This window comes from Onychomys torridus, chromosome X (assembly GCF_903995425.1).
Source record: "Onychomys torridus chromosome X, mOncTor1.1, whole genome shotgun sequence".
Classification (NCBI taxonomy): domain Eukaryota; kingdom Metazoa; phylum Chordata; class Mammalia; order Rodentia; family Cricetidae; genus Onychomys; species Onychomys torridus.
The window spans coordinates 96,022,612-96,094,700 of record NC_050466.1 but is presented as its reverse complement, the minus strand read 5'-3'; positions in this window follow the sequence as shown (position 1 = coordinate 96,094,700).

Here is a 72,089-nt window from a genome sequence, read left to right as displayed (position 1 = left end):
TATTCTTAATGTTCAGTTTTCCTTCCCATGCCTTAAGAGGGTGGAAGGCACTTGTCAATTTCCACAAGTTACTCTGAATTGAATTGCCCAATTGCAGGAGAGGACTTGCCATTCCCACTCCATGCCACCAGATAGACTCATTAATAGAAGCACTGATTTCCACAGTTCCATTTATATTATACCGTTTTCATCTTAACTCTGAGTGAGAATATTTCCCTTGAGGGGTGCCATGAGGGCTCCAATCAATGATGTCTCCTTTGGAGATATTAATTAGCCCTCCAGATTTTTCACTCTTACACTGTTGTTAATGTACCCAGTCAGATTCCTTGTTAGTAACCCTCATCTCACAGAATGACAGATTTATGGAATTAGTAGCATTAATCTCTTGTCCTTTAAAACTGGATATATGAAGCATATAAAAGTTATTATGAAAATCTTGGGTAGTATTGACTAAGGATAGCCATACTTGAGAGGTTATTTTTAGGCATTGAATTCCATTTCCCATGCAAATAAGTATTCCTTGTACTCCAACAGTGTAGTTGTCAATCACTTTACCTTCCTCCATTGGCTGAGTGGGACCTCGGTTGTCATAAGGACCAGGAAGCCAAAACGATTCAGTAACCACTACAGGAATATTCCTATCTCCCCAACTTACTGTTATGTTAATTAGAGGATTGGGGATGTAAGTCCAATAATTATGATCCATCCCTTTTACTTGCACCGTTACCATGGAAAACATGGCAAGAAATAAGTTTGTAGCATTCAGAGGCTTGTGAGTCATGCAAAGTATCATCTCTCCTTTGTCACACAAACTCTTAAGCTTTCCCCAGGTGGGAGGACTAGTTGTTTGTTGCAAAGGTCTCTTGTGTCTCCACTTTGGCAGAGGCATCCCTGCATCTGCAGCATCTTGGAGATGTCTTTTGCTCATGGCAGATTTTTATCAATTTTGATGGAATCCATAATTTATTATCTCCTGTGGAAATATAAGCATAACCTTGGCCCTAACTTAACACTTTCCCTAAATTATTTTGATGTTAAAATATTTATAATACATGGGCTGACTTGATTCAGTAATTCTTTCCATAACGTAATGTTCCTGTTTCATTAGCGTTTAAAAAAATTTAAAGTTAGTAGAGTATTATGCAGTCTATCTCTGGGGGTCTTCATATACCCCTTCTGTTTAACAAGCATCTCTTTTAGAGTGTGGTTAGATCTCTCAACAATTGTTTAATTTTAGTATTGATATAGGGTATCATAATCTCAGCTAGATTCATACCTGACAATTGATAAAGTCTTAATCTTCCCATTCTGATTAGTTTAGAAACATTTTTTATATAGGTTTTTTACTCTGCTAGCTAAAAAAAAATTCCATTCAAAAATATAATCCTCTCTCTGTATTAATGAGTCCAGTAGGGGAATGATTTGATGGTAAAATTACTAAAATAAACCTCTTTGTAAGGTCTAATCTATGCACACAGGCATTTTGTAATTTTCGTTCTACCAGGGCTAATTCTTTTTTGGCCTCAACTGTTAACTTTCTGAGACTGTTTAAATCTGAGTCATCCTGCAGAATTTGAAACAAATTAGTTAATTCTTGAGTAGACAATTCAACTGTAGGCTGCAACTAGTTAGTATTACCCAATAATTTTTGAAAATCATTAAGAGTATGCAGTTGATCTTTCCTAATCTGTACCTTCTGTGGCTTAATTCTCAGTTTACTTAATTTATAGCCTAAAAAGCTAAGAGAATCTTTTCTTTGTATTTTTTTTTCAGGAGAAATTTATAATCTACAACAGGGTAAATTTTTCTGTACTACATTAAACATTTTTTCCTAAGGTATTCTTCATCAGAAGCAGCCAATAAAATATCATCCATATACTGATAAATAATATATTGAGGAAATTGCTTATAAGTCATTTCCAGTGGTTGATTTTCAAAATATTGACAAAGTTGGGCTACCAATGTGGCCCCTACTCTAAATTTGGATAGCCAAGTCCTTTCTTATCTTGCCTTTGTACAACCTACATAGTATGTGACCTGTCTTTATAATTCTTTTCCATGTTCTTTCCAGGAATGTATTCCAATTTAAACATCAATTTATTAGCTGTTTCTGAAATTGTAGGGCTATTAATTTGAATTTATCATTGTTGTAACAAATCTCTCCCCCATAAATTTATGGCTGTATCAGCCATATAAGGCTTTAATATCCCTTCTTGTCCTTTCAGTCCTACATTCTTTTTTACTTGAGATAAGATTCCAATGCCAACAAATTGAGTGGAGACTTCTTGTAGAGGCAAGTTGGGATCCCAGGATTCTTGTGATATTATAGATATATCCAGTACCAGAATCCAATGATCCTTCAATCTCAATCCCATTTAATTTTACTTTTAATTTAGGCTGTTTATAATTGTAACTGTTTGCCAAACACCTTTTCACCTGTACTTCCAAAGCCTCCAGTTATACATTTAGGTGCCACTTTGCCTTTAAGATATGGAAGCAATAATAACTGAGCAATTCTATCATTAGTTTCTATGTCCATGGTTCTTATTATATATGCCAATTATAAAAACATTAAATACAATTTCTACAAGATTCTAAGAAGTAACTTAGGCAACACTCTGGAGTATTTTTATAAAATCTTAAAAAGAAGATCCTTTTTTTATAGATCTCAAGTAACACATTAATGTAATTTACCAATTATTAACAATGTGGACCAAACAATTTACTTATATTTTGTTTACTGGAAAAAAATTGTAACCTCTTTATGAGTAACAGACTATTTTCTATGGGTTTTTATCCTAGCAATCACATTATTTAATAAGCTAACAACCCAATCTGTTTCAGGTGCTAGGTTTCTATAGAATTTAACCAAGAATTTCTAGAAAGCAACTTAAAGAGCAGAGCCAAATTCTCAGTAATGACCAACAGACAAGAGCATACCTAATATATAGTTTAAAATTGTGAATCCTGTTCCTTTAATTTATCTACCATGAAAAATCAAAAATTCATCCAAACATTTATTAGACAATCAAAAGAGAACATCCTCTATACAATGAATGATTAATATCTCTGGAAATTCAAACAGCATTGACTTAGCATTCCAAGTTCTGACTGCAATTGTTCTTTACCAGAAAGTGAGCCCATTTAAACTTTCTCTTCCTCCCTTGAAGGGACTACTAGTAATGAGTTATTCCCTTCATTAGGGAAAAACAGAAAACATTTCCCACAAATGGTCTTTAATATTGAGTTACTCCTGCTCCGATGGGGGGGGGGGGGCATTTAAACCGAAGTTAAGCAAACAGACAACAAAATTCTAAGCTCTGGGCTTGCTGTATTTAGGCTGCAGCCATGAGGCCCACCTGTTGATTCTTTGTAATTCAGATGCTGCTCTATGCTAGCAGGCAGAAAGAACTCAGAGTATTAGCTATCCTGAAATTTTTGTATCTGAAAGAGCCTTTTCTTCCTCTGTTACTACTGGGAAGAGGCTTTTTTTCTTTCTTATTTTTATTTTATGAGGCTTTTTAATCTTTAGGCCTAGTTTTAATATTTTCCCCCCTTTTTACTTGGAAAATCCATTTTTCTTGATTAAGAATTTCTCCCTTTTCTATTGGGAAATTTCCTTTTATTTCCTTTTCTTCCCTCTTCTCTATTGGGAAGATTCCCTTCTTTATTTCCTTTCTTTCCCTTTTCTCTATTGAGAAAGGTTGTTTTCCTTGATTTATTTCCTGTCTCAGGAGTCATTGTATTTTTATCTTTAAAAATTGTGCAGTTACCACTTTTTATTTTGATAAGCATTTTAGCAACTGTACATTCTGTTGCTCCTGCGATGGGAAGTTTAAATTCCCCATGACCCTGCCGATCCTGGAGTCCTCTTACCCTGAGAGCACTTCCTTCCAGTTCTTAAGATGGCTAGCTTCTCTGTCTTTCTTAGGGGACCCTTTGTTCTTCTTCAGGCCATGCCCATTGCATTGGGCACCAGCTATTGATGTTGGTCACTGCATGGGTGTGTGGGTTCACATGGATCCATGGAAAGAAGATTCAGAGGCATCTTAAAAATGAATCTGGCCTTTCATGGCTGCAAGGGGGTCCAGCCTCAAAGGACTGAACCACTTTCCCTTCTCCTAAGGCATTTTTATTTACTCTCTATTTACAGTTTAGCCAGTTAATTTCTGCACCTTCAAAACAACCTGAAAGGAGCTCCCAAAGATAAAATGCCAAGTGCAAATACTTGATTTTTCAGGAACCTTGGTTTTCTGAATCAAGTTTTACATAGGCCTTTGATCCTTGACTTTCAGACAAGATTGACATAAAGTGATCAGAGAAACAAAAGGTATAAGAGAAACAAAAAGTGTTGGTTAAACAAAAAATAGATTAGGGCTAGGGCTACTCTCTGGAACCAAGCTAGGAGTAGCTCGGCAGGAAAACAGCCACAAAGAAGATGTCAGAAAATGAAAACATCTCCCATGCTCTTGGATAGGTAGCATCAGCATAATAAAACTGGGAATCTTACCAAAAGTAATCTACAGATTCAATGCAATCCCCATCAAAACCCCAACACAATTCTTCACAAACCTGGAAAGAATAATACTCAACTTCATATGGAAAAACAGAAAACCTAAGATATCTAAAACAATTCTTTACAATAAAGGAACTTCTGGAGACATCACCATCCCTGACTTCAAGCTCTACTATAGAGCTATACTAATAAAAACAGCTTGGTATTTGCATAAAAACTGACATGTGGACAAATGGGATCAAATTGAAGATCCTGACATTAATCTACACATCTATGAATACCTGATTTTTGTCAGAGAAGCCAAAACAAAACTGTACAATGGAAAAAAGAAACATTTTCAACAAATGGTACTGGCATAACTGGATATCAACATGTAGAAGATTGCAAATAGATCCATATCTATCACCACACACAAAACTCAAATCCAAGTGGATCAAATACCTCAATATAAATCCAGCTTCACTGAACCTGATAGAAGAGAGAGTAGGAAGTAGCCTAGAAAGCATTGGCACAGGAAACCACTTCCTAAATACAACACCAGTAGCACAGACACTGAGAGCAACAATTAATAAATGGGACCTCCTGAAACTGAGAGGCTTTTGTAGCATAAAGGGCACGGTCAATAAGACCAAACGACAGCCTACAGAATGGGAAAAGATCTTCACCAACCCCACATCTGACAGAGGGCTAATCTCCAAATATATAAAGAACTCAAGAAACTAGACAGCAAAATACCAAACAATCCAATTAAAAAATGAGCTATAGATGTAAACAGAGAATTCTCAACAGAAGAATCCCAAATGGCCAAAAGACATTTAAGGAATTGCTCAGCATCCTTAATCATCAGGGAAATGCAAATCAATATGACTCTGAGATACCATCTTACACCTGTCAGAATGGCTATGACCAAAATCACTGATAACAGCTTATGTTAGAGAGTATGTGGAATAAGGGGAACACTCCTCCATTGTTGATGGGAGTGCAAACTTGTACAGCCACTTTGGAAATCAGTATGGCAGTTTCTCAGAAAATTGGGACTCAATCTACCTCAAAATCCAATGATACCACTCTTGAGCATTATACCTAAGGGATGCTCAAGCACACCACAAGGATACATGCTCCTCTATGTTCATAGCAGCATTATTTATAATATGCAGAACCTGGAAGCAACCTAGATTCCCCTCAACCGAAGAATGGATAAAGCAAATGTGGTACATATACACAATGGAGTACTACTCAGCAGAGAAAAACAATGACATCATGAAATTTGCAGGCAAATGGATGGAACTAGAAAATATCCTGAGTGAGGTAACCCAGATGCAGGATAAACATGGTATGTACTTACTTATAATTGGATACTAGATGTAAAGCAAAGGGTAATCAGAACACAACTCAAAACTTCAGAGAAGCTAGGAAACAAGGAGGACCCCCTAAGAGGGATGTACGAATCACCTTGGGAAGGGACAGAGGAGATCCTGATGAGTAAATGGGATCAGGGGTGGGCAATAGAGGGTGAGGGTTGGGGGATGAGAACATGAGGGAACAGGATGGTCAAGCTGAGGGAGAGATGGAGTAGGAGATCAATGAAAGAGATCTCTTGATAGAGGGGTAAAAGAGAAACCTGGTGCTAAGGAAATTCCCAGGAATCCACAAGGACAAGATTAGACTACTGGCAACAGTGATGTGAGTGCCTGAACTGATCTAACCTGGCAATCAAATTGATTAATACCCTAACTGTCATCATAGAGCCTTCATTCAGTAACTGATGGAAGCAGATGCAGAGATCCACAACCATGCACCAGGCTGAGCTCCAGGAGTCCAGTTGAAGAGAGGGAAGAGGGATTATATGAGCGAGGTGGGGTCAAGATCATGATGGGGAAATCTGCAGAGACAACTGAATAAAGCTCAAAGGGACTCACAAACTTTAGATCGACAGCTGTGGAACCTGCATAGGACCAGACTAGACTCTCTGCATATGAGATACAGTTGTGTAGCTGGGTCTGTTTGAAGGACTCCTGGAACTATGATCAGGATCTATCCTTGGTGCATGAGCTGGCTTTCTGGATCCCATTATCTATGATTGGATACCTTGCTCACCCCTGATAAAGTGGGGAAGGCTTTGCCCTGCCTCAACTGAATGTACCAGGCTTAGCTATCTTCCCATGGGAGAACTTACCCTGTTGGAGGAGGGGTGTGTGGGGGAGGTAGGGGAGCGGGAAGAGGTATGAGAGGGGGATCTGTGGTTGGTATGTAAAATGAATAAAAAAATTTAAAAAGCATACATCATTAAGAAATTATATGAGAGTCAGACAGTGGTGGCACATGCCTTTAATCCTAACACTCAGGAGGCAGAGGCAGGCAGATCCCCAAGTTTGAGGCCAGCATGGTTTACAGAGCAAGTTCCAGGACAGCCAGGGCTATACAGCAACAAAAAAAGGAAAGAAAGAGAAAATGAAACTATATGAGCACCAAAACTAGTATGAAACAGTAAGCAGGATATCTGACAACTGTTAGAATTCCCATCTCAATCTTTTGGTGAAGAGGAAAAAATAGAAGGCTGGAGATTCAGATTATCATGCTCATTAGTCACTGAAAGTTTAATCTGGAATAAATCTAAACCTTTTGTAAGTGTCCTCAGTCCTTCATACATACAGTAAGTTATTATTCAGCACAATTCTGTATCCAAAAAAATATTTATAAACGCTATTAAAACAAAACCATGCAAATGTTGGAAGGATTGTTTCCACAATGATAAAGGTTCCTTTATGAAGGCAAGGAACTTTCTGCATTGGGGCCAACAGAATTTGAAATAAAATAGCTAATATTGCTTAAGTACTTGTCATGATAAGCCATGTGTGAGCATCATTATATTATTATAAATTTACACTTTTACTTTTTTTTAAATTTTTGCCTAAAATTTACTATTTTTACATATTTATGAGTCACAATGTTGTGTTTTGATTCATATGCATTGGGTAGTGATCATCTAAGAGTAAAAATAAAACTTTTCATTTAATTTTATAGATAAGGAAATAGTCTTAATGATTTGCCCAAGGTGCTATGATTTGGAAGTGACATAGTTGGGATTTGAAATTAAGGCCTATCATACTCTTGCTCTTTTCAAGTTGAGATGGTTAGTAATCTAAAGCTAGAGTGAGTTAAAACAGATTTTCTGAATGTAGTGTAATATACTAGAGTCGGCCTGAGAAAAAGGGAGCTCTTTGGAGATTTCTCTTTAAAGCATTCTTACTGGTGTTAATGAATTGTTAAAAGCTCATTTATGCTAAGTTGTTTATTCCTTCCAAGAGTGAAAAGACAATGCTTAACTCGCAAAAGGAAGCAATGATAATGATATTAACTTGTAGTACTAAAGTATGTAAAAGGAGTTTGTAACAAGGTCTCCTTCAAATCTACTCTATGGACAACTTACTCTTGGTTTATTTTTTATTTTTTTCTTATTTCAAATACATTTTTAATTGAAATAGAAATACATGACTTTCCTCACCCCTAGCTACCCTTCCTTTATCTACTGCTCCTGTGTTCCCCCACTCTCAAGTTGATAGGGTTTGCTTTAATTATTATTGTTACAAATGTGTGTATTCAAAAATACATATAAATACAACCTGCTGAGTCTATTTTGTTTGTTTGAGTATATATAGTTTCAGGACTGACCAATCTGCTTTGGACAGACAATAAAGGAGCTCATCTCTGGAAGAGGCTAATATCCTCTCAGCAGCAAATACTTGCCTATAATTCTTTGTCTGAGGGTGAGACCCCATATTATTTCCCCACTTGCATGTTAACATGTCCATTGATATTACCACTGATGTGGTCTCGTCTATGAAACCATTTTTAGGAGAGTCTGTTACACAGAAGACTTCCTGGTATTCTGGCTCTCACAATCTATTGTCCCCATCTTCTACAATATTCCATGATCTATAGATACAGGAGCTTTGATGTAGATGTAAATCATGAGCGTCCCATGATTTACAGATGTTCTTAGTTCTCCAGATTTCTAGTGTGCTCCATGTGTACCTGGATTTGAAATTTATTTTGAACCTATTGCTGTGTACACTTAGAATAGTAAATTTCTCGAACTTTTGTCTTTCTGCTAGCAAAGCAAACATAATGATAATTCTTACTTCACAGAGTCATCCTGAGGATTGAATAAAAACTGTGTTTGGATGCCTGTAAATAACTACAGCTACCAGGTTTATAATGTTTGTTGCTTCAGATATTGTTATATGTGTTTGCATTAATTTGCATAATCACAAGGGCCCTGTGAAATAGGTGTATTATTAACCCAATGTAGCTGAGGAAACCGAAGCAGATGTAGGTTGTTATACCCAAAGTCACATAGCCACAGAGTAACAAAGCCAGAATTGGAAGAATGGCTAGCTATCACCTTCTTCCAAGTGTTTTTTTTTTTTTTTTTTTTACAAAAGAAGATAATTACATAAAATAAAAATTTAAAAAGCATTAGATTAAGGAGACATTGAAGAATAAGACTTCTAAAATTAAATATTTTTGAAACAACACTGTATATCTGAGAGTGTTTTAAATGAGCAGGTACAACAGTAGAAGTAATAATCCTTAGTGGCCATGACGACATAGTAGATCCTATATTTCCCTGAAAAGACTCTGACCTGTAACTACTGTCCAATAAATATTCATGTCTGCAATTGTGATTATGAAGCTCATAATATATAGTAGGAGCAGCAGAGTATGCACACAAATGACAAGACAGAAAGTAGAAAATGGAGAAAAGCATTAAGGAAAAGGAGAAATCAGGCCTTCTGAGGCTGAGGATATTTATGTTGCTGAAAAAGTGGGCTTAAGAGGAAAGGCAGTTAGTCCACAGCTTGTGAAAAGGACCAACTCTGCAAAGTGCAGAATGGAAAGTGGAGCTCAATTCTGAATGTAAGGTACAGAGACTGGGAAATGAACGTATTTTGGGAATCAGCAGTTCCTTTTGATTGTGAAAGTTACATATGAGGCATGAAATGAGTACATTAGGAAATGTTCAGATTTAAGGTTGAAGGGATATGAAAGACAAAGAAGGGTTTTGAACTTTATGCTGGAAGTTCATGAAGTCAGTGGAGACTTTTCAAAATGTTTTAATATCAACAATGACCCCAACTTCAAGAAAATTAACCTAACAGCCAATGGAGAATGAATTAGAGAGCAAGGTATTGCAAACAGGCATTCCTTTGGAAAGTTATTGGGATAGCCAGGCAACATTGATGGAAACAAAACAGGAACATTTTCTCCTGAGTCAAGGGGACAGTTCAAAAAACATTTACTTAAACACACTCATTAAATTTCTCCTGTGGGAGAAGCACTTTGGTGAATTGACCTGAATTCCCTCCCCTCTTGGTGAGGCTTATTAAAATTGTAATTTGATAACTGTAGTTAAAACTCCCCCAGTTGCATGTGCTATGACATTTATCCTTGACAAATACGTCTACCCTTTTCAAGAAACACTTTGAGCTGTGAAATCAAAGGATAGACTTTCCTCCCACAGATGGACAATAAGCAAGCTTGCTCATTCAGAGCCATAGCCTGTACTAAAATCTTGTGACCAGTAGATGGCGATTACAAGCTTTTGCCTGTGCAACAAGTATCTCATAATGCGTGGGAAGAAATTGGAAGTCTAAACAAGGGGAGATACTTATGTCAAGTGAAGGAAAGGAGAGACTAGGACTGCAAATGAGATGACAAGGTGATGGAAGCTGGGCTTGCAGTTAAACATACTCCTAGAGAAGTCACGCAATTCAGAGCTAGCTTTCAAAATTTGTACCTATATCTGCTGGTGAGGAAGGAATTTGTACTGGCATACAGGCAAATACTGAAAACAATAATTTTCCTGTTCTATAATCCCTCAAACTTAGTCTATAATAGGGATTGTAGCTGTGCTTCAACAGGGCTGAACAGACCTTTGGGCCCAGTGTAACAACAAAGGCAACTTGAAAATCTCAAGCATTCTTCTATGTGACTCTATCTAGTTTTAAACCTACAATACTTCCTCTGTCTACTTCCATATCATAGGACACATAACTATTTATCACATAGATTTAGATATAATAGAGGAAGCTTGGGGGTGAGTAAAACGAAATAAAATCACGCAGTCTTAGAGGCATAGGCTTATAATCACAGTGCTTGGGAGATTGAGGCAAAAGGTTCATGAGTTTGAGTACAGCCTGACTGACATGGTGGTGCTACATAGTGAGACTCTTTCTCAAAAATTAAATTTATTTATTACTTAAATTTAAATTAAATTTAAAAATTTAATAAATTCAAATAAAAGATTATTACTTTTTAAAATCAATTTACAATGAAAACAGGGCTGGAGAGTTGGTTTAGTGGTTAAAAGTAATTAACTGCTTTGCCCCATGATCTATTTTTACTTTCCTGCTTTCTGTGGTTACTCCAGGTTATATACTCACATCTGAAGATTGTAAACTAAAGCTATAGATACAAGAGAACATTTGGCATTCATCTTTCTGAGTCTGGATTACCTCGCCCATTATAATGTCCATTTACCTGCAAATGTCATGATTTCAGTTTTACATTGGGTTTGCTGGTTTACATGACTCTGTATTCTGGATATTAATCCTCTATCTGATATAGAGCTGGAAATGATTCTTTCACACTCTGTGGACTTCCAATTGACCCAACTGATCATTTCCTTTGCACTACAGAAACTTTAGTTTTATGAGTTCCATTTGTCAATTGTAGTTCTTAATTACTGAATGAGTGGAATCCTTTTCTGTACTTGTATCTTATAGGATCCTCCTTATGTTTTCTAGCAATTTCAGGATTTCAGGTTTCACTTTGAGGTCTTTGATCCACTGAAAGATTTGTGCATAGTAACAGATATGGGTTTAATTCATTCTTCTACATGTAGACAACCAGTTTTCCTAGAACCATTTGTTGAAGAGGCTGTCTTTCCTCTGGCGTATGATTTTGGCATCTTTGTTGAATATTAAGTGGGTGGAATTATGTGCATCTAAAACTGGGTCTTCTATTCCATTGAGCAACAGGTCTCCTTTTGTGTTTTTATTACTACAGTTCTGTAATATAACTTGAAATCTGTTATGAAAATCCATCCAACATAATTTTTGCCTAGGATTGCTATGGCTATGCAGGTTTATTTGTGATTGCTATAATGTTAGAATCTTTCTATTTCTGTATATAGTGATATTTTATTTGTATTGAAATGTGATTTTATTTGTATGTCAATAAAGTTGCCTTGAGGTCAGAGCAAGCCAGAGCAGAAGCTGAGCAGTAGTGGGGCACACCTTTAATCCCAGCACTTGGGAGGCAGAGCTAGGCGGATCTCTGTGTGTTCAAGGACACAGCCAGCATGGCAGACACGCCTTTAATCTCAATACCAACCATAGAAGACCTGGAGGTCTGTACAAACAGGCAGTGACAAGGAGGTCATGTGGCTGGGTTTACAACCAATGAGAAAACAGAACAGAAAGTCTTTAAATAGACAGGACGCACAGAAGTAGGTCTCTTGCGGAGAGGAAGAACGGCAGAAGCAGTGAAGGGTAAGGTTTTCCGCTTTTGCTCTGACCTCTTGGTTTTTAACTCTGCAATCGGTTCTGAGTTTCTTATTTAACAAGCCGGATACATCTACAATTGGCACCCAACGTGGCAAGAATTCATTAAAAAACCGCTTGCCTTGGCAGTGGGTCCGGCTTCCAGCCCGGGCGGGCCCGGCTCCTTAGCTCAGGCTTAGCCCGGCCTAACCCGGGCCTAGCTCAGCTTAGGACTTTGTCAATTACCCAAAATTTTTCTTTTCAGAATAAAGATAACTTCGCCCATACCCAGCAGGAAGCAATTTTAAGAATTCGACGCCCACATTCCCAAAGGGGTGGTGTGGGGTGGGTGGTTTTTTGGTCTTTTTATGGGTATTGGGTCTGGGATAGTTTTCATTGTTTAGGAGGGTTGGTTACAAGTTGTTGCTAAGGGTTAGGAAAAGGGCTAGGCAAAAGGTGCTTGTTTAAAAAAAAAAAAACAGACAATTACTAGTTTTAAATACTTTACATTCAATTGGATTATTTTATATTGTATACAAATTATTATTATTGAGATTGAGATTGTTAGAATATACCATACATGTATTTCTAATTTTGTTTGAGATATTGTATTTATACCGTTCATTTGACAATGTAATGCAATTTGCTAATCCTTGAATGTTAGTATTACCAACTATTAGGATATATAGAAATGAAAATTAGTGGTTAGACATTACAATTGAACTTATAGTCATATTAGGTATGTTTTTAAGATCAAACAGATATATTTTAGATAGACAGGTCATCTTCAAACCCTTCAGAGATCTATAGAATATGGCATTTAAAATGTTTTAATAATTTAATAATTTTTCTTTTTTGCTATGACTATGAGACATGACGGCTCCTGGCAGTACCAATCTACTTCAGAGAAAATATGGGCATTGAAGAAATTGCATATGGAGCTAACTTTCATTGTGGCAAAAGTTAGCCACTGGACAACAAAGTATCCTCGAATCAACTGCTGACAAACAGGACAGATAGGACATGAAACCAAGGACTACCAATTCTTGCCAAAACAAGTGTGATTGTGGCTTTAACAAAAGGCATCTTCTGAAGCCAGGACAATACGGCACCATCCCTGAAGTGAGTGACCTTTGCAATCTGTAAAAGGTACCGTGCCCTTTTCTTTGAAGGCAGCTGAACAGGGAGTGGGCCAATGGCTTCTGATGTGCAATGGAACAGCAAATGAAACAGTTATTCTTGAAGAATAACTAAGCTCACCCCTCTCAATAGTAGACTGGCGTTTAATAGAGAGATGTGGAGAAGAACAGGATGCCAAGATGAAGCCACATATACACAGCCAAGAAAAATGGACAGCTGAATTGAAAAGACATCAATAATTTCCAGAATTTAAAATCCTGAATCGTGACATGACACCAATGGAATTCAGGTGTTTCTGGTACATGGACTGCTCTCACCAAATGTGAGGTCAAACTGTTGACCTTGTATACATCCTAGTTCACAAAAGAGTCTGTCAGATACGCTAAGCCTATAGGCTGAAGATGATGCCCCAACACTGTGGAGAAACCTCAGGTGACTGTCCAGGCAGCTGGTTGTTTCTGTCAACTCACATTTTTTTTTTTTGAAGCTGCTTGCATGCACTTCTTGTTTTTATTTTTTTTTTAGGTAGTATTATTTCCTTCTTGGGTCTCTGAGGGAATTGAAGATCAGTTAGTTATAGTTATAATTATCTTTGTTAAGGATTTCAGAAAAACTCACTAAGAGCTGTAAGTGTATAAATTTGAAAGACGTTATAAGACAGTTCTGTTAGCTTATATAAGTTAGGATAAAAAGTGAATCAGGTACATTCTGGACTTACCAAAATAGGATAGATAATGGAATTATTTTCTCTGAATGTGTCAAATACAAATGGACTAGACATTGTTTAGGTATTTATTGTTTGTATATATGGTATATATATAATTATTGTACTTTTGTATATAGTTTTTCTTATATTAGTTATAACTTTTTCCTTTTTTCTTTTTATTAAAATAGAAAAGGGGAAATATAGTGATATTTTATTTGTATTGAAATGTGATTTTATTTGTATGTCAATAAAGTTGCCTTGAGGTCAGAGCAAGCCAGAGCAGAAGCTGAGCAGTAGTGGGGCACACCTTTAATCCCAGCACTTGGGAGGCAGAGCTAGGCGGATCTCTGTGTGTTCAAGGACACAGCCAGCATGGCAGACACGCCTTTAATCTCAATACCAACCATAGAAGACCTGGAGGTCTGTACAAACAGGCAGTGACAAGGAGGTCATGTGGCTGGGTTTACAACCAATGAGAAAACAGAACAGAAAGTCTTTAAATAGACAGGACGCACAGAAGTAGGTCTCTTGCGGAGAGGAAGAACGGCAGAAGCAGTGAAGGGTAAGGTTTTCCGCTTTTGCTCTGACCTCTTGGTTTTTAACTCTGCAATCGGTTCTGTGTTTCTTATTTAACAAGCCGGATACATCTACATCTGTATTTCTGTGAAGAATGTCATGAGGTTTTGTTTGGGATTGCATTGAATCTATAAATTACATTGAATCAGATATTCATTTCCCAGAATTAATTCTATCAATCCATGAGCATAGGAAGAGTTTCCGTCTTCAAATGTCTTCCTTGACTTCTCTCTTTGGAGATTTGAAGTTTTCATTGTGGAGGTTCCTCACCTCCTCGGTTAGGTTTCTTCCTAGATATATTGTTAGAGGTCACAGGAAAAGGGGTGTGTCCATGATCACTTTCTCAGCATGTTTGTTATTGATGTATAGAAAGGCTACTGATTTTGTAAGGTATTTCGGTGCCCTATCACTTTACTAAAAGTGTTGACCATTTCTAAAAATTTTGGATAGAATGTCATATCATCTAAAACTGAATAATTTGACTTTGTTTCCTATTTGTATCCCTCCCATCCTATTCTTTCTTATACTTTTTGTCTTGAAAGCATGGTTAATTTTATTGAAGGCCTTTTCTGCATCTCTTGAGATGATCATTTGATTTTTGTAAGATGGAATCTCAGAGGCATTTTGGTTTGCATTTCCCTAATGGCAAAGGATGCTGAACATCTCAAGTCTTTCTCGGCCATTTGAGACTCTTCTGTTGAGAATTCTGTACCTTATTTTTTAATTGGGTTTACACCTAACTCCCATCCCATTCCTGGACTTTGCAACTATTAAGAATTTTTCTGAACTTTTAATAACTATTAGGAACTATTAGAAATTATCAGTAACATTAGGAACATTTTGGAACTGTTAGAAACATCAGGAACTCTTAGAAATAGCTAGGAACTGTTAAGAACTCTTAGGAACTGAAAGAAAGCACTGGGCTGGACTCCCACCTCTTGAGCATCTCCTGTCCACTTGGTTGATGCTCTTTTTCTGTTCTAATACTTTGACATTTTTGTTCTTTTTTTCCTCAGCTGTGTCTGGGGCTTCTCCACTCTCTGCATTCTCCTGGTCTCCATTTGTCGCTTCTACTTTCTTAATACCTGCTGCTGTTACTTCTCCAGCACTTTGGTCTTCTGTCTTGCCCAGATGTTCAATACTCTGGTAGTCCCAGAGAATGCAGTGAATTCCCTACAGGACTACCACTCACCCTAAGACTACCATAACAAATTGACAGAAATTAAAATGTATCATAATGGGTTATTATGAAAAAAAATAAATCAAATGACACAAGAAATTTTAAAACTCCTAGAAAGATATAACCAAAACTGAATAAAACTGAACATACTAATGAGAGTGAATTAGTTATTAAACAAACAAAATCTATCAAGAAAGAAAAGCCCAAGATAAAATGGTTCCAGAAGTAATTTTACCAAATATTTAAAAGATATCTAAATCCTTTGTAAATTCTGGAAATCCTAGAAATCCTTTCCAACTTACTCTAAGATTCTAGTATATCCTTGTACTAAAACCAAATATTGCAAAAGAGAGACCATGATAAATCACTCTCATTAATATAATACACAAACCCTCAATAATCTATTAATAGGCTGAATCCAGAAATAGTTAAAAGGGATTATACACAGAAGTTATGTAGGATTTATCCCAGTAATATATAATTGGTAAAAACATTTGAAAATCAACTATTGTAATATACAGTCTCAATAGACTAAACAAACAAAACCAACTATATTAGTTCAGTAAACACAGAGAAGCCTGAGATAAAATAATGGTGTCTGTTGGGATGAGTTGGTAGTTAAGAATGCACACTACATGTTTACATACTTACATACACATAATGAAAAATAACCCCCCAAAATTTTAAATTAAAATCAGACATCTCTTACTGGAGCCTAGTTTGACCACATCCAACTGCTGCTTCAAACAGGACTTATCCTACCTGTATCCACCCACAGGTACCTTGTGCTTCTACCACTCCATTCCATATCCAGACTTCCCACATCCTCCTTCAGGGACTAGCCTGGAGAGTACCCCTGACATCCTCGTCCTTGTTTTTCTGCAACCCACCATATTTAGCTTGGGTCTCACATCCATTACACGCACTGCAAAGGAATACCTAGGACTGGGTCAGGATAGTCTCTACATATCTCCCAAACCACAGGTCTCTCCCAAGTCATAATCAACTGTGATGGCTATTCTTTGTTGTCAACTTGACTACATCTGGAATTAACTAAAATCCAAAATTGTAGGGCATACAACTGAGGGATTTTGCTTAATTTGAAGTAGGAAGATCCACTTCTAATACAGATCCTGAGGCAGGAAGACACATGCCTTTAATCTGGGTCTTAAAGTGAGGTGGGAAGACATAATTTTAATCTGGGCCATACCTTCTGCTGGAAGCCTATGTAAGGACATGGAAAAAGGAAGCTTTTACTGTTTGCCTGCTTCCCTTGCTAGGAAGTCCATTCCTTTTCTGGCATTAGAGTCTAATTCTTCGGTATTCCAGCATATACTGAAGACCTGCTGAGACATCCAGTCTCAAGAACTGAGCAACATCTGGATTCTTGGACTTTCTGTTCACAGCAAGCTATTTTTGGATTAGCTGGACTGTAGACTATAAATGATTCTAATAAATCTCATATATATGGAGATTCATGCTATTAGTTCTGTTACTCTAGAGAAGCCTAACTAATACTGATTTAGATGGAACCAGGAGTGGGGTACTGCTGTGACACACCAGACCATGTGTTTGGGAGGATTATGCAAAGACTTTGGAACTTTGGGCTAGAACAACCATTGACTGTTGAGAGCTCAGTGAGCTTTTCTGTGGGAGCTTGGAAGATAAGATTGATGAGAGCAGTGCAGAAGATGGAGGCCTTGCTTGTGACATTTCAGAGGGGAGACTATTGCTGAAGGTGCAGATCAGTTGCAGCAAGGGACTCCAGCAGTTTTTGAGATGCCAGTGCCAAGGGATAACCATCAATAATGTCAGCAGCAGTGGATTGGAGCCAGCAATACAAGCTGTGTGCTGCAAAGATCAGAATTGTAGAAGTGACCCAAACCCCTTGAAGGAAATCAGAACACAATGAATGAATCACAGATAATTAGACATTGAGTTATTTACAGTGTTTGAGTTTGGTTTGCTTGGTTCAGATTGTGACTAATGCCCTGGATCTTCCCTCTTGAAGAAAGTATTTAACTTAATTTTGGTTTTTACAGGAGCTCACAGCTGAAAAACTTTGAACTTTTCAAAGGGATTTTGGATTTTTAAAGAGATTGGATATTTTAAAGAGAATGAATTTATAATGTGTTTGAATTTGTAAGGACTGTGAGATATTTACAGTTATTTATGTTTTATATTGTGGTATTAATATTAACATGCCATCTTGGGATAAATAAAAAAGGAAATGTTCTAATAGAAAAGTGGTGTTTGTGTGTTAAGTTGACAAGAGATAAGTTGTATTGCCTAGTTTTATGTCAACTTGACACAAGCTAGAGTCATCAGAGAGGAGGAAGCCTCAGCTGAGGAAATGCCTGCAAAAGATCTAGCTGCAGGCAAGCCTGTAAGGCATTTTCTTAATTAGTGGTAGATGGGGAAGTGCCCAGCCCAATATGGGTGTTTCCATCCCTGGGCTGGTGGTCCTGAGTGCTATAAGAAAGCAGGCTGAACAAGCAATGAGGATCAAGATGGTAAGTAGCACTCTTTTGTGGCCTCTGCATCAACTCCTGCCTCCAGCTTCATGTCCTGCTTGAATTCCTGGCCTGACTTTCTTTGATGATAAACTGATGTAGAAGCCACATAAACCCGTTCCTTCCCAAGTTGCTTTGTTCATGGCATTTTGTCACAGCTATAGTAACCCTAACTGTCTTGGTCAGTGTTCTATTGCTGTCAAAAGATGTCATGAGCACTGCAACTCTTATAAAGGAAAGTGTTTAGTTGGAGCTTACTTACATTCAGAGGTTTAGTATATTATTGTCATGTTGAGAAGCATGGCAGCACATTGGTAGACATGTTGCTGGAGAAATAGCTGAGAGTTCCACATTGCACCAGCAAGAAACAGAAAAAGAACAAGGCACTGGGCCTGGCTTGAGCATTTAAAACCCCAAAGCCCAACCCTAATGACACATTTTCTCCAACAAAGCCACACCTGCTCCAATAAGGCCAAACCTAATCCCTGTCAAGTAATGCTACACCGGAATGACCAAGCCTTCAAAAATATGAGAGCCTATGGGGCCATTCTTATTCAAACCGCCACACTAAGACAACAACCTTTCCACTCAGATAGATCTACTCCCACACTCCAAGCTTGGAACAGGATACCAACCCAGTATACCAGCCCAATCCCCTAAGTGCACCTGACCTTATTCCACCCAAGCCATTTCCAACCTTTAGACCCAACTTGACCCCACATCACAAGAATACCAACAATATTAATGATCCATTCAGTATTTCTCTCCAAAACCAAGCAGTCCTGTAGAAATGCTTGCCAATGGGAATTACAGAGGTGAACTCCAGGACACAGAATTTAAAAGAACAATCATAAACTTCATAAACAATCATAAAGCCGGAAGGTTCCTCCAGTCCCATACAACCCTGTGGTCCTTCAGCTGCTTATAAAATAATCATTCAGAGGCGCAATATTAATTACCAATTGTATGGCCTATTTGTGGCCATGTTCTGTGGCTTTACCGCTCTGCTGACATGTTGCTTCTTCTTCAGCAGCAGCTAGTGTCTTTCTCCTCTCCTTTCTTCTCTCTGTATATGTGCTTGGATTTCCCACCTGCCTCTAAGCTGCCTTGCCATAGGCCAAAGCAGATTTATTTATCAACCAATTAGAGCAACACATATTCACAACATACAGAAAGACATGCCACAGCATAAACTTCTTCAAATAATTCAAGAAGCTTAAAGAAGAAACAAAGGAAGAGCTCGATAAAATTAAGAAGAAAGGGCTTACAGAGCATTTATGTCTGAGTGATGCTCAAGAAAATATAAATATAAGGCTGATGGAAATGATGAAGACAACCCAAAAATTAAGAATCAGGAGACAGAAACATTGAAGAGTACTCAAGCTGAAATGAAGATGGAATTGAAAAACGCAATAGCTCAGCTGAAAAGTTCAAAGGAAAACTGAAAACTTATAAGTAGAATGAATCAAGGTAAAGACAGGATAGTAGATCTTAAAGATAAAGTAAAGTATCTAGCCTAAATAAGCAAGGGACATGAACACTTTTCTAAAACATAGGAAAGGAACATACAGGAAATGTGTGATACCATGAAAAACCAAAACTTTGAAATTATAGACACAGATGAGGGAGAAGAATCCCAAGTCATAGCATAGACCAGATCTTCGACAAGACCACAGAAAAAAAAATCCCAAACAAAATAAAGGCACATCCATACAAATATAGGAAGTACACAAAACACCGAATAGATAAGACCAGAAAAGAAAACCCCCAACACACATCATACTTAAAATACTATGTATACCTAACAAAGAAAGTATATCAAAAGCTATAAAAGCTATATGAAAGGAAAATATGATGTTTTCTATTACTTATCTAACATACAGCATGCCCGAGGGGAGATCATTTCTGTTCTAGTTGTCATGAACACTGTAGTAGTTTCACTGCAAATAGTAATTTTTTTAAAAAGTATTTTGGCTACTTTTATGTCAACTTGATACAGCTGGAGACTTTTGGGAAGATGGGATCTAAATTGAGAAAATGTGTCCACCAGATTGGCCTGTGGGTATGGGCAAGCTAGTAGTGTATTTTCTTGATTGATGACTGGTATGGGAGGGCCCGGCTCACTAGGGGGAAGTGCTACCCCTGAGCTGGTGGTCCAGGGTACTATAAGGAATCAAGTTGAGCAAGCCATAAGGAGCAAGCTGGAAGCAGCCCTCTTCCATGGCCTCTACATTAGGTCCTACCTCCAGGTTCCTGTCCTATTCGAGTTCTTGCCTTCAATGATGAACTATGATATGGAAGTGTAAGTGAAATAAACTCTTTCCTTCACTAGTTTCATTTGGTCCTGATGTTTTATCACAGCAATACAAATCTTAACTGATTAAAAGAGATGCATGGATTTGGAAGCTTCTGAGGGAGGAAGACTCGGCTTTTTTCAGGAATGATTACCCTGGAAGTAGGTTGCCCATGCCTCAGTGAGCCAGCCTTATACTCATGTAAATATGGGCAACACTAATTATTGTCAATAAGCTATGTATATGGATAGATGATAGATAGATAGATAGATAGATAGATAGATAGATAGATAGATATGCATAGGAGAAGAAGAAGATATAAACTGTAGAGAAAACTGTGAGAGGAGGAGGAGGTAGAGAGGAGGCAGGTGTGGATATGATCAATGTGCATAAAATTCTTCAAAAATAGACTTCATGTCCCTACAAATGGCTTAGACAATAAATTAGAGTGCCATACTACCATGTCACATGGGATACCCACTTTTGACAATTTTACGTAAATAATTTATGCTTTGAATTGTTTTTGTTGTAGTTAGAACTTTTTAGATCATTGTTTTTCTTCCTTTCTCCTATGTTCAAGTCTCACAAATGTGTGAATGGGTTTCCATATCAGCTCCAAAGTGTTTCTAAAACTGAAAATGTAATGTTCTTAATAAAACTGTGTCATCAAATTGTACAAAAGCTGATTCCCTGATCTATGTTCTTTGATCTTTTTCTCTTAAATCCTTTCTTAACATGTTTTAGTGGAAATAAACTAGTATGGGAGTCAGCAAACTCAAGTTCCAGCTTCAGCCTTGCCCCTAACTTGCTGTGTGTTCTTGGCTAAGCAACTGACCTGTAAAGCTCAGATTCCCTAATCTATGAAATATGGAAGTAATTTTTAAGTTCCCTTCCTTCTTAATATTATGACACTCTGAGATTTTTCTGCCCTGTTTTTCTTCATTCTTCTTTCTGTAAAGCCTTCCATCTATGACCTAATGTTTAAGAAATGCATGCTTTTTGAAGAAGAAAATGCTCTAGAAATAAATGTGACTGATAATGTAAATAGTGAAGGAGAATGATAGCACGTGCAGAGGTCACAGAATAGCAGATTCTTCCTCCGAGAGCACAGATGCGTACAGAAGCAGTTGAATTATTAAAAGTAATTTCTTATTATTTCCTAATATATGCTAGAACTCTGAAGAAATGTCTCTGTAAAGTTAATACAGAGAGTCTTCAACTTATTTATTCCACATGTAAAATATACTGAAGGTATGTGGCCTTTGGGGACTTAAAGCAAAACTCACTTGAAGGCACTGAGAAAACTAGAGTTGAAATGAGATCATAGCTGACACTTCCACAGGAGAATTGTTTAAAAGGGCAAAAAATTCCTAGGCCTGTCACATCACTTAATGGGAATTAACTAAAAAATTACCAATTTAGGATTATTTTAGGATTTTTTTCTAATTCAAATAACAATATAATTGAATAAATTACTCAAATGGCGTATTTTGTTTATGCTTGTTTATTGTTTATGTTAGCACATTAACTGGCACATTTTATGTGGCTTAGTATTTTACATTAAAACTATCTTGTTATAGAATCTTAAAAGCTCTCAAATAATAGTTTTCCCTTCTAAATTACTATTTGAATTCAGCATATTCATGTTGCTAAAGTGTGTGTATGTATAAAAAGGAAGACATTTTCTTCTCTGTAAGCACAGAATATATGGAATGCAAAGGAAATAACCACTCCAAATAATGCTTTACAGCCTCTTTACTCCCCAAATAATGATAAATGACAGCCTGTAAAAATTATATCCAAATGTTGACGTCTGGGGAACAGATGATAATTGTATAAGAAGAATGGGCTATTGGAGAATGGTGATTGACAGCAAAGGTCAGAATGTGGAGAGCATGTGTTAGGCTCCTTCAGATCCCAGGGAGTTGCTGACAGCTCACTCTTCAGTTTACTTCCTTCTCACCCCAGAAGCAGTTTGGAATGGATGCCGAATTTTCTCAACCCAGGAAGCCCCATTGAAAAGTTGTGTTTTTTTCTAGGACAGTAGAAATTTTCTAGTCTTTTTGGAGCATTGAGGTAAATTTGAAGGAGAGGTGCTTAAATAATGCCCAGTAAGTTTTATTTTAAAATATTGCACTTGTATGACAAATCCTGTCTAGTCCTTAGCATGCATTGTATGTGGTTCCAACTGGAAAGACATCAAAGGCCCATTGAAAGTATGCTCTTATTTTAATATATTCAGTGATAGATCTCAGTTGGGAGAATAATAAAATAATATAAAAAGACAGTATAACTTTGCTACAACAGACTTGCCCATAATAAATACTCTTTGGATGTGTAACTAGGCAGTAATGAGACACCTAAGATAAAATTATGAATTATTACATTAATGTTTATACTTTACTTATAAAAAACTAAAACTTTAAGTATACGTCTAGAGTCTGCTCTTACCACCACTTCTAAGCCTCATCCTTATGCTTGCCACTAGTAACATCACTACTAAATAAATGACTAGCAGTTAAGAGTGCTTATTGCACTTGCAGAGGACCTGGTTTCAGTTCCCAGCACCCACACTAGGCAGCTCACAACCATCTGGAACTCCAGTTCTAGGGAATCTGATGTCATCTTCTGGCCTCTGTGAGCACCTGTATTCACATGGCACTCAGAAACTCACACAGGAGCACACATATACTCTCAGTTAAAAATAACCAGCCTTAACATGAAGGGAACCAAGTCTTATTGCAATCTGATATGCCATGTTTAGTTGGTATCCCAGGAAGAAGTGAATCTGGGGAAGAAGGGAAGTAGGGAGAGAAATTGGGAGGAGAGATGGGAGGGCCAACTATAGTCAGGATGCAATATATGAAAGAAGAATAAATAAAGTAAGTAAATAAATAAATCTTCTAAAAATTAATATTTTTACTAGTTTGATGTGTATCTTTTCAGAAACCTTTCCATGAATTTAGAGATATTTAAATGTACCCACAACATAGAGATCAGTTAGAGTCAATTATGTATATGTAGATTAGTTTTTTTTTTTAACAGCTGAGATTGCTTTGAGTTGGGGGGGACCATGAAACTTAGAACTTTAAATAAGGATGTGACAGTTAGGACCCTGGAACCTTGCCCATGGTCTGTGCTGCCACTGGAGACCATGCTGACACCAGGGGCCATGTGTATATCTGTGGTCCATGTTGTCACCAGAAACCATGTCAAAGTAAGTTTCTGTTAAAAAACAAAATTAATGTTTTATATGTCCAAGACACAGTGACACAGGATAAACACCCTCAAGCCCAAAGGGAAGAACAGGGAAACAATAAGGAGGAACTGAGTCAAAGGTAGAGTGAAAGACAATGATGTAACCCATAAATCCTAGAACATGCCTGTCTCCTATACACTGGATGGCATAATATGAGCACTAAAGAACAGGAATAACGCCACCCCCACAATCTTGCCAGCTGAAGCACACACAGCCACTCTTGGGCTGGCTTTGCTAGTTGCCTGAAGCTTCCTTCACTAGACACGCTATCACCCTTGCTTCTCTTATTTTGGGTTTCCATTGAATATTAGCATTCACTCTCATAGCTTCTCATATCACCCTGTCTGGGTGGGCCTGCAATAAATGACCATGCCACACATTGTCTGGCATTTCCATTTCCTTGGATGCCTCCTTAAAAGCAAAGCTTTCAGATTATGAACTTTACAAAAGTAGCATCATATGAATGACACTAAAGTTTTGAACTGGCATGAACTACATTTACAGAGGGCCACCTGACCCTCAGCTGCAGTGGTCTGAGTTCTCCAATGCCTGGACACTGGAATATGAATCCCGAGATAATAATTGCAAGTGGTCTTGAAAGAACTTTTGTTTTGTTTTGTTTTTGTTGTTTGTTTGGTTGGTTTTCGAGACAGGGTTCTCTGTGTAGCTTTGAGCATTTGTGCTGGAACTCACTCTGTAACCCAGGCTGGCCTCAAACTCACAGAGATCTGCCTGCGTCTGCATCCTGAATGCTGGGATTAAAGACATGCGCCACCACGGCCTGTCAAGAACTTTCTTCTTAATTTAAAAAAGATTGCTATTTCTTTTAGCGGTTTACCAAGAGAATACGAAGCAAAAAGAATCAAAGCAGGAAAAAAAATCAGCAAACTTGTGATTTGACCAGATTATAAAGACTCCATTTAAATGCTATAAAGGGGGGTTATGATTTCTAAAGAGACTAGCATCATGAAAAGATATCAAGTGCTTTGCACTGGAATAATAGAAAAGATGCCTGGGAAGACCCTGTTCATTACAGACTCATAGGTATAACAGTGTAATGAGAGAACCACTGAGGTGTCAAACAGAACATTTCAATCAAACTGTAGAGTATTTAGCGTAATAGCACAGTTAGTACAGTGCTTGCATTACAAGAGGACTTGAGGTCAATCCCCAAACTTACTTTAAATAGTTGGGTGTGGTTTAAGTGATGCTTTGACCTATGTCATCAGGAGTCATTTTATTGTTATGTTTCTTTAGTAGAGTAATAGTAGTAAGTTTTCCCATAGGATCCATGACCTATTATCTAGTTTCAAGTTATTGGCCACTTCAGTATTGTCAGGCATGAGTTCCATCACATGGAGTTGGCCTTAAAGCAAAAAGTATTGGGCTACTTTCATAACATTTGCACCACTATTGAACCAGTATATATTGCACTCAGGTCACAGACTTTATAGCTGGGTAATAATGATGGTTATTTTTCTCCACTGGTAGCAGTAAGTACCTTCTAGAACCATAAATGCTAGTCAGTGAGTATGAAGCTTCTAGTTGGGCACCAGCTCAATTTCCATATTCAATGGCAGAAGTAAACAGTATCTTTAGCAATAGGGCCTTACAATCAGGCTACAGAGAATAACTAGTGGTGTCAGGAGGATCTTTAGGTCCCCCTATGGCCAAAGACACAACAGATGTAACCCATTTATGTCACTGGGGGTGTAGTTTGAGGTTTCAAAAGTCCACCAGTCTCAGTCTCTCTCTGCCTGCTGCCTGTGGATCAGGATATAAAATTCTCAGTTACTTCTTCAGCACCATGCCTGCCTGCATGTCACCATACTCCTCATCATAATGATAATGTACTAAACCTCTGAAACTGTAAGCAAGCGCTTGATTAAATGCCTTCCTTTATAAGTTGCCTTGGTCATGTATCTCTTTACAGTAATAGAACAGTAACTAAGACACCTCCCTCACTATTTGGTGACTCCATTTAGATTTCTTTCATACATGTAAATATTTTAGGAAGCTTCTACAATAGTAGGTTTCCATATGCTTTTTTTTTTTTAGCTCCCTTTAGTTAGTGTTTTTCCACATATTTCCTCCTCTACCCTGTCCTCCCATTCCTCTCACAATTTACTGGTCTTATTCCAGTTTCCTTTTTTTATTTATTTATAACACTATAGTTTCCCTACCTAGAAAGGAGATCTCCTTCTCCTTGAGTTCTTTCTAGCTACCTAATTCCTTTGGTTATTTGGATTGAAATATGTGTATTTAAAGCTTCTTGTTGTAGATAGCAATAAACACAGAGATTCACATCTGGACAATGTGCAGAGAGTAAGAGACTTTGTCGCATTCAGCCTTAAATAGGATGTCTTAATCAAACACTTCCCGTTAAGTCTCAGGGATCTATGTGGAAGAGGAAGTGGAAAGATTTTAACATACAGGTTTAACAATCATCTATTCATGAAAAATGTTGACAGGGGCTGAGAAACTGATATGAAAGATAAATTATTGAAATGATAGGAAGAGAAGTTTTACATTGTGTACACCGCCTTACTCCCAAGGAAGCACAGTACAGATATGGATGCTCTTTGCATCAAAGAAGGAGCATGAAGTGAGGACATAATTTTGCTCTACACTCTAGCACTAGGCCCATATCAGTGATGATTAGTGGAAAAAAACCCACAGACTGATGTTTAATTCTTCCCCACTTTGGACCCATGCTCAGGATTATCTTTGTGGTAGATGAGGTCCTGACAAACCAAGTATCAGATTAATGTAGACCCAGAAACTTATTCATCTCCTACATATAATGTCAGGCTGGTACATATACACAAAGACCTCATGCAGGCTCCAATGGTTCCAGGCTCCAGTCTGGCACTTTGGAATCAAGGCACTACTCATCAGGCAATGGTATGTGGCTTCAGGCACCAGGCTATCTCTGAGTGACCAGGGGTGCAAGTCTACCTCCCAGATTCTAGCGAGATATCAACATTTTTACAGTAAAAAAAAAAAAAAAAGACAGCTGTTGTAGGAATTCTGTCATTCAGTCCAATGACCAATTGGATGGAACATTTTGGCCTTATGGGCATGCTTTTCTCTGATATATGTGCCCCCTTAAAAATAGAAGGGCAAGAGTTGTACTCTTTCTTGGGTGATTGGAGCAGGAGCAAACAGTGGAGAAATGTGGCTTGCAGTTTGGTTTCATCACCCTTGGGCAGAACAGAAGGATTGTGGTATCTCATCTCTGTTCTGAGTTGCGAGTATATCTTACAGATTTCATTCCTTAATAAATCTTACCTGGCCCCATACCTCAGCATCCCACTTTAGACACCAAGTCAACCTCTATGAACTCATGGCTATACCTGCCCTAGTGCTAGTGACCAAAAGAAAATAAGATTGGATGAAGCCTTTCCACAGGGGACTCATTTCTTTGGTACCAGTTAGCAGATCTCTTCATTGGACCTCAGTGCCAAGCCAGCCCCCACAGCCTTATGACTAGACCTTATCTACTGTCACACCAGCCCCTACATTATTAGGATCCTTGCCTGTACCAGCACCAATTTGGTCGCTAAAAACTCATATTTTAGACTGATGCTCCCAAATACAGGCTTTAGAACCATATTCATGATTATGATCTACAACCTTATCCCTGAAGACCCAGTTACCAGCCTCACTTAGTAAATTCTGGACCCATGCTGACCACCAGAAGAAACAGAATTTAGGTTCACATATATGATCCAAACTCTATAACTAATCTCCTATTCAAAGGTCCTATATTTGACCATGCCAATACATTCATGAGGCTGATTTAAGAAGATACTAGTTCTGAAATGGCTCCTATAAACTCAAAGTCCAGGAGCATACTCGAATATCCAGGATCTAGACCTACATGTACACTAACTCAATCACAAATTTAGCCTTGTAAGCACTCATTCTATGGGCTGGATAAAGTACTTCATTGCCTGACTAGAGAGGAATTTCTAAATCCTAGGTATTGAAGGGTTTTCCACAGTAAGGGTAGTCTATAAACACACGATTGATGATTACTGCTTCAAATGCACAGACACCAAAGTCAAACCATATTAGGATGATGAAAAATTAGGAAAATGTGACACCACCATAGGGGAAAAAGAAGAAAAAAAAACTAAGCAATTAACCCTAAACAGAGATCAATGAGCTGCTGGACAAAACATGGTAGCCTAACAAGGTTCTGAGCTACAAGATAACACAAAACCAAAACAAACAAAAAGCCAAAAATATATAAAGAAAATTCAAGAATAAGTATAAATCATAACAAAAAGTTTAGTATAGAAGAATACTATGACCAAACTAAAAAATTCTATAGTTTCAGCAGTAAACACTACCAAATAGATAAAATAATTATTGGATGTTGGGGGATTAGGTGGCTCAATGGGGGGAAATGTCCAATGTTAAGCCTGAGAGCCTGATTTCAGTTCACAGGATCATGGTGGAAGGAGAGATCTGACTCTCACAAGTTGTCCTCTGTAGATGTAATTTTAAACAGTCTTATTAAATAAGAAACACAGAGCCAAATAAAGAGTTAAAAGCCCAGAGATCAGAGCAATAGACAAGAGCTAAGACCACCTTATCTTACCACTCACTGCTGTCCTGTCCTTGCCCTGAGAGAAAGAGAGAGACCTTCTTCCTGTGTCCTGTCTTTTTATTGCCTTTCTGTTCTCCCTTCTCATTGGCTTTAAACCCAACCACATGATTTCCTCATCACTGCCTGTCTATACTGGTCTCTATGGTTTGTACTGAGATTAAAGAGTCGGGTCACTGCTTGGCTGTGTCCTTGAACACACAGAGACTCTGCCTGCCATGTGATTGGATTAAGGGCATGTGCCACCACCCTGGACTTCTGCTAAATGGCTTGCTTTTAGCTCTGACCCCCAGGCAACTTTATTTATTAATATACAAATAAAATCACATTTCAGCACAAATAAAATAATCACCATAGTCCTCCACCTCTACACATGCACTGTGGAAAATGTTCACACACACACACACACACACACACACACACACACACACTCATACACATACATACTAGTAAATATATAAATGTAATAAAATCTTTTTTAAAAAATTAATAGTCATCTCATTATAAACTACCCATTTAAAGGAATTCAACCAAAATGGAACTGAAAAAAGACTAGGAACTTTATGGGACAAAAATAAAACAAGAATACAGGTTGGGAATTGCAGAGGAACAGAAAGAGAAATGAAAAGAGAAGGTGTGTGATAAAATGATAGAAAACTAGACAAGTATAGAAAGAGAGCTGAGCATCCAGATTCAGAGATAGCTCCAAAAGAAACCACATTAATTAAAAGTATATTTGCAACAGGAAATATTCGAGTCAAATTTTAATTACATAGTTATTGCTATTGTGGAGGCATAGATACACACATTCCACAGTGCCAGTGGCCATGTAAGAGGAGCAGCAGGTGGCAAATGACTTGAGATCAGCCCACCAGAATGCAAGGCACTGATTATGGAATATTCCTTTACTCTGTGTAAATATATGTCACCATGATTGGTTTAATTAAGAAGCTGACTGAACAGTAGCTGGATAGGATAAGGTTAGGCAAGAGAACCAGACTAAGGACACTGGGAAGGGCAGAGTCAGGGGAGTCACAAGAGAGGCAGAGAGAAGCAAGATAAACACACAATGTTAAAAGAAGGAACCTCCATATAGCAGAGGGTAAATAAGAAATATGGGTTGATTTAAAATGTAAGAGTTAGCTAGTAACAAGCCTGAGCTATCAACCTGGCATTTATAATATTGAGTTTTCTTTAGGAACTGGCAGGTAGGAAAGAAAAGTCTGCCTACAACTGATAGATGGACCTCAAACAGGCAAGGCCACCAGGAGCTTTGGCTCCAGAATGTCTCTTGCTACTGCTATGCCTTTACATTTTTGCTGATGGCATTTTTCTCTGGTATATGGATGGCATGGTATGAATGGGTGTGTAGGGGATTCCCCACTTCCTTTAATGTAGTGTGATTTTATCATGGAAATATCTTGGTCTACTGGGCATTTTTACCTGTGGATTATTATAAAGATGATTTTCTCCTAAGCTATACTGCATAAAATGTTGCCCCCACCCTTGATAAAGTAGAGACTGCACAGGACAGAAAATAGGATCAAGTAAATGTCACACAGCTGGGATATGTGAGTTTCTCTTGAGAAGCCATATAAACTATTGGCTTAGATTAATGATTAAGAAAAACAATTGAGTCCCGGAAGTTAGATCAAATTCTTTCTGATATTGGGAAATGTGTTCACAGGTTTTATTGTGCATCATAGCTAAATCAAAGATTTAAACAATTGACTTTATGTAACTAGAAAACAAAGAATTGGATGGTTAGTTGTAATTGGACAGGACTCTAAAATATGAAAAGTGAAATTAGGAAACTGTTTTTCTGGCAATTATAAAAACTACTGCCTATGTAAATGGTTATGGCTGAAAGGCTCCTGACCTATGAGACGCCTAAAAGATAAATGTTTAACTGTATGTGGCTTCTTGGAGATAATTTATTTTTCACCTATAATATGTAAAATGTTTAATCATGTAAAGAATAGGAGAGACATTTTTTTACTTGTATTCATTGTAATCATTTGCTTAAAAATAGAAAGCATTCACATTGTAATTTTTATCCTGCCTGAAAAGTTTTTATGGGGTTTATAAGCTGTAAAGGAAAAAATAGTTAGAAGGAAGACATCAAGAGAGCTACAGAAGGGATACATCTGGATAGAGGTAAGAAAAGAAATAAAGGGATGATGAAAGAAGATAGATAGTGTGTGTGTGTGTGTGTGTGTGTGTGTGTGTGTGTGTGTGTGTGTGTGTGTTTCCCTTTTCCCAAGTCACAGAGAGTTGTTTTACTTCCTCAGGTAGAAAAGTCAAATTGAGTAATTAGTTTACTGAGTCTGTGAATTGCCCTCAATCCCTGAGCTGCTGAAGGCTGGTCCTCTGATCCTCACTGCAGCAATAATACAGTATGTATGTGAAGATCAGAGGACAACTTTGGAGATCAGTTCTTTTTTTTTGTTTTATTTTTTATTTCTTTTTTTGTTTTATTTTTTATTTTTTTATTTTATGCTTTCCCTTTATTCACTTTCCTTTCATCAACTGAAAGAGCATTTTGGACACTGAAAGAAAGAATAGTTTTACATATAAATGTGGTAACCATCATCTCTAATTTGGGACAATGTACAGGAAAACAAGCAATGTGGGAAACAGCCACATTCTGGAATTTCACCCCTCTATTTGATACTCTAAGATTTTTACCCCAATGCTTTTTAATTTGTTTTTTCTCTTCTTCGCCACATTTATTTTTCTGTTTCAATGTTTGTTTGCTTAGTTTTGAGACAGGATCTTATGTAAATCTGGCTGGCCTTGAACTTTGCTCCATAGTAGAAGCTGGCCTTAGACTCCAAATCCCAACCTCCTCTACTCCCCAAGGGCATGAGCCACCACCCTCTGGATCAAATCCTGTGATTTTAAAGTTTTACACATCCAGGTATCTTTTTCCTTGCATAGGTGATAACTACTGGGTCTGATGAGGAGATCCTTGGGGAGTCAGTTCTTTCCTTTCACTATGGGATCCGATGATAGACATGAGGGTGTTGTTGAGCTATCTCAACAGCCCATAATTCAATTATGGAAATGAAAGATTCAAAAAATGGAGGAAGTAATAACAAGTTATTTGAGAGGCAGAAGATGGAATATTAAGAGAAGAAAGATGGCTAATTATTGAAACCCAGCATCTCCAAAACATTAAAATAAAACAAAATGTTCCTGAGTGTTAGAAGAGGTGAACGGATGGGAAAAATAAGGGAGTGAAAAAAATAAACAGTATATGATTTAAAAGCAGGCAAAATCCAGAAATTCTGCATGTTACATTTGTAAAAGAACACAAAACTCTTAACAATGGGTACTCAACAACATGGTAGAGAAAGGTAAAACTCTCCCTTAGCAGCCATGTTTAAGGCAATGATAGAAACAAAGTTGTTGCAAAATCCACAGATGGGGACTCTAGCACTCTGTGAAAATATAGTTTAAGACAGGAGAGCTGTGATCTGTGCTACAAGTGGGCACTGGAAGAGAGATTCCTGCATCTTGATGCTTATTGGTGCCATGGCAGGAGACCAAAATAAGAGGAGTCTTTCTGTCAAAATGGGGAAGGTGGGTTGTGATGCAAAGGCTCTTGATTTGTATATCTCCAAATGCTGATGACCTTTCTTCTTCCCTGACTGAGTAATCATTCCCAAGGTCAGTGTGGGCCCAGAAAATTCTTGAGATGCAGATCCACATGATGGGAAGTGCAAACAGAGGTGCAGAAGCAGACATTGTCCCCCTTAGGAGTTTCAGACTGACCTACAGGGTGAAAAGTGGCACCTATGTGGAATAAAATTGAAATGACTGTAAAATTTCAATGATCTCTGTCTGCTTTCTCCAGTTAGACTTAAAAATCTCTGACCTGAATTTTTTCCTTTGTAATCACTTGTTTCCAGTTCCTTATTTCATAATCTAGTTCACTCATTTTTTTCATCTTATTTTGCTTTTACCCATTCTTTTACAACTCATATATGTTCAGTCTTCCTTCATATGGAAGGAATCTTATCGTATATCCTATGTAGAATCACACTCAACCTTCCTCTGGAAGGTTTTCGTTTTCTTTATTTTTTCTCTCCTTCCTTCTATCTCTTCATCCTCCTTCATTCTTTTATTCCTTTGTTCTCTACTTCTGTCCCTGTATTGATCAATTGACAGAATGTTTGGGAATGACACTTCTTTAAAGTTGTCTATTTTTGTGTGTGTCAATTCCTTCCCTGAGATGCATGTCTGAAGAACAATTTAAAATGCACATATCCCAATGGGGAGGGGCTAGGCTCTCCCTCAACTTGGTATGACAGACTTTGTTGACTACCATGGGAGGCCTTACTCACTCTGAGGATTAGATGGGGTAGAATGGGAGGAAGGTGAGGAGGCAGGAAAAGGGGAGGGAGGGGGAACTGGGGTTGGTATGTAAAACAAACAAAAAAATTTAATAAATAAATATTTTAAAAAATAAAAAAATGCACATATCCCCATTCGATCAGTTTCCTCTACTACAGTTCTTCTGAACTGTCATCACATATCCTCCACCCAACTCCTGGCTTTCAGACACTTAGAACAGGGAGATAGAATGAAATACTTCAATCACCAATGCCTATTGCTACCAGATACATATTTTTCTTCTCAAACTCCATGTATTTTGTTTCATGTCCAACAAGCAATACATTATAATTTTCCAAGACCTGCAATTTTGGCTTTTAAAAAGAAACACTGATATAAATGAAAGGAAAGAAAATAGTCCCCTGCTGCCTTAGTATGCAGAGTTTATACACTAGAAGGAGGGCTGCTTACTTTTCTAATGGCTACAAACACCTGGTTTCTGAACTGGGGACAGAAAGTGAGGAAGGACAATGCAAACACCTATTTAAATATGTGTAGATAAGTTGACTTTAGGTTCAGCTGTCTACTTCTAGTATGTCATTAATTTTAGTTTTCTATTTACTTCAGTCTATAATTTGTCACAAGTTCTTCCCATATGTTAGCAATCTCTTTCAAATTTTCTAAATACCCACTGAAATTGTCTTTTTTTTTCCATTCTATTTTGAAGTATCATCTCTTTGACTTCAACAGTAATTTCCTTATTGCTTCCTTATTGCTATATATTCATTGTGGTCCAGTAGCTATCCAATCATAATATACACTTAGATAATCTCAAGGACAAAATATGCCCTGCCAGTGCCATATTTCTGATTGCTTTTTAGAAAAAATATTTATAAAAATGGCCTAGAAAACTCCATAAGATCTAAAGGTTTTAATCTTTCCATAATCACTTCACAGTGTACTCTATTCTTCTTTCAGTGATTCAGATATTAGTTGCTTCTTTCACATCCTTACATGTGTGGTGCTAATATCATCCACAGGATTATTAGGCACTGAAACTTTTTTATTGAAGCATTCAAATAATTCTGTCCTATTCATTCTGTGAGAACCTACAGGATCTACTATGGATATAGAAAAATACCTAAAACATTCCAGTGTTGTTGGGAAGATGCAATGACAATAGGTAATTAACATTTATGCGAAAGTTTAGAAATATATACACTTTAAATCACCTACAAATATAGTTTAAAAGGAGGGGAGGAGAAATTCCAGTTGAAGTGTAATTCTAGGGAAGGCTTAGTTAAGAATATTGGAGTTCCACTTCTAGTGTGGAGAAATAAGCCACAACCATATGGATCCTCTTGAAGATGAAAAATAAACTCCATAAAAATATACTACATGTAATTGAAGGGCTCTGGAAAAAAATTTAAACATAGCTGTATAAAGGGGAGTCAAAATTGGAATAAAAATAGCAACAAGTTTCCAAGTTTTGCATCTTAGCCATAAATACAAGTTTTAGTTATAGAAAAGCTAATGCTTGATCCAAGCCTAAGATATCTCTGGCTAATGAACTCATGTATTTAACCATAAGGAAAATCCCTAAGTTCCTCAATAGAACAGAATAGAGATATTAAAAAAATAAATCTACACATCTTCAGTCAACCAATAATTGAACTGCTTTTCCAAAACATACACTGGAGAAAGACAACCACTTTAACAAAAGATGCTGGAAATATGTATATACATAAACAAGGAAATGAATTAAAGTCTTAAATATAAAATCTAAAACTGTGAAACCACTAGAAGAAAATATAGGAGAAATATTGCAGAATATTAGAATATGCAATGATTTTTTTAGAGAATATAAAATCATTAAAACAAAGCAAAATGAGTAGTTAGAATTATACCAGTTTTAAAAGCACCTGCACAGCAAAAGAACTGCAGAATGGCAGAAACTTTTTGCAAACTATTCACCTGAAAATTCATTAATCTGCAAATATATAAAAATAAACTAATTACAAATGGGCAAATAATCTGAATAGACATTACTGAAAAGAGTGGAGACAAATGAACAATAAGAATAAGAAAAATATGGCCAACATAAGTAATTATCAATGAAATCAGTTAAATATAAATTGCAACCTTTATGAATATCATCTCACTGAATTCAGAAGGGCTATTACCAAGAAGAAAATAACAAAATTCCAGAGAAGATACAGAGAATGAGGGACTCACATACAAAAGGAATGCTGACATATATTGTAATTATTAATATATAAGTTAAAATATGTGATCAATGAAAACTAGTTATAGATGTAAATTATGAGAAAGAATGAGAATGTGCAGCTGAGGTGAGATTCCTTAAAAACTAGAAATGGTCACTCTATCATCATCTACACTGCTGATGGGACTGAAAATGATCAGAACCTGTAAGGAAAAATTGTTGCATTTTGTCAAATAATAAAATAGAATTACAATATGACTCATATTTAACTACTGGGAATATAAGCAAAGAAAATTAAACCTGCACACTGAGGAGATACCTACACCCCATGCTCATACAACAGTTATATAAAAACAACAGAGGCAAACACTGGCATATGAATGATAAAGAAAATCTTATATACATGCATATCAAGATACTTTTCAGACAGAAAAAGAATTAAATTCTGTCAGCTTTATAAGTATGGGTGGAATAGAGGACATTGTACTAACAAAATGAGCCAAATGCAGGATAGCAAATAGCATTTGTTATCATTTATGTGTGGAATTTATAAAAGTTAGTCTTATAGACTAAGATACTGGAAGCATGGTTAACATAAAATTGAAAGTGTAGGGGTTTTGAAGGAGAGAAATTAGGTAATAGGTACTAAAATAAGAATAATTTCTACTCCATATAGCACACTAGGATTATTACAGTCTATGAAGATTTGTACATTTTATAAACAATTAAGGAGAAATTTATAGTCACCAAACACAAATAAAAAATAAATAATAAATCATGTATAATTGCAGAGTGGGGGGTTAGAAAGATCTAGACTTACGGCTAACAATAGTTACTATACAAACATGAATACAACTGATATATTTCAGAATTTTAAACATCTTTGACATGCATAGACCTCATTCATTTACTTTTCATCTCTGGCTATTGAAATTTTTGAGAAAAATATAGTGCTTTTGTGAAAAAAAATATAGGGACTAGAGAACTGTTCATTTTGGGCTGTCAATCACAAATTCTATTTCCTTTTTTGTTACTCCTAGCTTCTCACCTCTCTTTTACCTACTTTCACCTCAAAAGATTAACCCGTGTTCTTTTAGTGTTTTTATTATGTTGATATTTTTATTTTTTGTTTGAGCATTCCACATATGCATATCATAAGTTCTAATCAAGTCCACTTCCATTTCTACTGTTCAGCTCCTCCCTTATCCCCACCACCACTACTCCCTCCTGATTTTGAATTTCTTTTTATTTTAACCGACTGTGTCTACTTAGGGCTGCCAGTACATGCTTAGATGTCACATGATTTAATGGATCACAGGTAGTCTCTACGTTTAGCCATAAGTCTAGATTGGTCACTTACAAAACAAGCATATACAAAGTTCTATGAAATAGGGAACATATACTAAACTATTTAATCTGAGATTAAAATTGGACAACAATATAAAGCTATTTAGGTAAGATTCACTTAAAATATGAATTCAAAATGTGTAAGAACAAAGAAAGAAAGCAAGAGGAGGTACAAAGGTTTTGAGGGAAGAAACAATCTAATTATATCATAATCTCAAAGCCTAAAAAACTTAAAAGTTTAAGTTAAAACAATTGGTAGCTAAATAATCTAGACAAATAATGAAAGCAGAGTTTGATTCTGAAGTTAACAAAGGAAATGCACATAATTTAAATTCCTTTTTAACATTTGAATATACATTTTTATTAAGGTGAAATTCAATAACAAAATTAGCCATTTTAAGTGTACAATTAAATAGTGATTAGTACTTCCAAAGAATTGTGCAACCATCACTTTTAAATCTGCTTTTAGCACACCAGAAGGAAACCCCTTCCCTATCAATTCCTTCCCTTTCTTCAGGTTCTGGAAGCCATTATTCTTTCACCATGGATTTACCTATTCTGGACACTTCCTACAAATGGAATAACATAACATGTCATATTTTAGTACTTTTAGTATTCTTTTGTTTACTTGTCATAATGTTCAAAAGGGCTAATTTACATCTATCACATATTCCATTTATCAGTAGCTCATTCCTTTTTGTGTCTGAATAATATTCATTTATCTACATTACATTTTGTTTAATCATCCAGTTACTGAGTGATACTTTGACTTCAATCTTTGCTTTTCATGAATAATGCTGCAATTAACATTTGTATAGATGAACTTTCAAGTATGTGTTTTCAACTTTAAGTTTTATACTTCACAATAAATATAACTTGAATATAACAATATAATTATATATTATGGGGAACTATTATTTTTATGTGTACTTACATTACAGAAGGTAAGTCAAGCTATGTAACTAATGTGTATTCACAAAAACATTTTTCTAGTAAAATATTTAAAATCTGCATTTAGTTATTTGAAATACACAATTTCAAATTATTTGTACTGTTGAGAATGCATTGTATATATATATATATATAGCTTGTCATATTTATGTGTATGTACTGATACACATATATAAATGCATTAAATATACAATTATCTTTTCAGCCTTGAAACAATTCTGTAACTGAAGTTTTTCCTATGTCCCACCCAGTCCACAGCCACTCAGACCCAAGTAAACACACAGAGGCTTATATTAATTATAACTACATGGCCATGGCTCAAGTTGTTTTTGCTACCTAGCTCTTATATCTTAAATTAGCCCATAACTATTAATCTATGTATCCCCACATGTTCCATGGCTTCATCTGTGTCCCATTACATGTTGCTTCATGGGCAGCTCACTAGTGTCTCTCCCTGCCTTCTTCCTATCTGTTTTTAATTTCATGCCTGCCTCTAAGCTGCCTTGCCACAGGCCAAACAGCTTTACTTATCAACCAATCAGAGAAACACATATTCATAGCATACAGAAAGACATTCCCCTATCATTTCCCCTTTTCTGTGTAAACAAAAGGAAGGTTTTAACTTTAACCTATTAAAATTACATATAACAGTTACCAAGCAAGAATTACAGTTACAATGTCTAGTCTATTTGTGTTTTGTAAAATTAAAGAAAATATTCTATCTATCCTATATTTGTGAATCTAAATTTTCATATCTACCTAATCTCTTATAATAACCAAGGAAAGCCATAATTATAACTACCTAGTCTTTAACTACATCAAAGACCTCAGAAGGATATAATATTACCTAAAAAAAGAGGAAGAGCATTGTAAGCAACTTCCAAAAAAATCTAGAATGACAGAGACAGCTGCCTGCCTCTACAGTCATCCAAAGTTCCTCCACAACATTGGGGCATCCATCTTCAGCTTATAGGTCTAGAGTTTTTAGTCACTTATCCATGTGTCCTGTAGAATATCTGGCAGTCTCCTCTGTGAAGCAAGAACTTGAAGGACCATCTCGCCTTGCAAAGTTCAGTGGTCACCTTCTTATGGGTCCTGCATGTCCAATTGATACAACATTTTGTCAAGGAGTCCAAATAGCTATTTTGCCAAGAAGAAGATAAACTCCATAAGGAGTGTCTTTGATGCCCATCTTTCTCTTTGAAAGAAATGGGTGTTGCCAGGACCAGATGTGTCTCACTGTCCACAAAGTCTAAGTTTTTAAAACATTTTAAATGCCATATTCTGTATGTCTTTGAAGAGTTTGAAGATTACCTACCTAATTGAAATATATCTATGTACACCTAGCAAACTTAACTAACATGACTACAAGTTTGATTATAATAGAAGACTAAATATTAATCTGTATTTTTAAATTATCCATTACAATTTAAATGAGTTACACACACACACAATTCCTTAAACAAGAGTAGAAATATACATACTGTATAACAAAATTAATGTTTAATTTGTATCAATACACTAAAATCTGTACCAATGTAAAACATTTTAAATAAGTTGCTCTTTAAAAGTAAGTTCAACAATCCATCCTTTTATCCTCTCATATCTATATCCTATATCTCTATCCTCCTTTCTTCTTTTAGAAATAGATTGGCTATGACCAATAACAATTTTTAACCAACAACCTAAACAAAGACAAACATCCATAATCCATTTTTTGGAATGTGGGTATAGTTTTCTAGGCTACTTCCTGCTGATAAAGGGTGCTATATTCTTATGGGGATCCTGAGAAAATTAAGAATTATGGTCAAGTCCTGATTGTAATTCAGGACTTGTAATTCAGGACTCTGTGAGGCTGCATTGTCTGAGACAGTTGCCTTGAAGCTGTTGTGGATGTTGGATTGTCTGGGCCATGGTGTTATCAGAGACCTTTCAGGGGGTCTTGGCTGGTCAAATCTGATCCATCTTAACCTGGGACAAATCCATAGCCTCTTGCTTTCTGTGGAAACAAAAGCAGAGCCTCCTTTCCAAAGCAACATATCCTTAGATCCAAATTTTGAAGTTAAGATACCTTTAAAATATACATATTGGTTTAACTGAGCAGCCTTTACAATCAAATGTCTCTCTGTAGTTAAAAATCCCAAAGACAACACAACCCAGATTCTCTATGTAATATCCATCTTAATGTGGCTTATTTTTTATATTACCTTTACTTTCTCTTTAAAGACATTATTTTTAAAACTTTCTATTTCTTTATTTAACTGTTCTCTTTTCCTTCTTTCTTTCAAGCCTACATACATTTTTTACACACAATGTAAACCATTTAGAGGTTTATTTCATCTGAATCTGCCTTATTGTGAATCTATTGCTTTAAACTGCAGTGGCTAGGACTGAAATGGCAGCTTTGGCTGCTGGCTCTGCCCACCTCAGCCTCCCAACATCACAGAACAGCCAGCTCTGGGAACCAAGCTCACCACCAACTATGAGAAGTAGTGGGTCTATGCTTCCATCCAGCAGTGTGTAGCCCAGAAACCTCTTTTCTTCTGTACTAGCAAAAGCTACATCTGTCACAATGCAGTGCTCTGTGAGGCTTGGAGATGCCATTGTGTACCTTGGCGGAAATTTGCCATGCTGCACTCAAGCCAACATGCCACTATGAACCCGCCATACTGTAGCTCACGGCTGGTCTGAGAGACACAACTAGGAAGATGTTTTAAGCTCCATTTTATAATCTTTTTAAAAAAGCTTTCTAAGGTTTTAGGTCCCACGTTTTGGCACCTTTGGCCACACAACAGATAAGGTTGTTGGTTTGGTTAAAGGAATCCTGCTATAAGGTAAATAATTGAAACAACAGAAAAACACTGAACACACTGAAATCAGAACAGGAAATTTGTCACTCACTGAAGGAGCAGGTTACATTAATTAATATTTTGTGTCTCAAGCATGAAATTTTATTATGCATACCTCTGTAGAATAGTAAGTGGAATAATTTTCAGTATCTAAATGATATTTTATCTTTACATCATTTTTGTGTATCTTTAACTCATCTATATTAACTTAGCTTTCTACCTACCAAGTTTGCTTAATTTAAAAGCACTTAGGAAATAACACCCTTGTTTTTTTATAATACCTTCTAGCCAAATGCAATTTAATTCTAGGATGGCAAGAGAAGGTTAATGTTAGAAATTTGAAAATGTATTGAATATTATGAATATAACTAATTATAATGTTAGGTTGATACATAATATAATTATATATAATTTTACTAATTATAATAGTAATTATACTACTAATTATAATAGTAGGTTGATACATAATAACAATGCAAGTCCTACTTTTTTGCTTGTTTGCTAAAATACATGCTTCCTTGTGCAGGTGGACAGTCCCCTTGCCCCTCTGTGCAATTGTCATGCAGACAAGGAGCCCTCACTAAAATACTGACACCAGCTCTAGATTTTTACAGCTAGGGAGATTATAATGCAAATAACTTCTTTATTCAATAAGCTTCAGTGATATTTTAGCAACACAAAACAAAAAAGAAATAATGCAGAAAATATTTCAAATTGGTAGAGAGAATTAAGATTATCAAATTAATATGATTAGGTGGACCATCTAGCCATTTGAGCAACAAAGGTTGATTTTCTAATTTTATGTGAAAATAATAAATGAATAGATGAAGGCTATAAGACAAAATATCAAACAGTGTTAGAATTGTATCACTTTTAAAACAGTTTTTTACACAGTGGGGAGAAGGGTCAGCCTAAGAGCAACGGAATAGGGATATGTTACTAAAATAGATAATGTCTAATATTTAAAAGCAAAGCATTGCACATAAAAAATTGACAAACAATACATGTTCTTGGAGTAAATATAAAATTACAAGAAGTCCAATTGATATATTAAAAGTATAATATTTTTAACTTATAAAAGTACTTTGTTTTAGTCCTTTCTGGCTGATTTAATAAGATACTACATGCAGACTAGTTTAGGAGCAGAAGTTTATTCCTCACAGAGCTGTACTCCAAAAATTCCAAGAATTATGACACCAGTAGAGTTGGTGTCTGATGAGGATCTACTCCCTGATTTATAAATTTCATCTTTTCACTGTGTTTTCACATTGCAGAATGGGACAATAAACTCCCTTGGATCTCATCTGTAAGGACACTAAGCTCATTCATGAGAACTTCACACTCATTACCTAATTGATTCCCAAAGGTCCCACCTCTTCACATTAATGATCACACTTCAATACATGAATTCCAGGTGGATGAAATTCTCTGACTCAACAATTCCTATAATGCCAAAGAAAAAACTAGAAGAAACCATTAGAAAAGCTAGTCAAATTTAATGCAAAAATTAAGTGTAAACTTCCAATAAACATAAGCATATTCTTTTTAAATGAATCCAAATAAAATATTCTGTCTTCTCTCAGATTTGTGACCATTAAAATGCTTAATTTGCTACCACATCCTCTCACTAACTCATCAAAAATATTAAAGTGGAAAGTGTATAGTTTTAAAAAGAAGATAGAGCTCAGATGGTAAAATGCTTGTCTGTTATGCCCAAGGAAGGCTCTGGGTTCAGAACCAAGTACCACAAAACAACAGATGTTGCAGCAAACTTTTAAGTATTATTTTATTATTTATTATGCGCATGTTGTAAATATGGGTGTGGGTGCTCATGGAGGCCAGAAGAAGGCATTGGATCCTCTGGAGCTGTAGTGACAGTTGTGAGTCACCTGATTTGGGTGCTAGGAACTGAACTTGGAACCTCTAAAAGAGCAAGTGCTCTTAACTACTGAGCCACCTCTCCAACTCTAAGCAAATTTTATCTATATACAGACTTTTACAGAAGTGCTCAACAATATATATTTAAAGATGCCTATTACAAGACAAATGATAGAAAAAATGTGTAATCATTTAACTGCTAATAAGGGACCAAGAATTAAATATACTGAAACGCATTTATACTGTGGCACGGTTAAAAAGGTATGAGATACAGTTCTATGCACCACTTTGATGTACAGCGTAGAATAGAAGCCAAAATTTGCTTTTTGCTTTTGAGAAGTCACTGTGGAAGACAGATTCTAAGGTAGCCATTATGATCCTACCTCCTGGTAGTTAAGATTTTGTGTACCACAATTTCCTTCAGTGTAGGTAAGAATTGCATCTTGCTTGCAAGGAACATATGCTGAAAAGATATGAAAGGCACATGATTATGTGTACATCTGTGGTGATATATTATGTACCCTAATAAAATTTGCCTGAAGATCAGAGAATGGAACAAGCCACTAGATTAAACATAGAGGCCAGGCAGTGGTGGCACACACCTTTCATCCTAGCAGTTGGGAGATCCAGGTGGATCTCTGTGAGTTCAAAGCCACCCTGAACTATATGAGATTGATTCAGTATAGGACAGAAACAGAGCCAGGCAGTGGTGGCACCAACCTTTAATCCCAGTACTTGGGCATCACACACCTTAAATCCCAGCACTAAGAAGGAAGTGATATGGCTGGGCAGAGAAAGGTTTATAAGGTGTGAGGAGACAGGAATTGAAGCTTCTCAGGCTGAGGAATCCTAGAAGTAAGAGGTGGCTGTGGCTTGTTCCTTTATCTCTCTGATCTTTTAGCACTAACCCCAATATCTGGCTCCGGGTTTTTCATTACAAGACCTTTAGAAATTTGAGCAACACACATCATTATATTATATATGTTTATACTACATTTTGTGAGGAGACACTCTCTCCTTTGCTGATTTTGAAAAAGCAAGCAGACATGTTAGAAGATATACATAATAATGAACTGTTAGAAGCCTTTGTCTACCAACACATACCAGAAGGCATCAGTTCAACAGTCCGCAAATAACCAAATGACTCAAAGAGCCCATGTGAACTCAAAATAACATCTATCCTCAGTAGAAACTTGAATATTTTTGCATCAGCCTCAACTAATGCCTAATTTACAGCTTTGTGAGTTATCAAAACAGAGGCTTTAGCTAAGCTGTGGCTTGACTCCTGACTTACTGAAACTGTGAGATAACACATGTGTGATATGTTGCTAATGCAAAAAGAGATCATTCAGTTAATAATATATTTGTTTACATATTTGAACATAGAACTTTCTTAAAGTATATACATGAAGATATAGTACCTATTTGTTAAGGGTAGGGCTAAAGAATCAATAATAGGAAAGGTAGTTTTACTTTTTACTTTATAATGTCCCCAAATTAAAACATGCCAAATAATGAATCTGTATTAATTATACCAATAAAAAAAAGTAGCAATAGAGACTTCTGTATATTAGCTGCAGTAGAATACCAGGGGAAATCTGAAGCCTTCACCATTAGAAGACACATTAGAGTAGTTTAATGATGCTAAATTCCCATGTTATGGGTAGAAAAACGGAGAGGTAAACAAGTGGCATATTTTCCACAACATTCTTGTACAGCTAAAGTAAAAAGATGGAAATATAATACAATTAGTAAAGTTCAAGGGCAGTGTAATACAGAGCAGAAAAGAGCACATTGGCAATTGGGAGCTGATTAAAAAGGAGTTACCCAAACTGAATAGAAATTGTGCTTTCAGCCAGCTACTAAGGAGACAAGAATAAATGGATACATACTGTTTTACATATGACAAAAACATGCCAGTGATGTAAAGGAAACTGTTTTACAGTATAAAACTCAAAAGACTATTATGTTTTAAGTGAGCTAAACAGCTTGCTTCAGAGAAGATTAAATTTGTAATAAAACATACTTTAAAATCTTTTGAATGTCTACAATTCTGTGTTATGTTGTATTAAATGGAATTTTGTGTTGGGGCAGCATGGTTCAAATTCTAGCAATATCTCTTACTGTGTGTCCTTTAGGCTTTGGTTTTCTTGTTTGTAGTATACTTTTTTGACAGGATCTTTTCAGAAGATTATGTAAGATATAAGTTTAGGTCCCACAATTGATTGTTCAATAAATGTTAAGGTTTCATGTGTACACATACCTTTAAGATCTTTCTGACTATACTAAAATGATTTTCATATGACCATGTGCCATTATTGATCCTACATAAAACTCAAAGGGAAAATCTCAACAAGGAAAGATACGCAGTCAGTTAACCAACAAGAATATGATAGAGCACGGTTAGCTCTGCCTGTTTCCGTTCTAACCCTGCTGTGGCCATGGTAAATGGCTGAAGCAGAACTGGATGTAACTGGATATCAGACACGACAGTGGCTTCCTCTACCATTCCTACTTGGGCACCAAGCAAAAGGGCTATAATTGTTTATTATTGTAACAGTAGTGAGATGTGAGCAAGGAGGGATTTCCACTTGCTTCACACAGGCGTTTTATTCCCTGTTTGCCTTTCTGCCGGCCTGTGTCTGCCACATGTTACACTGTTTTCTTTTGTGTTACTTAAACTGGCCCCAAAGCTTGCAACTTGATGCTTCCTCAACTGCCCCCCACAGGCAGAGTGTCACAAGGGCACCCTTCTGGCATGTGCCTTCCCTCCTGGACACATGTTTGTCAAACTGTCACTTAACCTTTGGACCATTAATTTGTTAGCAGATTTTCAGCAGGCCTTATAAGGGCATAACAAACCTGACAGGCCTACACACTTCCAGGGGGATTTCCAATTTAAGGACCTTTCCACCTGGAACTGCCAGGGTTCTGAGGAATGTGTGCTCTTATTGCAGGTGGCTGGGGCAAGTGTTCACAGAAAACAGATCAGTATGCAAGCCCCAGAAGCCCAATAGCCAAGAGTAGTTTATACAGAGATGGCTGCTATAATCAATGATCCTCAAGACCTGCAGAGGTGTTTAGGTACACTAATTATCACTTTAGTGGAGCTCAGGGAATTTTAAAGGAGACAGAGTAGAAAACTCAGGATGAATAAGCATTGAAAATAAAATTATGAAATGGAATATTGGTAAGAATGAAACAACTAAAAAGCATGCCTGACTCACAACCTCACAGTTATACTGAGTCTACTCTTAATTAACCAGCATGAGCTCTCAGACAAGGCTAAGTGGTAAACAGACAAACAGACTACTTTTTCTAAAGCGGGACTTACAGTAGATGGAAGTTTGAGTGCATTAGAGACACTTTAAAATTAGTTTTGTTCCAAAATTAACCTTCTCCGTAGCAAGTTATTTAGCCCATTTAAAACATATTATAGATTGTTTTATATGCTGCCCTTTCTCCCAGAAATTTAAAATAGGTTATGCATTAAAGCATACAGGAAAAATAAGCATTTTAAGGAGGAAGGAAACTCTGTGAAATTCTATTAATGTGGCTCAGATCTAAGTTGACGCCAGAAACATCTGAAGTTGCTGTCTCTCTGCAGAGTACCCATTTCTTCCCATGTGTGGCAGGACCGGAAATTCTAGCTTTCTAACAAGCTCTTAAAATAGTTTTGATGCTTCTGGCTCAGGGACCACACCTCAAGAATCGTTGTTATAAAGAAAACAGAAGGGGCATTAATTTGTAGTCCTTTACCAGAAATTGACCCCAGTTTTCAAGAGAATTAAAACAATTGAGCAACTCCTCTGTGCCACCACTCACTGTATGTTATCTCCTTTGCTTATTTTATCTTTGAGAGTCCAGGAAGCTTCGGGAAAAACACTAAAGATTTGTGAGGTAATTTTTACATTTTTTTATGAGACAATGTAATGCGTTTATCTGCAGAGACTTTTTTTTTGAAACCAGCACTAAATGTTCCCTTGAGAGGCAGAGAGGCAGAGAGGCAGAGAGGCTGGCAAACTGGCTCAGTGGGTAAAGGTGACTGTGGCTAAGCCTGATTGCCTGTGTTCAGTCCCTGGAATCCAAGTGATGGAAGGAGAGAACCAACTCTCACCAGCTGTCCCCTGAACGCCACACATGCACCAAGGCACATGTGCACACATACTTGCATGCACACACACAAACACACACATAAAATAAGTGAATAAAAGTTTAAAAAATACTGACAGATTTACCTATTCAAGTACTTAGAGCTACAATACCTGACAGACTGGAAGAGGGAAAGAGAGTTAAATGTGTGTGTGTGTGTGTTTGTGTGTGTGTGTGTGTGTGTGTGTGTGTGTGTGTGTGTGTGTGTGTTTTAAATTCTTCAAAGCAACACTGATCATAGAAGGTGGCTTTCATTCACCAAGAGACTTGGATAAAGACATTTACAGCAGTGCCGAGCAGCAGTGGTACATGCCTATAATCCCAGCACTCTGGAGGCAGAGCCAGGCGGATCTCTATGAGTTTGAGGCCAGCCTGGTCTACAGAGCGAGATCCAGGATAGGTACCAAAACTACACAGAGAAACCCCATCTCGATAAACAAAACAAAACAAACAAACAAACAAACAAACAAACAAAGACATTCCCAGCAGCTCCCTGACATGGCCAAGACTACAGATAACTAATAGAAGTGCAGATACATAAATTGGACTATATACACTTAATGAAATATCACACAATAATTTTCTAGGAGTGGTAGTGTCTGCCTGCAACAACAGTATTAGAGGCAGAGTCAGGGAATCATGGGATCTAACCCAGATTGGGCTACAGATTGGCTAAGTTCCAAGCCAGTGTACACTAAACAGTGAGACTGTCACAAAAAGAAGCCGACAAGCCAGGTGTTGTGGCACATGGTTTTAAATTCCGGCACTCAGGAGGCAGAGGCAGGCAGATCTTGGTGAGTTTGTAACTAGCCTGGTCTACATAGTGAGTTCCAGGCCAGTGGGGGCTATGTAGACCCCTTGGGGGCAGGGAGACAGAACGATAATTTACTTCCTAGGTGGTGGCATACAGCTAACACCAGTACTTGTGAGGTGGAGTCAGAAGAATCAGGAGTTCAAACCAGCTTTGGCTACATAATGAGTCTGAAGGCAGCCTGGGCTGCACAAGAAACCAGAGGAAGGGAGGAAGGGAGAAGGGGGAAGGAGGGAGGAGAGGAAGGAAGGGAGAAGAGGTGGAGGGGGAGGGAAACTATACAGCAATTTAAAAAGTAAGCAAGTAAGCTGACAGGTGATGGTGCACGCCTGTAATTCTAGCACTGTAGAGGTGGAAGCAAGAGCATCAGATCAGATCAGTCATAGTTACACAGCCTGTGCTATATGAGATCCATGTTAAAAAAAAAAACACAAGCAAAGCCTCGAAAATAACGACTACCTTACAACATAGATGACTCTCACTGGCATAATGGACCCTCTAAAGACAGTAACCCCATTATCTGTCCCAGAGTCTTCTAGAATGTTTCCATAACCAAGTCTAGAGATAAAGTAATGTGCCCTCCCCTTGATTCCAGAGAGACTCTAACTTTCTCAACACGCAGAAGGTGGTAGTTATGAGGCAGTATTACCTAAGGCTAGACCACAAAGTCTTGCTCTTTCATCTTGCTCTCAGGATGGTCCTCTCTTAGAAGGAGCCACCATGCTGTACAAAAATCCAAGCAGCTCAGGAAAGACCCACATGCATGAGCAGTAAGCCTGAGTAAGCTGCACTGCTGTAGCTGAGCCACTCACCAAGAGCAGTACACACACTTGTCCACCACATCCCTTCCTGATCTGTCCATTCCAAATGGGTAATTCGCTTTCTTCCCATCTGCATGTTCTCCTCATCTCCAAATACGTCAGCAACTTACGATGTTTAAAGAGCAGGCATGGTGGACACATCTGCAATCCTAGCCTTTGGGAAGTGGGAGAAGGGGATCAAGAAGGCCAAGGCCAGCCTGGGCTACCCAGTGAGCTACAGGACAACCTGGGCTACAAACTGAGACCCTGCTTCACAAAACAATGAAGATTGGGAGTTGGAGAGATGGCTCAGTAGTTAAGCAAATATATTGCTTTTGCAGAGGGCCCAAGTTTGATTCCCAGATATATTATAAATTATGAAAGTTTAACATCTCTAAAATATAAACTCTTACAAACGACCAAAAAAAAAAAAAAAAAGAAGAAAGAAAGAAAGAAAAGAAAAAGAAAAAAACATGTAAAAGCTCAAATCAACGAAGGTGAGAGGATAGGGATGTCACAAAGTTACTTTAAAAATTCAAAGTTAAGGAATACCAATGAGTGTCAGGTGTGGTGGCCCATGCCTTTAATCCCAGCACTCAGGAGGCAGGGGCAGGAAGATCTGTGAGTTCAAGGCCAGCCTGGTCTACACAGCTGTTCCAGGACAGCCAGGGTTGCTACACAGAGAAACCCTATCCTGAAAAATGAAAGAGGAGAGTTGCGGATTTAGCTCAGTGGTAGAGAGAGCACTTGCCTAGCAAGAGCAAGGCCCTGGGTTCAGTCCTCAGGTCAAAAGATAAAAGCAAAATGAGGAGAGGGCAGAAAGGGCAGAATCAAGGACAGGGTGAAACAGCCATTGTTGTAACCTCAACCCTAGTTTCTACCTCCTTCCCAGTCATTTTGTTTTTCTATGGTCATTTTGGTTTTTTGGATTTTTTTTTTTTTTTTGGTGCCCTTGAAAAGAAAATCTTGTTTCCAAAAGATATCACACAACTCAAATCGGCTATCAGCTGGGAACTTTGTGAATGAAATTCATTCCGGTTCTATTTCACAACACTTAGTGTCCTATTGTACCCAGAAGGCTATATGTACAAAACAAACCTACTTAAAGATGAAGGAATCTTGAATGGATCGTATTTATCAAAAGAAAAGTCTATTGTGCTAGAGAAGTGAAAGTTATCAACATAAGATTGTAGAAATAAAAAATAAAAATATAAGCAGGAATGGAAGTCATAAATTTACAAGAGTGCTCAAATCCATGAAGCCTTCTTAAAAAAAATAAATAAAACTAAGAAGAATCCCCCAAAGAACTGTCAAATACTCTGACCACAATAGCAGCTGAAGTTTAAAAAAAAAAAAAACAGTTGGAGATCAAACAAAGGAACAGCTCAGGAAGTGCTCACTGATCAGGAACTGTATACCTTAATGATAAGACTCCCTTACTGCCTCCATGTAGAAAACCACACACAAACGAAGTTAACAATAAATTATGCATGGAGCCATGTATGATTGAGCTGAGTTCATGTTAAGGGCAGGTCTTGTAAGAAGTACAAGGAATTTGTGTCAAAGAAAAAGCATGAATTTATTCAAGAAATAATTTGGTTATATATGAGAGGGCTAAATTGAGCCCATATTCTTGAGACCTCTCACTAAACTTGGGAAAATTTAATGTACCTTATAACCATGTGGATAAATGTTTTTCTTTTCTGAAAGAACATTGGGTAAATAAAAATTAGATGCTTATCGTCTCAGGGATTTGAAGAAACTGGGGAGTTGAGCAACTACAGCTTGACTTGGGGTTCAATCCTCAGCATAATGAACCAGAAACACATGACCAGAGTAGCTGGTTCTTCTTTCACTATCATCCTGGTGTTTTGGCTTTACCACAGGTCAGGTAGTAGAAACATAACAAGGAAGTGATGTAGCTTATATGTCTCTTTCCATGGGTATTTTATTGTTTTGAGACAAGTTACTATTATATAGCCATGGTTGGCCTTGAACTCAAGATCTTTCTGGATTTTAGTTTTCAGAATTCTAGATACAGGCACATATCACTGTTCCCATGTTTCCTTTAATGAAAAAATTTAAAGCAGTGATAAATGTTCTAAGACACCCCCACAATCTCTCATGGTATTTCATATGCTATTATTGGTGAAATTATTAAGGCCACTCCACGTCTTTAAAAGGGAGGTTTATTTTGTGGGGTAACTTACAAGTGAAGGGATATGTAACAGGGTCTGGAAAAGGTGTGGCACAGTCCGGCGGTGTTCTCTGGAGAACTCTGCTTGGTCTACCTCCAGCGTCCAGGGTCCAGGAACCAAGACAGCTGGCGTTTTTGGATCTTGGGACTTCAGCACCCTCCCTCAGCCCTGCCTTGTAGCCGTGACAGTTACCAAAGCCTCAATGGGGGTTGGAACTTCCAGATCAAAGCTGGAAGGGCTACCCACTACATCTCCCCCTTTTGTCTAAATAAGAAAGTTCTAACCTAATACAAGACTATATACAAAGGAATGGTTATCAAATATTGTCCAGGAGTAATGAGGGATAATGACCTAGATAAGATGGAACTTTAACCAATGCGAACAATATCAAGCAAGAAACATACACTAAAATCCAGCGTAGGTAAATGGCATGTTACAAAGATCATTCTAAAAGCTGTCCTATCCTAAAGAACCTGAATCTAATACTTAACATGTTCTATCTAAGATATTATATACATGCAAAGTTGTAACTATAACTGCTAGTCTTCAATCCCATCAAAGACCTGAGAAGGAATATAATGGTACCTGAGAAATGGAAGATGGATGTAAGCAACTTTGGGGAATCTTGCAAGAGTAGAAAGAGACATCTGGCAGCCTGGACAGTCACCTAATGTTTCTCAGCATTGTTGGTGCATTCAAATTGGCCACAGGCCTAGAGTATCTGACAGACCATTTTCAGAAGCAGGAATTCTGAAAGACTGTCTTACCCTGTCTTGGCAGAGTTCAGAAGTCACTTTTCCTTGTGTCCCGCTTGTCCAGAAGGACAGCACTCATATTGTCAGCAGTTGAGGCAAGGACAGTTCTTTGTCCAATAGGTTATTGTGTGCCAAGAAGACAAACTTCCAAATGGAAATGTCTTAGAAGCCCAACGTTCTCTTGGGATAAAATTGGTGCTGCCAGGAGCCATTGTGCCTCATGTCAACAGAATTCTAAGTTATTTAAATGCCATATTCTCTAGGTCCATAAAGTGTTTGAAGACTACCTGTCCATCCAGCCTATGTTATCTGTGAATCTGGATAACGTAAGTAACATAACTATAGACATGACAAGCATAGGTGACTATAAATCTATAAGTCTTATCTACCTAAATAACATAAGGCTTCCCATAAACAAGGTAAACAGTCTATAAACAAATGTACGGTAAAAGACAATGTCTTCAAAATTGTAACAATACACAAGATATTTATAACAGAGGTAGGAGTGTATAGTGCAATATAAAATATGATAATAATCTTAAATATATATCAATATACAGAATATCCTAAACAGAAGTAGAACATACATACAGCATGACAGATATAAATTTACATTTGTATCAATATACAAATATTTCAAATAAGAGTAGAAATATATGTACATTATAACAAATATAGTTCTGTATTTGTATCAATATACAAATTATCTTAAACATGAATACAAAAATAGTTTACATTTGTATCAATATACCATGACAGAGCAGATACTGATTTCTCTCAATTTATCCAAGGACAGAAGAGGTTGAAAAAATTTCTTTTCCTTAGGTTGCCCTCAATATGTCTTATTAATTTTTCTTATATTATTATTAATCTTTTATTTATTTATTTAGGTTTTTCGAGACAGGGTTTCTCTGTGTAGCTTTGCGCCTTTCCTGGATCTTGCTCTGTAGACCAAGCTGGCCTTGAACTCACAAAGATCTGCCTGCCTCTGCCCCCTGAGTGCTGGGATTAAAGGTGTGCGCTACCACTGCCTAGCCCATTTATTTATTTACTATTGTTTGCTGGTCACCTGTCCCCTCATAATATAGAAACAACCCAAGAATCAATCACTTTGCTTGGTTTATATTAGGTTTTCAATGAATATCTTCTGAATTAATGAAACAAGAAGAAAACAGAAAAATGATTCTTAGTTATTGGCCACTAGCTATTCATCTCCTCTTAGTTCTTATTTTACTGCTTCCAATGCACAGGTGGATACTATTTTAATCAGTCATTTTTAACAACCACATGTCCCTCTGTTCTTTGAAGTACTCATCCAGGCCCCAGTAACTTCTGCTTATTAAGTCCCAGAAGCTACTTAAAATGAAAGTATTGATGTTTAAGGTAACATCCCTCAATTTTCTTGGCTTTTACTGGCCACACTATTTGCAAGTGCTGTAGGCATGAGTACTCAGGTGACGAAACAACTGGATTCATTATGTGGGTATAGATTTTGGTACTGATGTCGTCTTTACTTTCTAATTAAATCTATACTGTTACCTGTTTTTGCTTAAGGTGATTAGATTATCCTACTAAGCTTAGCTCCCTTGCCTCTAAGAACCATGTTTTTATAATGCCATTAATTAAATTAGCTTAGTCTTTGCCATAAATATTATGGTCATACTAATGTGATTGGTTCATGAAAACAATTGTGAGAATATCATGTAAACAATACCTCTAGCTTACCAATGAGCTATATTCAGCACCACTAAAAGGATCCATTCCACAATATTGAGCCTAATTACTAAAAGTTAATTCACCATAACTTATATTTATTTCTAAAGATTTGATAATAATACATCCAAAGCAACATTAAATTTATATGAAAAAATTAATCAAGATACCTAGAATATAGTCTCAGAAATTTAATAAATATTAGTTTATTAGCTCTTTCACCAATAAATCATACTATATTTTGTGGCAAAGGAATATATATGGATTTTTAAAAATCTATGTTTGCAAGAAATTTAAGAAAGACTGTATTTAAACAAAAAGACTATTTCATTGTCTCTCCAATTTGTTTTAAAGAAGAGAATGCCTGGGCAAGCTAACCAACATGTTGATAATGCTTCATGAATTTTTCTCCACGTTGAAAGGAGTATCTGAATATCCTTGTGTAACATGTAGCTTAGTCAGCTACAGTCATCTAACATATTACTACTGCCTTCAACAGATAATTAATGGTCATTCTCCCAGCTATAATTTGTTCATTCATTTGTTCTTTCAATTAATGTATACTGTGAATTTACAGTGGGTATATTCAAATATTTTTGATATTTCAAGAACATAGCATTGATTTAAGAAGACAAGGTCTCTGCTCTAACATGGCTTACATTTTAGAAAAAAGAGACAAAATATATAAGTGAAACAAGAAATCAGATGACTATTAAGTATTATATCAATAAAATGAAGTAATACAATGGACAATAATAGAAAAGAGAGTAAGGAGGAAATAATCACTGAGATGAATACAGAGATTTCAGAATGAATGGCTTTAGAGCTGATTTAAATAAGAAACTAACCTTGTAAATGCATAAATTAAGGATATGTAAGAGGGAATAACAGATACAAAGAACTAGAGATTACATATAAGGGGAAAAAGGAATTTCAGTAGAATTGAAGAATGTTTAGCATGTGGGGGCATTATATGACATGGAATTATGAATGGTAGGCAAAGAGCTAGATTTTGTGAGTCTAGTGAGTATACAGTTGGGAAGATAGAGGAAGGCTTCAAGTGACATGTATGATTTACATTGCCATGTGTGGGATAGAGTTAATAGGAGAGAAGATGGAAAGTTTTCTGGTAAGTGAGGTAGTTATTGTGGTGATAAGAAATTATTGGATTCTGGTTACAGTTTGGATATACAGCAACAATAGGATTTGGTGATGGACTGAATGTTGGTATGAGAAAATGAGTGAGTTATAAAAGTAAGTCTTAGTTGTTTGGTCTGAGTTACTGGGTAGACTATATAAAATCTACTGATGGAGAAGACTGATGGAGTAAGTCTCTTGCTCCTCTCTCTGTTTGTCTGTCTGTCTGTCTGTCTGTCTGTCTGTCTCTCTCTCTTTCTCTCTCTGTGTGTGTGTGTGTGTGTGTGTGTGTGTGTATGTGTGTGTATATATAACCTATATAAATAATATATATTACATGAGCAACCAAGTAGTAGTAAAGGATTTTTCCATGAAGTTGTCACAGAAAGAAGTTTAGATATATTACTTAGATGGCTCATAGGCAAATTAAATGATTTATTACTTTTTCAATTTTCTTATTTTTATAATAGTTATCAATATCCTTTTGATTCCCCTTTAATTTGTTCTTCACAAGCAACAAAAAAGCAAAATTTTGGACCTTTCCCCTAGGTTTTAAAATTTAAATTAATATTTTGTATTTGTACTGAGAACACATGACTTTTTACTGCCGCATTAATGCTTTATGTGAAATCAAAGCTATATATTATGAAACATCAAGGTCTGAAATTAGACAAACTGAGATTTAAAGAGCAAATTTGGGTTCTTATAAGTGTGGGGGTGATGTTAAGTTCAAAGAGTGAAATATCTCTTCTCTTAGTTCTGCTTGAAGAGATGAAGAGTTTGTTCATAACTGAAAGTTTAAAATAGACAGGAATTGGTATGCTGTAATTCTAGTTCTGTCTTAACCTTACATTTTGGATATGCCATTTAATTTCCATAAACCTTAGACTGGTAGTCTTAAAAAATAGGACATAATTTGCTCAGTTTACCTCACAAGTCCTAGAGTTATTCTGGAATTTCTGTAAAATACTCCTGTACAGTGAATATAGCGCCGAATAGGTAATTAAACGACTTTTTCAAGAATGAATGAATGTACATTACTCTCCCACTCTTTAGCATAATCATCATCACTCTAAAGTTACTACCTTTAATCCAGATGAAATTATGAAAATTTTCACCTTTAGGTCTTGAGCCTGCATTTTTATTTGGATTACTATATTTAGAGAGTCAGAGGAAGTCTGTTATACTCATATCCAGTTTAGAAAGCAAAACAGGCAATGCATGTCACTGGCCATTGTATCTGTATTGAAACTCTCTCCTTAAAACTCATCTCTGCTCTTTCTTAAGTAAAACAGCAAAAGGCACCAAATGTCCCCTCTGTAGGTTAATGACCTCCCAAGAGCAGCTCCAAACACACACCATCTGGAGAGAGGCAAAACGTGCATGTGGCAGCCGGTGACTATCACCCCAGGGGAGAGCACACTTGTTAGGTTAGTATTTCCAGGTTGGAAATTGACCCCCTGTTGATGCCTTGTGTGAGGGTGGAGTTTATTTGATTTTCATTTGCATGTGATTAGGCAGACATCATCTAAGTAGGTTGTACTTAAGCCAAGGTAGTCCCTCTCTTCTAACAAAGGAAAGTTATAAGGAGGAAATTCTCTAAACCAAAAGAAATCTACCCATCTCTAAATGATATTCAATGTTGTTTAGTCAGTTACATCTAGGACAGCTGGACATCTATGTGCACGTGTTTGCAGCATATACTCATTAAGCTGATACGGGGAGATTTTTGCCTATTTGGAGTGGGGGGCAGCTATAAAATTATATTGACAGGGACAGGCTTTCATGTCACAGATCCCAATATCCCTGCATTGTCTATTGCTATAGTTCCTTATAGGAATTAGGTTACCACCAATCATCCAAGCCAGCCCAACAAGCTCTTCCACAGTTGATAAAATAAAATTTCACCTTCTTTTTCTGTCCCTTTCACTTGATACTCCTTATCTTTTTATTGTGTTTTTAAAATTAGGTACCTAGGAATGGGGTTATAAATGGGGTTCTATAGATAAGTTCTTTTTGAATATTTGGAGAATGAGATAGTATTTACAAAAGTTCAGATATGTTTTCATCTGTGAAGAAGAAACTTGGAAAGCTTTTTAACCCTGATCCTCTATCAAATGATATCACTTAAGACAATTAGATCTCTCCTTCTTACAACATTCTAGATACTGTGCTGTGTGAGTTTTCTACAATGTTCTATTTGACCATTCAACATGTGTATAATATAGGTACAATGTGTATCTCTTTTCAAAGATGAGAAGAGAAACCTAAAAGGATTTAAGTAAATATATAAATAATATCAGTTCATACATGGACTATTAATCCCTGAGGTGAAATCTTATATTAGGCAGATTGCTTCAAAGAATAACTATATCCCAAAGCTTAGTAGTCTACGAGAGTAGCCTCCAAAGGTTAAGTACATTAAATAAAAGACTTGTCTTATCTCAAAACCTTCTAGGATAACACAATTACCAAGGACTTGTCTGCATAGTAGGAGAGTTGATTTCTGCAACAATTGAAGAGACATTAATTTCACACATGTTTTTATTATTTTCTGTACCAGAATGGGAAGAAGTTTATTTGATAGTACATGCTCACCAATACACTCTTCACTTTTTATTTCCTTTTAAAATAATATTTTCTTAATTATTTGAGAATTAATTTTGCTCATGATCACTCCTCTCCTCCAGAACTACCTTCTCCACCCTTGCTTCCTTACCTACTCAACTTCAAGTCCAATTTGTGTCATCCAACTTCTCTTGGGTGTGTGGCCTGCCCAGGAGTCCCACCCCTAAAGAAACGGCCCTCTTTCTCTCCTAACAACTATCAAATGCCAGTGCTCCTCAGCTGGCAGAAGGACTTTGTGCCAACTCTCCATGTCTGCGTATTATCTTGTTTGAGCTTTCCTAGGCCTCCTGAATGCTGTCACAATCATGTTGAGTTCATATTCACAATTTCCTTTGGGGTCTGAAAAACACTGTAACAACAAAGTCTTCCACTGCCTCTGGCTTTTACAATCATTTTGTCCCTTTCTTCTGAGATGGTCACTAAGCCTTGTATGGAGGGGTGTGATACATGACTGAATACTCCTGAATCTTTTATTCTCTTCATGTTGACCAGTTGGAGGTCTCTGTATTAATTATCACCTACTGCAAGAAAAATCATCTCTGATGAAGGCTGAGAGATGCACTGATCCAATTTATACTTGATAAACACTTTACTATTTTCTAAGTTATTGTGTGTGTGTGTGTGTGTATGGTGTATACATGACATTTGAGCCAAGCTGACAATCTCAAGTGGCATTCTGCGGGAGCCATCCAGTATGTTGTTGACACAGTCTCTTATTGGCTCACTAGCTTACCAGTGAACCCTGAGTGTCCTGTCTCTGCCTCTGTTGTGCCAGGATTGCAAGTATGCAGCATGATACCTGTCTGTCTACATTGGTGCTTAGGATTGAAGTAAATGTCCTTGTGTTCACATAGCAAACACTACCAATTGAGCTATCTCCCAGCCTATATAAATAGTACTGTGTGTTATTCTGAGATGTGTGGTATAATACAGAGTAGTCGCCTGTGAGCAGGAAGAAAAGGGTTCTGAGGTTAAGTGACAATTGAATCAATGGGCCAATGATGGAGTCAGAGAAATGACACAGGGTTCTGATTTCAATGTTTGGTACAATTTCTATACTTTCTATATGGTTAAATTGAACACAGGGTCTTAAACATACTTACTGGGAAGTTTTATGTGTCAACTTGACACCAGTTGGAGTCATTTTGGAAGAGAGCACCTCAGTTGAGTAAATGCATCCACCAGATTGACCTGCAGGCAAGCCTCTAGTGCATTTACTTGATTGATGATTGGTGTAGGATGGCCCAGTTCATTGTGGGTGGTGTCATACCTGGGCTGGACGCTGTAAGAAATCAGGCTGAACAAACCATGGGGAGAAAGCCAGTAAATAGCATTCCTCAACGACTTTTGCTTCAGTTCCTGTAAGACGAATTGCTAAATGGTCTTATTAATAAAAAGTAACAACCCTGGAGCCAGATATTGTGGTGAATTTTGAAAGATCAGAGAAGCAGAACAAGCCACAGTCAACCTCACCTCCACAATTCCTCATCTGATCCTGTTTCCACAAATCCTTAGACTGGAAGCTTCTGAGTCCTCACCCGAATGAATCTCAGCTGAACTGCTGCTAAAAGCCTAAAAGATTAAAAATCTCTAGTTCTTGGTCCTCACCCCTTATATACCTTTATGCTTCCTGCCATCAATTTCTGGGATTAAAAGTATGTGTCTTTCCCAAGTAAGACATGAAATATTAAGTCTTCAGATTAAAGACATAGTACTTAGAAAATGGAAGTTATTTCAATGTAATACTGAGGACAGTGAGAACCTTTGAAGCATCAATGTATTTTTCAGAGTGAGAACCAAAAATACCATTACTGAGGTTGCATATTTCAATATTGCTAAAAGAATCTAACTCCACTTCTATTCCTCCCAAATCTACTTTTCTTTAATATGTTAAACTAAGCAGCAGTAAGGGAACTTAAGACAAATCTTTGTAAAGTGCTTTATGTAGACCTAGCACAAGACCAGAAATCATGGTCATACCAGAACAACATAAAAGCAGCTTACTCTTAGGACAGCTATTCTTGACCATGTGAATTTAATTTTCATCCTGAGAGAATTTGTTCAGAAATATATAATGAAGGGTAATACAGTCTGATCACAATAGTCCCTACCAGTTTATAAATATGAAATTGTACATACCCTAAACTGAACTCTTAACATGCCTCTACATCTGAATCTGCTCTACCCACAGTCAACCTTATTTTAGCTGATGGTACCTCTATCCTTTTGTTTGCTCTGAATAAAACTGTAGGCTTTATCTTTGATTGTTTTCACTGTTGTTCAATAATATACTTTGTCTCGTCAGACGGTTATGGTGTCTCCACATTCAAATACATATCCTTTGCACTACTGCATGAGTCCTTTAATAAATTGCAAGCCTTCATTGCTGTAGCATTCTTCCAAGTCATTTCTGTTCTTTCACCTTACTTTCCTTCCATTTACTCTTAATGAAGCAGTAAAATATAAACCAAATTACTATTGCTTGTAGACAAAATGCAAATCCCTTTAGTGAGCTTCAAATCCTTTATTTAGACCCCACTCCAACCAAGCTCTGACTTTATTTCCTGATTCAGGCTCCCTTCCTAAATTTAGTTTGGCCAAGACGCCTTCTCATTGCTCCTTGTCCAAAATCTATTTGTTACACTGCAGACATGTAACTATACTATTTGATGCAGTTTTTAACACCTGCAAGTACTTCTGATACCATCCTCACAATCAGTATAACAAAATATCTGTCATCTCCCAGAGTTCTCCATTGTTCATTTAACACTGGAAACTGATTTCATTCTTGGAACTATTGTGTTAGATTGTTTCCTCTGACTGATATACTTTTCCTCCAGAGTGTGACCCCAGGTCAGCAGCATCACTATCACTGTTAGAAATGGATTAGAGAACAACTGCAGCAAGATCTCTGCAATGCATTCAGCAATGCTTTCTCAATCCTTCTGGATGGTTATAATATAGTCTTGGAGAATTACTAGTGTGAATTAAACATTTAATCAAGATTAATTTTAACCTTTTAAAATTGTGTGAGTTATTTTACTATGACAGCTACACTTATTACCACAACTCTACTAAAAATACGTTGGTATTTGTTTTACTTATACATTAAATTGTTAAGGAACTGAACATATATAGAATGAATCAGTGCCTTTTTCTTTTACATGACTGGTTTTAATGTACTTTTTCTGCAGATATTTCTACTATTCCCACTTTTAGCAATCAGTTTTTGTACTTTCTCTCTGCTGTGATTTTGCTGAGGCTGTTTGTTGCCCTTTTTATGTGCTATATTCTCTTTCTCTTAACAATTCTTACACAGCCTCTGCATGGCCACCTCCATATTTGATCTTCTGGAAAGCCCAATGAATAACGAAACATGGAGAAATCGCTTGCTTCTTATTCTGAATTCCAGTTGTAATCAACACCTGCACTTTTGTTTTTTCCTGATAAAAGATGGAAACCATTTCTAGGATTATTTTGAAACTACTTAAGAGCTAAATTCATGATTCATATGTCATATATAATGCATAATCCTCTTTGTCCACTATCTGTTGATAGGGAGGTGTTCTCTATGCTTTTTTGAAGCACTATACATTTTCTGGAACTGCAATCCCAAATGTGTCATGACTGAACCAAACTTCTTTATCTTGAGACTTCTTGGAAAATATTTCACCTTACTATTGTTTACTACGATGGAATTTACAATGAATCAGCAATTCTCTCTTCTGTTTTTCTTGGCTTAATATGTAGTGGCATTTATCACATAATCACAGCTAAAGAAAACTATTAGAGACAATTCAAGTGTATCTAGTATTTGGTGCCAAAGTGGGGGAAGGAGAGAAAAATCAATGTTTACCAAATGGAAGGCAGCAGATTTTAATTTGGCATGAAGTATTGATGATGGCATCCACCTACCAGCATGTGGTAAGAAACACATGAAGTGATAAACTGTAGCCAACTGTGGATGACCTTTTGTTGGTATAAGCTTTCAGTGAGGTTATGTTCATTGAATTGGGCTGGTTGAATTAGTGCCACCAATAAGTAGAATACAGGACCTCAGACTGCCACAAAAGGGCTAAAAGGGCTGAAGATAATTCTATTTTAATCTCTAAACTTTAAGATTGGAATTTCCATGAAAACAGGTAGGAATGAAATTCAAGGACAAGTAGGATAAACAGGAAGTGGTAGCTGAAGAGGGAATGTGACTCTGCAGATAGTACTATTGCAGGTTGCTTCTGAAAGAGGGAAAGGGCGATTTTACAGAATAATTCAACAGAGAAATGCACTTTAGTTGCACATTTAAAACACAATATAGCAATAATTATACTATCTAATTCTCATTTGCCTCAGTTACCTCGCTGCCATTCCTAGGATATGAGCAGAGATTGGGCATCTAAATTTAATGAGGCTCTGAGAAAGTTATTCTCAACCTATGGGTCTGGACCCCTTTGGGTCATATATCAGATATTCTGCATATCAAATATTTACATTATGATTCATAACAGTAGCAAAATTATAGTTATGTAGTAGCAACGAAAATAATTTCATGGGGGGGGGGGTCACCACAACACAAGAGACTGTAGTAAAAGGGTTGCAGCATTAAGAAGGTTGAGAACCACTGCTCTGGGATCAGTTCCAGGAAAACTCTGTATTCAGTAGGGCCCAGAACTCTGGAAAGCTCCAATCAACAAAGCACACAGTGTCACCCTGAAACATTTTGAGCATAGTTTTGGTTTTGTTTCCAATGAGAAAACATACAGTTTTAAAAACTGAAAAGCTGTTCAGCATTTTGTAGTCAGTCTCTCAGATATTCATCTAATGGCCCTTCAGTCCTTCATAGTCAACAATTCTGAATCTTCTGGATATGCAAAGACTCTGCCAGGATAATTTATGACTGGTTCTTACAGTTTCAGTGCTCTAAAAAGGGCTTGAAATAGCTCAGTGGTAGAGTACTTTCCTAGTATGTGTTAGAATGACTACAGCAAGCTGTGTTGTGCTTTCTAACTCTTTGTATCATTTGTAGTCAGCTCTTCTACTGCACAGTGAAATCTTAATACACAACTGCATTTGAAGGGAAAACTGAGAACAATGAATTTGAATGCTTGTCATTCTTGGTTTCACCATATTGGTGGCCTTTCCTTCCATCATTTCCCAAAGTCACTAACATCTTGAGGATCAGTTTGCAAGCCGGTGTCAGCAAGTCATCCTTATGTAGTTAGTTTATGGCATTTTCCTATGCAGTGCTATTGATTGGCATGTGTCTGTTGAAGAGAAGGTATCTTGTTTCAAACAAAATAGATGTCAGGTGCACATGTGGAGACAAGGTTCTTATGTGTTTCAGAATTAACCTTCAATAATTTGATTTACTTCGAATTATCAATTGGTACAAACAAGTTAAGGAATTGTTGAATTGAGATGATTAAATGTGATAGGGTTATATTTTATCTGGGAAATATTACCACAAGCTAGACTAAAGAATTTTAACATGAAGATTCCAAACAGGCTCTAAATACATATTTTTTTGTAAGTAGAAGCAAACAAACCCCAAAATAGCCTCATCTAAAATGTCCCATAAAGAAAACCTGTCTCTACATAACTTACCAAATTGGGTCCAGCCAATTTACCATGTTAATCAGAACTTAATTTCTCATGGCACCTGGACATTCTAAGATTGAAATAATTTTCTGTGTATTTGGATGTCTTGACAGGATGGTCAGCTGTCTCTGCCTATTTGGACAAGTTTAGCATCAAGTTACCTCTCATTTTAGCAGAATGAAGAAAGTCTTTTTTTTTCTTTAAGGCAAATCCTTATATTTTACTATCTGCTCACAGTGTTGCCCACCATTTATGGAATAAACATTTCCATTTCATTTTAATTTCATATCATTGGAGAATAATAGAGACAGTATACTTATTGGCCACAGCTGTGTTAATGTGCTACATGTAACCTTAAGAATTATGATGTCAAGTCCACAGAACCAGGGTTTCTAGTTTTGCCTTACAATCTCGATACAAGATAAATAAGAGATTTTATTTATCTCTGGGACAAATTTAAAGATGTATTTTAAAGCATGGCTTAGAGGTAAAGAAAATTAGCTTGAAATAACAGCATTATGCTCTACAACTGCAAAAGAGTAACAAGATAATTTTGGCATCATTTTATGAAACACAGGAGTATTTTTTTCTTATTCTGTATTTTACATTTCCATGCATTAGTATTGTGCCCCACTGCTATCATTATTGTAATGCTGATTTTCCCCAGGGTGAGATGGCAAGTTTGTTTCTGTCCTCACAAAAGCATAAACTGTTTTGTTCAGTTGAGCACTCATTGAACAAAACCATGATCGTATATGTCCACTTTCATCAGTAGCTATCATGCTCTAAATGTGACAAAGTGTGGGAATGTACATAAGGAGGAGGATTCTGCAGGACATCTCCTAAGACAAAGTTTCTGTAGGTATTTACTTTTTGATTTTAATGTGGTTCACTGCTCATATAGTGTAAAGAAAGAGTCAATGCACTTGAAAATAAGAATCATGAAGTATATACAGCCATGTAAAACTGGGAAATTCTTTCATTATTATCCACTGCAGCATCTGGACAAACTTAGCAAGCAACAAAGAGTTCTTACACTTACATCCAGCATATGTTTATTTATCTTGTTATCAACAGTCAGCTAGTGCAAACTGAGAAGGCAATCTTGAACTAAATTGGCCAGTAGAACTTGGACTTCTATAAAGAATCAGTTACTTGAGTAAGGCTTGCTGAATCTATGTAGCAAACTCCATATAAAGGTATAAAAGACCAGCACCAAGTCCCATGAAAATATAATAATGTTTTGATTAATATGCTGGCAGAAAGGAAATTCTTCTGCCTTCATTTTCATTTTGCTATGGGTACAGGAGTGTTAGACAGGAAGCAGGTTTCATAGAATAAAAAGGCAAGACTGAAATAATGTCTGCTTGAAAATTATCCTGTTAAGATGTGTTTGCTAAGTGGGAAGGGTATTTCTTAGTGATCGTTAGATTCACTTGGCTGTAAGACAACAAGTGAGCCATTTGGGAAATGTAAAAAAAATGTGAATTGTTCAAGGTTAAGGAAGGAGGTTTTGTGTGGAACAAGTGAGGACTATTTTTTTTTTTAAATGAAAGTAGTCCATCAGTATAGAAGGTCACTGAATTGTATAGTCTTTGGGTCTGGTTAGTTTTGGTGTGTGATTTTTTTTTTGCAATATTTTCTCATAATAAAGTTTAAAATAAAATAGTCAGGACAGGAATTTTCTTGTCTCTTTAATAGGCTGCCTTCTATTGTCACTGTAAAGCATCTAATATTGTGCACCAATACCATTCTCAGTATTTTCACACTGCCTAGAAAGCATGGAATTTCAAATTTTACAGAACCTGCTTGAAACTACACCCCATACACAGCTCTTGACTCTGATTCCTTTTGTTTGAAGAGTTGTTTAACAAGAAAAGTTTAAATTGGCTAATCTGTACAAAAGGCAGACATCTTTCTAATGGGTCACAAACAAGAAATTATGTTGTCTGATTACTAGAATAAATTATATGAGAAGAAAATATAATGCAAAATAACACTGTAATGCAGTCTAACATCAATGCCTCATAAATTGCAATGTAGTTATTTTGCTTTGAAAGAACAATGGTGAAAATAAAAGTAAAAACTGTTCCAGACATAGTGTTACATAAAAAAAGACAAAATTAATTACACTTTTAGACTTCTGTAGTCATACCTAGATAGTGAGCAAGTATTATCACCAGCTCCATTTCATACATGAATGTGACTTTTTGCATAGCTTGACTGCTCACTGGCCAGTATTCCATTATTACACCTTCCTAATGTTGGCATTTGACTTTTAATTGCTATCCTCTATTTCCTTATGCATTATTTTGGAAGATACTGGGAAGAGAATAGGATTTTACACTATCATCAGTGAATTTCACTTTTTAAAACTCAGCTATGAAGACAAGAGATCTATTTTCAACTGACATGGAAAGAGGAAGAAAAATAAAGAACTGAGGTAGACTAAATTATATTCCATTCCCAATATGTTCTCACCTTTAAGACCTAAGAGTAGTAAGTAGCTCAAACAGTCTGAACAATGGTTAAATATTTGGGTCTAAGAGTCAAAATTTTATTCAAATTTCATATGCTTTATTGCCTATGTAATCTGGAATGTGTAATTTAATTAATTTGCTCCACTGCCATCACTTGGAAAATGGAGCTCATGTTAGAAACTATCTCTTAAAGCTTTTGTGATAAACAACATTCCCTGCTTGAATTAATATGCTGAGATTAGTAGTTACATATTAAATACTTACAATCATGACTAGCATGTAGTAATTTCAGCTTGGGTTTTCAAGTAATTACATACATTATATTGGTCAACCATTAGCTAACATTTATTGAATATTTATAACATCTCAGTTCCTACTACTGGGAGATCCCTGCAGACTAAGTCTTGCTCAGAGAGCTTCTGGTAGCTTTTAGTAACTGTTTTAAGAGTGTTCTTTGTCTCAGTTCTGCTGACACATCCTCCTCCCATCTCTCTCAAGTTGAGAATAGTAGTCAGTTTTACTACCTCTATTTTTTCTTGGGTATGCTCCATCAGCATTTTTATATTCTTTGGATTTTTTTCTGAGTGTGGGTATTCTTGTGACATATTGCTTGGCTACTGGGTTTAGGCACTTAAAACATTATATAAATTATTGAGAGATAAGTACTAGCTGGCAAAGGATATCAGACATAATCTGTGTTTTATTCAAGTTTGGAGTGCCAACATATATGTAGTTTCTGACTTAGGGATACTTAGATTGTGGTAGATAAAAGACTGGCTGACTGCTGATAATACTGAGATAATGTGAGGCTTTTGATATTTTATGCAGAGAAGTAAGGAATATGGAGAATAAAGACAGAGCGCCTAGGCAGAATAAAAATATTGACTTACCTGGAGATATAGCTTTGACTTAGGAGAAATCTATAAAAGTGGGTAAAGACTTGAATACTCAATAGTTGATAAGGTTTAGAATTCTGCAGAAAAATTTATGAACAGAGTGGAAGAAGTGTCTTGTAAATAATCTTAACATTTTTAACAGAACCCCAGAAATAAAGTGGTGAGAAAGTTAAACAGTTCAGCCACATACTCTGTTACTGAGCTGTCAGTAACTAAGTCACAACCATATATGGTGGAAAGTATTCAAGGTCTTCTCTCTCTTCCTTGGTATTACTGAGGTTTAATTTTTAGAAAATAGAAAGATAAGGATGCAAGGGTGCATTTAAAAATATTAAACACACATTTGAATAATAAAGCCTAAAACTTCTGCCAATTTAATACTGAGACAGAGAAAAACCCACTGAATTTCCCTATGCTTTGATATCTCTATAGTAGATCACAGATGCTTCAGGACTTTGGCCACAATAAAGGGACAGAAGAGGCTTTTACCTAAAGACATGTAATAGAGTGAACTTTAACCTAAACAAACAAGCATAAAGATACTTAAGAAGGTATGTAGATCATAGAAAGATTTTGTTGTATGTGTGACAGTCTTCATATGCTTAGATCTATATTCTGTTCCCTAAACACCAGAGAGAGGGGACTGGGGGGGGGGGAGCACCAAATTAACCATTTTAAGATTCTAAGATTGCTTTCTCTTCACTGGTAAAATAGGAGTAATGACATGGTCAGCGCAGTGTTGTGTTGGGGACACATCTCTAGCACACTTGAAAGCTTAGTGAAATACTTGACATACATGGATGTTCAGAATAGGGCATTTCTCTGTCTTTTTTCCTCCCCTTGAATCAATTTCTGAGCCCTGAGTACAACTCAAGTTTGGAGTACTAAAGTAGAAAAGGGACAACTCAGAGAGGTTGAAGGCATGTGCATTTGCCAAAGGGCTATGCTGAATCCTGACTTTACCACCTCCATTCCTCAGTGCTCAAACCTCTTTTACTTTTTCTTTTCTGGTGCTTGGAATGGAACCCAGCACCTTGCAAAGGCAATCAGGGAATCCACTAGTGAGCTTCCTCCACAGCCATAGTTTGTGTCCATGTTTTAGAGATTACTGTATTTTGTTACCAAATCATCAGCTCTTCCTGTATTAGTTTGTTCAGAAAAAATCTTTTAATACAGAAAGGGAGGCATTCACATTTTTCTTGATTAGAAATTAATAGTTTTCTTTTGCCCATTGAAACCAAACAGAAAATATGCACTCTAGATCAGCCTTATTCTATGGTTTATTCTAGACAGTTAAGTATATCATATTTCTAATAAGGCTAATGCTCCCTGCCTATTGGTCCTCAAAATGGAATAAATGCAGACAATTTCAAATAACTTACAGAGAAAATAATTATTAGGGCACAGTGGTGAGAATCCTCTGGAAGGTGAATTCCAGACCCATTCTCAGAGCCCAACAGTCTCTTCTCCAAAGATGTATGTGCCAGTTTGTTGCAGTATCAGTTTAAATATATTTGTTATTAATAGATACTACAGTGCATTTACCAACCAACCCCATAGTTCCCCAGAGTTTTCTTGAGTGCAAGCAGCAGGAAATATTAGATAGAAGGACTTAGATTGTGGAGATAAACAAATAGAAAATAAAGGATAGCCTCAAGAGGGCCTGGAACCTATTCCGACAGGCCCTGACTGTCTCTGCCCCAGGGTATTTATAGAGACGCCAAGGGGTGGAGTAAAAGACCTTCCCCCAGCACAGACAAGTGTAGACCATCTCAGACACCTGCACTCAGGCCCATGGTCCTAATCATCCTCTCTATGTGGACCTGCTGGGTAAAGCAAGAGGAACCTGAAAACGGGCTCCCACAAGACACTAAATACTTTCAGTGAGCCATTGTGCTAAGATGTTTGTATATCTCATCTCATGTAATTCCTCCAATAGTTTTATGAAATTATTATTACTAACTTCAGTTTCCTTGTAAGGTTACTGCTGTGGAATGTTGCTCTGTATGCTGTGAATGTGCATTGCTCTGATTGGTTGATAAATAAAATGTGGAACACATGGCAACATATAGATTAACAGAAATGGACTGAGTTAAAGTGTAAGAGCAAATCAGTAGTTAGCCTGAGCTAAGGCAAAGCAATTTTAATTAAGCCTCTGTGTGTTTACTTGGGTCTGAGCAGCTGTAGACCAGGTAGACAAAAGAAAACTTCCAGTTACAGGTAACTGAGGCAGAGAGAGTTTGGTTAGGGGCAGTTAGCAGCCCTTATCAAAGAGAAGACTCTTTTTACAGCAGTTTGAGATCATCAAAGAAAAGCACTACTGGACATAATGTAGAATCAACAGATCCTGGGGAGTACAGCTCCAATGTGTATATTGGTATTACAGTTCCTGCATCCATTACTCAGGGAACATTGCAGAAGAATGTTTGGAAGGATTCTAAGAGTCAGAAGACCAAGAAGGGGTCTGCTGTGACAAAGTGTCTCCTAGAAATAGCTACATAAACAAAACCAGATACAATGGCAATATCAATATTAGTGTGGAAGAGGACAAATGTCCCATGTTCCCAACCCCAGAGAAAGAATTATAGACAATTAAGGATGGCTGGGAAAATAATTAGCCTCTCCCAATTGTGAGCCTCCTTATAGATTGTCCATTAATAGAGTGACCAACTCTGAAACTATATACTTACAAACAACAAAAATGGTCTCAGCAGGTTATATTTATTTGTGTGTAATGATAATACTCAAAGAAAATGATGTTATCAACTTTTGAATGTGGGGATAGGGGGAGATGAGAGAGATTTGAGGCAGGGCTAAAGGGAGGAAAGAAAGTGAGAAAGTAATATAATTCTATTTCAATTAAAATATATCTTAAAAATTTAAAAAGTATATAATTCTTGCCTGAAATAATTACCCCAAATAATGAATAGAGAATATGGTGCTATATATGCAATAGATTGTAGCCATCATGAGACCATTAGTTCTGCTGCTTATGAGCTGCCTATTTTTCCTTTATGGTTCTTAGTTGCTCTTTTGTAGAGCTGCCAGCTTAAGTCATGCTGGGATCAAGAATAATGGGCCTCGGCGGTTCGTGTTCCTGGAGTTGTGCCCATGCCAACGGATACCCACACGCTCCAGTAGAGAATTTGACATCACTGCTGTCGTTGTTGCTGTTATAACAGTGAATACTACCACTACTACTGTTTCTGGGATTGCCATTTCATAACTGGTTGCTACAGCTAGCACAGTGGAGACCCTGGCAGCAAAAGTAGCTACCACAGTTAACTAACTTTTCATTCTATTGGGCATGACAAATTTGTCATAGTTATGCACATTTCGATTGGTTTTGAAAGTTATAAATTCTCAAACTCAAGTTTCATTTGCTCTCGGGATACCATTTTACAAGGACTCCAATCTGCAGTAAGGCTTGTTAAGGAAGGGAATGGCTCAGCTGTAGTTAGAGGAATGGCCCACAGTCAGGACAAATCTCTCTCACCTGCCAGGCCCATAGACGCTCAGACCCAACCAAGTAAACACACAGAAACTTACATTGTTTACAAACTGTATGGCCATGGCAGGCTTCTTGTTACCTACTTCTTCTATCTTAAATTAACCCATTTCTATTAATCTCTAAATTGCCATGTGGCTTGTGACTTACCAGTGTCTTTACATGTTGCTTGTCATCTCTCCACCCAGCCTCCCACTTCCCAGAATTCTCTTCTTTCTTGTCCCGCCTATACTTCCTGCCTGGCCACTGGCCAAACAGCATTTTATTTATACAGAGCAATATCCACAGCACTCAGCTGCCTTTAGCCTACCGGCTATGGGTGGGTTAAGACTTCTGTTGGTCTTTTCTGTGTCGAACACACAGATTGCAAGCCCAGCACCACTTAGAGATCTTTGGCAACAGTTAACTCTGCAGCTCTCACAGGATTGAGCCTGTATGATAATGAGTATTCAGAAATGGGTAATATCTGGTGGGCGCTCACCAACCTAAGACAGAACGACTGTGTGGCCTGGCGGACCTGTAGGCCCTGCCCCCGTTTTGGGTAACTGTTGCCTTGCTTGCTAACCTTGACCTTGATATCCTCCCTATACTAATTCCCTGCGAGATTCCACCCTCCTGAAGGCTTAAGGGAAGCTCCTTGTCTGTGTATCCAACATACTGGGCGTTAACAGCTTAGATGCAAGATTGTAAAACATCAGGATCGGGGGTGGGGATTTAGCTCAATGGTTCGATCCTCAGCTCAAAAAACAAACAAAAACAAAAAAACCCAACAACAACAAAAACAAACAAACAAAAACAAAACCATCAGAAGTGAACTTCTGCCCTCCAGGGTTCTCCCATTGTGCTGTAAGCCTGTATTTAAGACCTCCTCCCTCCTTCAATAAATGGCATTCGACATTCAAAAGAGGAAGAAGAAGAAGAAGCAGAAGCAGAAGCAGAAGCAGAAGCAGAAGCAGAAGAAGAAGAAGAAGAAGAAGAGGAAGAGGAAGAAGAAGAGGAAGAGGAAGAAGAAGAAGAAGGGATCAAGATTATGATGTGGAAACCCACAGATACAGTTGACCAGTACTAGTTGGAACTCACTGACTCTGGACTGACAGCTCCGGAACCTGCATGGGACTGAACTAGGCCCGCTGAATGTGGGTGACAGCTGTGTGGCTTGATCTGTTAGTGGGGTCCCTGGCAGCAGGGCCAGGACTTATCCCAGGTGCATGAACTGTCTTTTTGGAACCCATTCCCTGTGGTGGGATACCTTGCTCAGCTTTGATACAATGGGGAGGGGCTAGGTTCTCCTTCAACTTGGTATGCCAGACTTTGTTGACTACCATGGGAGGTCTCACCCACTCTGAGGAGTGGATGGGGGTAGAGTGGGAGGGAGGGGGAACTGGGGTTGATATGTAAAACGAAAAAAGTTTAATAAATAAATATATTGGTAAAATTATTAAGGCCACTCCACGTAGTTAAAAGGGAGGTTTATTTTGTGGGGTAACTTACAAATGAAGGGATAGGTTGTAGGGTCTAGCAAAGGTATGGTGCAGTCTGGCAGTGTTCTCTGGAGAACTCTGCTCAGTCTACCTCCTGTGTCCAGCGTCCCCAAACCAAGAGAGCGCGCCCCTCCTCTCTATCTTGGGTCTTCCGCTTCCTTCTCCACCCCGCCTTGTGGGCGTGACCATTACCGAAGCCTCAATGGGGGTTGGAACTTCCAGGCCAATGCTGGGATGGCTATCCACTACATAAATATATTAAAAAAAACTTTTTTGCAAGAGATTTTTTTTAAAGGGAATGGTCATTTGAAACCATTTATTTTCTGGCCTCAGGAAAGACATAATGTACATCTTAAACACTCTTCTCTTCTAATATGCTCCTACTATTCTCTTCAAGTAAGTAAAGCATGATGCTTTCTCTCCTTAAATTTGCAAATTTCTCTAGAAGCATGTGCTTTACTAGTTACTAATACCTCTATATTTCAAACACATTCTTCATTACTTCCATCCTTCACTAAGAATCTGCTGAATGCCCACTTGGTAGATGGAGATACTACAAAGTAAAAATTACATATAGATGTAGCTCTCTGAGACCTCATGAGTAAGTAAGCTCTAGTCAATAAAATGCTTGACTATTTGGAGCAAACAGGAAACAATCGATTAAGATAGCTTTCTGTTTTGATAGTCTTTGTTTCTTGCATCAGTGCTTACCACAGATAGGTGTTCTAAATAAATGTATAAGTTAATTTATCATTTTGTCCAGCTCAAGGATCATCACCCTTCTAGTTCTTCAAAGAATTCCTGGTGCCAGATATGAAGGAATTTGGTTCTCCTCTCAAAGTGCCAAGAAAAAAGTTCACCTCACAGGTCATAAGATAAAAAGCAACTTTGTCTTTTGTAATATATTGTGCCTTGAACAGAGTGAGCATATCTTGCCTGTTAAACATTTCTGAGACAGGTGTGGAGTTTTATTCATCATCCTTAAATAAGTGTTATCGGTGGAAGAGTAATTGTCTAATATTCTATGTTAGCAAAATAGTTGGCCACATATAGAACAATAAGTAGTATGGTTATAATGTCAATCTGTATTTGTGTCTATAAAAGAATATGACCATTGATTTATTCTAGTTTTTAGCCCTAATTCCTTTCTGACACACTGCTTGAAATCTCTCTCCTTTGTTTTACAGTAATATGAAAAACTATTTATAGTAGTGTCAAATATTTTTAAAGAGAGCTATAAATAAGTTGAACAGTAGCTACTTTGGATACAGAAGTCATTGTCAAGGATATTTTGATGGGATATGGAAGAGGGTTAGCATTGACATCACTGTGATCACTCTTTTATATTTTTATTTATTTTTTAGGTTTTTCAAGACAGGGTTTCTCTGTGTAGCTTTGTGCCTTTCCTGGATCTCACTCTGTAGACTAAGCTGGCCTCGAACTCACAAAGATCTGCCTGGCTCGGCCTCCTGAGTGCTGGGATTAAAGGCGTGCACCACCACCGCCTGGCTAATATTTTTATTTTATAATTAACTTAAATTCACATATCAGCCACGGATTCTCCCATCCTTCCTCCTCCCACTCCCCAGTCTCCTCCCAAGTCCACCCCCCATTCCCATCTCCTCCAAGGCAAGGTCTCTCCTGGGGAGTCAGTCTAGTCTGGTAGACTCAGCCAAGGCAGGTCCAATCCAGTCCTCCCTACACCAAGGCTGAGTAAAGTGTCCCAGCATAGGCCCCAGGCTCCAAAAAGCTGGCCCCATACACCTAGGACAGGTCCTGGCTCCACTGCTTGGGGACCTCCCAAACAGTTCAAGCTAATCAGCTGTCTCACTTATCCAGAGGGCCTGGTCCAGTTACATGGGTGATCACTCTTAAAAATGACATTCCAGTAGGCTGGGTGAGAACTGGTCTAACAAGCCTGAAATTTCAAAAGAAATTCTCATTTCCAGCATATTAAGATATACACCAAACTTTCCTACACTGATGTATCCTCACTTGCATC